Source organism: Telmatherina bonti (genome assembly GCF_933228915.1).
Source record: "Telmatherina bonti genome assembly, chromosome: 10".
NCBI lineage: Eukaryota > Metazoa > Chordata > Actinopteri > Atheriniformes > Telmatherinidae > Telmatherina > Telmatherina bonti.
Window position 1 is genome coordinate 30,744,079 of NC_136628.1, and position 69,310 is coordinate 30,813,388.

General features: G+C 43.1%; 1 protein-coding gene across 8 annotated transcripts; it reads left to right on the plus strand.

Annotated features, from left to right (window-relative positions):
- Nucleotides 1–32,342: 32,342 nt before the first annotated feature.
- On the plus strand, nt 32,343–58,192 carry auts2a (activator of transcription and developmental regulator AUTS2 a). 8 transcript variants are annotated; one of them, XM_079248117.1, is made up of 15 exons: nt 32,343–32,381; nt 33,694–34,228; nt 40,100–40,664; nt 41,716–42,008; nt 43,083–43,321; nt 44,284–44,328; nt 46,806–46,901; nt 46,987–47,058; nt 47,286–47,315; nt 49,200–49,271; nt 50,153–50,294; nt 50,965–51,045; nt 51,131–51,214; nt 51,399–51,651; nt 55,670–58,192. In XM_079248117.1, exons 2-15 carry the CDS (start codon nt 34,198–34,200, stop codon nt 56,880–56,882), a joined length of 3,216 nt encoding a protein of 1,071 aa, XP_079104243.1. In that variant the 5' UTR covers nt 32,343–32,381; nt 33,694–34,197; the 3' UTR covers nt 56,883–58,192. The 8 variants fall into 8 exon arrangements, with proteins under 8 accessions (XP_079104243.1, XP_079104250.1, XP_079104246.1 ...); XM_079248124.1 differs by lacking the exon at nt 32,343–32,381 and having other exon boundaries at nt 33,559–34,228; XM_079248120.1 differs by lacking the exon at nt 32,343–32,381 and having other exon boundaries at nt 33,559–34,228; nt 51,411–51,651.
- Nucleotides 58,193–69,310: the final 11,118 nt, after the last annotated feature.

Consider the following 69,310-nt stretch of genomic DNA (forward strand, 5'->3'; position numbering starts at 1 on the left):
AAACTGTTTCACAGGAATCTGCTTCGGTCTCTTCCAGCTGTTTCTACACAAGTTAAGCTCGCATCTGCCAGTGATTACTGCTGTGGAGCGTGCCCCGAGCTTTGCCGACAGCCCCTTTTTTGATTAGTAATTGTCCTGAAAAAGGCGAGGGGGAAACTCAGACTTTCAGGAGAACACGGTTCCAACCTGTTTTTCCACTGAGTGAAATTCTGTCGGGGTAGACAGAGGTTGCTGCGGTTCACTGAGGTCCTCAGCACCAGTTGGCTTTGATTCTCCCATGCTGCCCAGATGTTGGGCTCTGGCTCTGCCTCGGCCCATATGGTTCCACTTACTCTCCAGGGGATGAAAATAAATGGTTTGTTTTTCTATTGTGGTCTCTCTCATTACGCACTTATAAAACCAGCTTTTGAAGATTAGAAACTTGTGCCTGTGTTGAGCCAGATATAAGCTGGCATGTTAGCCTGGAATGTGTGGCTTTTCCTTTTAAGCTCATTTTCCCAAATTCAGTTTTATGCTAACAGGAACAGAGATTAGTACCAGTGTAGAACATCACCATTCATTTCAGTCGTAGTTTCAGCTGGGTCAGGTCTGCTCCATGCGTAGCTCACCCTGGGACGTTGATTGAATGAGCTAAAAATACTTCAAAGGCTGCAGAATTTATTCTTTCCCCATAAAATTCTTAAAAATGACTTAAATAAACAAACAGCAGGTGATGGAGCGATGGATGATGACTGGTCGGGTACTAATGGAGGATGCAATCAGCTAGCATGTATATTATTCATGTTTATATTCATGTTTTTTATCCTGAATCTCTTTGAAATAAACATCTTTTACTTTTCAGTCTTAAAAATTCTACTAGATAAAAAGTCGGTGCTGAGTTGACCCCTACACCCCTCCTCGCCTTATCTCCTGCCCTCTGAGAGAGGAATTTCATTTTTGCTTTTCTTCCAGAACTTTTCCTCTCCAACCACTACTTAGTTTTGTTCCGTAGCGTTTCTGGCCGTCCGTGCTCCACGCTCCCACTGCTCTCCCGAGCACTTAGACAAAAAACTGAAGACTGTAGGGTAGCAGGTGTTCCCAGCCTTTCCTGTCTGACCTTTCAGGGGTTAGTCGTCTATCAGTGAGTGTCAGGCGTATAAGAAAGACTCCAGTCACCCTTCTTAGAGAAAGGTCACGCAGCATACACACTGAAAGGAAAAAGGGGGGGTGGGACTGAGTAGAGAGGGTCCTCTGGATTTCATACCTTTTTTTTTTTTCAGCTGCTGAACAATGAGAGCACATCTGGCTGCTTTGCTTTGTTTTTGTCACAGCTGTCCTTCACTCTTGAAAGACATCGCCTGGGAGGAAATCAGCCAGTGTTGTTGTTCAGTCTGTTTGGCTGTTTGCAGGAGTCGTCTATGGTATGTGAGTGTTTCCTGCGGTAGTGCTGCAGGCAGTGTTGTGCCGATCAATACGGCATTACACCGGCACAAACATTTTGGTGTTTAAAACGCTATTTAATTGAATGGAGATAATGCTATGTGTGGGTTTCCTCCGAGCTGGCAACAAGCACAACACAGGGGTTTAAAGAACTTTAACCATCAATTATTTAAAAGCCTGTTTGTGTGATAACCACCTTTCACCAAGCGTCCTTTTTCTGATTAGAGCACCTTGTCAGAAGCAAAGAGGCGGACAGATGTAGCCTACGTTCATTAAACGTTCTTTAATTGGCTTTGAAAGGAATAATCTTTCCATCTCTCTGAGCTCCGTCGCTGGCAGACAGGCTGAGTAACGGCCCCACTCATCTGTCAAAACGTCAGCACATCCTCAAAAATGAAAGCGACGCATGCCAGCAAGTTGTTCAACGATGTGTACAAATACTCCACATCACACCTCAGTAAAAAGGCCTGTCGTCTTCCTGTTTGAAGGAAATTGGAGTTTCGGTAAACACAACTGTCATGTGCAGTGTTCCTTAGAAAAGTTTTTTTTATTTTTATTGTTTCTTATCTTGTAATCTTTAAAGGACCCTAAGCTCTGAGTTTGGGCACATTTCCATTCATCACATGACTTTTCTGCTCTTATTGGTGAAACACTGACAGGATCTGCACATTTTGAAGGCCCTGGAGCTTCGGTGTTGTCAAATTGAAGCATTGCAAGCAGATTTGCTGCCCACCTGCATACTTCCAAAAGCCCTTAAGGTCATTGCCTTGATGTGTGACAGAAGTGAAGTACCTCAGAACCAAGCAAAACAGTGCATACCCTCCTCTGATTAGCAGACAGCAGCGTGATCCTCCGTGTCCTCGGCTGAGTGTCTGCAGTCGCAAGCGCACAGTAAAATAACAATGTGTGACTTGCCAGCTTGTCAGTCTGCTTGCTCCATTTCCTGTCTCACAGCATTCTCCATCTCTGTAGGCTGCAGTGCATCCTGCAGCTTAATAGACTGTAGAGGTCTCATTTTAAGATGTGGACGTGCACATCAGAATCTGTAACCTCATTCGCCCTGGGTATTTAACACAGGACATCTAAAGGCAATGGCTTGACCGAGGCACGTCAGGGACAAATGAAAAGCTATTACTGAAGACATGCCTTTGTGTGCAAGTGTGCATATGTGCATGTGTGCGCGTTTGTGCCCGGCAGCAAAGCCTCCAACAATTTCCAGCCAGTGCATCAGTCCAAGCAGTAGTGACATGCGGTGGCATTCTTTGTTTATCTACTTCAGGGCCGCGCTCTTCATGTCTCTTTGTGTCGCTGTCACTTGTGCAGTAAGCTCTGGAGGAGGGATGAAAACACGGTAATAACAGTGAAGATGCGTTTGTTTGTTCAGACAGCTCCGGCTCTCCAGGCGAAGGGCATTGCAAGATTCATGAAACATGACAGCTGTTTAGAAAGGGAAGAAAAATAAAAGAGATTCAGCCGTCAACAATGCTGCCAAAGAACTTGATCCTTTATAGTCTGCAGACTTTGTAATTCTATTTAATGGAAAACTTTTTGTTGTGCACAAGTAACATCTATTGACTGTGGTAAGACCCTGACCCAGTACCTTTGAGGTATACATGTGTACACAAATGTAAAAAAAAAGAAATAGTCTACATTTCCTTTAAGGTGAAGCTGTGTCTACTTGTGAATCCTGCAGATTTTGCAGTTCCAGTCAGCCACTAACTGAACAGTCCACATGGATAAAATCCAGCTAAGCTATAGAATTTGGTGCAGATATTTTCTTCAGCCATTTAAAAACAAAATGCTCATCTGCTGTCTTGCATCATTATACTTCACTTTACACAGCCTACGTGGTGAGAAGGAATAAAAGGATAATTAGTGTGAGCTTACATTTGCATTTCTGTATTTTTCTTAAGGCTATAATTTCCACATATTTTCCTCCCAAAAAGCCAATTTTTTTTTAACATGAATTGCACGTTTTAGCGTCAAATAACAGCCAGTAATGATTGGAATTGGAGTGTAAACCATTTCCACCTTGCTGGTACAGTTTTTATGCAGGTTGTTTTGCCCCAGACATCATTAGCTGTTTATGAGCACGTCAACTAATAGAATTGTACTAATGCATAAACAGAAGGATGATGCACTCTGACTCATGAAGCCCTTGTATGATTTGTCATTAATCATTTTAAATGTGGCCAGAGCTTTCAGTCCAACGTTACGCAGGGCGGAGCAGGCTTCCGGTGGTGGAAGTCTGCAGAGCATTCTGGGTGGGCAGTCACACAGGGGAGAGGAGAGGCCACACCAGCACTCAGCTTTTAATGAGGATAGCAGTGAACACATGCGTTCCCCTGTCATTGCTTTAAAGAGCTTGATTGCAGATGCTTCCGATGACAAATACGACATCTGCGAACATCTGCTTTGGAAATTGAAGCTGGCCTTGGAACGGAACATTGACTTTGTTCGCCGTCTTTGAGGACCAATTAGAGCGAACAGATTCACACAACCAGATCAATCTGAAAGCAATAATGGCATCTCTGTTATATATTTGTTCTCACTGATATCTACGTAGCTCCACTGTGCCCATTAACATTGCAGAACAGCAAAAAGCCCTGACCTCTAGCATCTTGTATACATCCCTGGAGACGTATTTTCCTTTAATCTATAGAACACACAAGAGCACGTATGCGAGTGTGTGAAAGTGTGTGCGTCTTCCATGCTTTGCCTCCTGCTCTCCAGCATTCTTGCTACAGTTAATTAACAGTTATTAGTGTTAGCGCAAAGCACCGGATAAGATGTCACAAATCATCAAGTCTCTAGGTGCAGTTCCAGCAATTAAGAGCTCTGTGGCACCTTCCCTCTCCACAGTCATTTGGTATGCATCCAGGTTCCTTTTTAGACCTGAAAGCACTAATCAAATCATTTCTGCTCAGAGATTTTGTCCTCATTATTTCAAAACTTAACAATGTGAGACTCTGAGCTAAGCACCTCTCCCATCCCCAACTTATGTTTGCAAAACAACGCAAAGCTGCACTTTCCTCCTTTCTGATGAAAGGGAGTAAAACCCTGCAGCTGCTTTTCTTCCTTTTAGCAAGGCTTCTGTGTATGCCAGGTGGGGTACAGCCAGAATGAAGTGCCCAGTTGAGTCTGTGTGTGTGTAAACACATGAAATGATGTGTGAAAGCTGGCGTTACCAGCGTTATCAGCATGCAGGCTGATAGGACGTCTCTGCACTCATCAGTTTGTCATCTCTCTGAATTGAAACTTAATTGCATCTGTCTGAAGAAACTGGACCGAGCTCTGGGTTTTGTTTTTTAACAACTAATTCCTGCTTTTTCTTTTATTTTATTATTTATTCTGTTTTGCTGTTTCTTTTGTGGCTGACACCAAGTCTCTTAATGCTTTCAGGCCAGAAGTGGAGTGAAACGAAGTGGCACTCAGTGGTGGCAAAGTGGACCTCTGCTGAATGAGCAGCAGATGCTCCATGATGTGGATGTATTAGAACCACAACTCTTTGAGACTTAGGACTAGACCACAGTGATTTACAACAAATGTAACGCAAGAGGGTTCATATTTATGGTCTTGATTAAAGCCTACATCTGGTTTTAATCATGGAGGATTTTTGTATAAACTATTCAAGGTTTACAGTCTTTTGTTCTTACTGTTTGTGTTTCTACTGGCGATAAATCAAACCTGAAGGAGGACGGTTTATTCAGACTGTCTTCAGATGGAAAATGGCCACATTACAGGGATGTGTCAGCTTCAGTCCGTCTTCACAGCTGAAAGCAGCAAACATTTGCCATCTTGCTTTCACTGCCGCCAATCATAGGACAAAAATGGAATAAAAAGGAAACCAGAGGAGGGAAAATGTTATGCATTATTAAACAATCAAGTTCTGCTTCAGTTTTGAAACGTCTTCAGTCAGTGTACAGGGATAGTTAACTTCCATACTGTAAATTAAAGCTGTGCACACAATAAAGAGTTTGATATGAGGTTTTTATGAGTGTATGAAAATGTAGTTCTGCAGGCAACTATATTTTCTGATTGCAGGAAGAAAGAAAGACAAAAGTGTGAATCGTAGGTCTTTAAAAAGATACAAAGTAATCTCAAAACGTACAAAGAAGAAGAAAAAAAAAGAACAGAAATAATGCAACATGTTCATTTGTGTATCTGAATATAAGCCTTGGGGAAATATAAAAATGTTTTTTCCCAAACAAAACTAAGCAAATTAAACCAGAATGAATAAGCATAAAATTATGACAAGCTAAAAAAAAATGTTTACAGAAATGGATTTTTAAAAATGTCAGAAACACTGGAAAGCTGAGCAAACGTGTGAATCCACAGAAACAAGGAGAGAAGAATGTATCATCACTGAACTCTCTGATGGTGCAAATATGATGTTAGCGTGTGGTTTAAGTGATAAATTTACAGTTGTATGTCTTTTATCATGTTTAAGTACTAGTGCAGATATTTTGAGACGTGGGAATCATTAAAGCCTAAATGTAATATAATATTACTGGTTAAACTGGTCCAGTCGCTGAGTCCTGCACGTTTTAGCTTCATTGATCTCTTACAGTGCTGTGAATGGGAGACGGCAAACATCCTTCTTCCTATTATTTCCAGATTGTTCCTGACCGGGGTCGCGTCCTGTCAAGTATCAGCTAAATAATCGCAAGTGAGAAGTTGTTAGTAATGACAAGAGGGGGACCTCCATCCATCAGCCGCTATGAATCATCGGCCGAGCAGAAAGAGGCAGGCTGGCAGTGTGTGCAGGAACTTGAGCAGAGGTTGTAGCTCACTGCAGACAGGCCGCTGCCGGGACTCCAGTGGTTTGCTGTATCGGCCCGTTTTTCATTAAAGCAGAAGATGAGATCAGGGAAGTGCAGCCGGGTTGTGTGTGGGCGAATCTCTGAACATGGTCAGCCTTTTGTGTGTCCACAAGGTGTCATCTGGTGTGGCTGTGTCTGCAACAATGATAACTATCAGTGGTGTGAAGAGTGATATCAAGGCTCGCAGTCCCTGGAAGACATTATTATCCTACAGTGATCTGGACCGAGGGGTCACACCCTGACAAACACAGACCAGAAGTCTCGGCATCAGAGAACAATGGCATGCAATGTTCCCTTTTACATAACAGTGTGTGTTATTTATGTACACGGTAATGTGTGTATTTATCAGCAAGCCACCTCCATCTGTCCATTCAAACTTTGTTTCAGTCTCGACGAAGACATTCTTAAATGTACTTATCGTCCTGACTGGATTAGTACACGTAATGTGTGAGCAAACACTTGTACACAAACACCCGTAGGTGGTGCCACGAACCCATCCATGTTGTTCTCCCCCTTCAGCCGTTTTGGGATCATAGTTAAAGATGGGAGATCTGATTTCATTGTTCTGTCTGTCAGTCTGTCTGTCTCGCTTTCTCCAGCTGATGAAGGTCTCATCAGTGTGAGAAATGAGGGGAACGGTTTCATTTTCCCCTCATCACAGCAGGCACTGGAGAATCATTGAGCTTCAAAGCTGCTTGATTGCATTATCAGGCATTTGGTGTAACAGGCATAATCAGTGCCATGTGACAGAGGAGCCCGGCCAACATCGCAGAGCTGAGCTGAACGCTGGAGCCGTGGACTTTGATATCCGGCCTATACGAGGTTTTTAAGAACTGTACTAAATATGTTGCACTGGAGATTATACTAGTTTCATCATATCTTTGTTCCTGACTTGTTATTTACTTTAATCACTACTAATATTTCCTCTAATCCTTATTTCACACGAACGCTTCTTCATAAAAGTGTGATAGATGTGTTTGTCACTTTATGTTTTACTTTAACGTGTTATTTCAATCTCTCTACACTTATACTCACACTCTTTACACGTGTTTACAGTCACAGAAAGAAATGAAGTTAGGAGATGTTGTAATAAAGAAAAAGAGCCAAAAGGAAAGTCTCCACTTACCAGCTGCTTTATTAGAAGCATCAGAATAAGGAAAAAGGAGGATTGAGGTGGCTTTAACTGTGGCACGGTTGGTGGTCTGAGTATTTCAGAAACTGTTGATCTGCAGGGATTTTCACCCACAGCCGATCTGAAAAAGAAAATATCCAGCGAGCAACAGTTGTCTGGATGAAAATGTCTTGATGTGAGAGGAGATTGGACAGACTGGAAATGACAGAAAGGCAACACAAAGTCAGATGAGCACAGATTCCAACCAAGGTATGCAGAATGGCATCTCTGAGCACACAACACATCCAACCTTGATGCAGATGGTCTCCAGCAGCAGAAAACATCACCAGGTGCCGCTCCTGTTAGAAATGATGAGCCTCCATCCTCTGCTGCTTTCAGATGTCACGGTCAGAATGTGTCAAACAACATGAAAACATTGGATCCATCCTGCCCTGTGTAAGTGGTGCCAGTTGGTACTGGTGTAACCATGTGGAAGATAATTCCTTGCCACACTTTGGGCTTCTTTACAACTAAGCATCATTAAACCTGCGCAGCGTACCGGCGTGCTGCTGCTGACCATGTCCATTCCTGTGTGAGCATCTTCTGATGGAAACTAGCAGAAAATCTCCAGCTGTTTTCCTTGAACATAACAATAAGTTCACCACACTCTAAAGGCCTCTACAGTCACCAGATATCAGTCCAATAGAGTGACTTGTAAACATGTATGACACGAGCAATTAAAGCAGTTCTAAAGGTGTCTGATCCGGTACGAGCAGGTTAGACCCGATACAGCGGCTCAGAGCGTGGACATGACTCCGTCGGAGGTTTTGTTTCCAGCAAGTTTCTGTTACTTTATATAATGAGGTTATGTACAAACACACATAAATGACTTCTTCTCGTGTTTAGAATAATAGTTGCATGTAAAGAAAGATCCTTGTCTCTTCCTGGAGGGCTCTATTTGTCAGGTCAGTGCTTTCAAAGGTCAAACGCTGACAATCATTGTTTATCACTCTGACAGTCATTATCAAGATCGTCTGCAGATAAAGAGCCATAAAAGAATTGTAATTATCACCATTTTAGAAACTGTAATTATGGGCATCATTAGCATCCATCATCATGTTTAAGTGGGTCCACGGTCCACTAAATGAGCGTTCATCCCGCTCTCTTCGCCTGCCCTCCTCCATCGCTCTCTCAGTGTAGTGAGAGGAAACATTAGAGGACGATGTGGAATCAGAGCCAGTTTAAACAGGAGTGTCTGCTCTGCCTTTTCCCACAGGGCCACAGCTCCCTTCGTTTTCTAAAGACCCACGAAAGGCTTCACCCTAAATAATCTTGGAGAGAGATCAGTGATGATCACATTCGGATGCGTGTGCTCTTCCTCCTCAGGGAGCTGAGCAGAAACGTGCAGTTTGTGGATTTGTGGAGCGAAGTTCACACGGCAGGTCACATCTTGTCTTGGAAGCAGAGCTTTATTAAACTGAGATCTGATGGAAAAAAAAGTCACATTTAACAATCCCTGCTGATGAAGTTACTGCTATGTGCAGTAAAGTTGTAAAGCGTGGCCCCAACTGCATGTTTGTATTCAGCTGTGGAGTCATGGACAACATGTCAACTACAGCTTTCCTGCGGCTGAATTAGTAATGCTAAAAGATTCTATGTTGTGTATCTAAATGCTTAGTGCAACGCTCAACCTGGTTAATATAAGGAGCCACTCAATTTTTCATGCACACACTAAGTGTAGCCTTCAATTTAACATGCGCTTTTAATCCTGGGAGTGCTAAATTGCTTTTTAATGTTGAAGATGGTGTTTTGGAGTGACTCGTGAAAAATGCAGAAGCAACATGCAGAAAAAAATTCAGATCCAATGTGTTTTACTTTTTTTTTTTTTTTTTTTTTTTTTTTTTTTTTTTTTTTTTTTTAGGGTTGGGTGCAAAACCAATATGTTGTTTTGACACATCTGTCACCTGAGGGGTCTCAGGAGGACTCCGTCTGCAAGCAGTGACAGTTTGTGTGTTTGTGTGCGGTGGTGTGATTAATTGTGTGTCTGTTTTTCCCACACATCTGTTGTGGATATTTTAAATGCTTACATATATATGCACGCCATCGGTGTCTAGCTTTGCATAGTCGGTCAGTATGTCACATATGTACGGCACGTGCAGCTCTCCATGTGTGAATTCATGCGCAGTGTCAGGTGTTTTTGCTCCTGGAGCATCAGTAGATGACAGGTGTTTGCAGGCCTCCCTGGCCCTGTTAGACTCCCCTGTACGCCAGAGGCTGTAAAGGAAAGGAGTCAGAGCGTGGACTCCATCAAGCATGACTAAAAGAAACTCCTTTAATATCCCTGGTCAGCGAGTCAGTGAACTCAGTCTGAATGACTTCCTCAGGGCCAGCCAACCATCCGCCCTCTATCACATAACAATGTGGCCATCGGAGCAGACTAATCAGTCGACTGCAGAGGAAAACACAACCAGCGCTGCCTCTACTAACGATTCCTTTCACACCCTTATTGTCCTGGGCTACAGACAGCCTTTAAATGGAAGACCCAATAAAAACTAATCATCAAAATGCAGCAGGAAGACATTTGAAATCTTGCTTTCATATGCCGTTTATTTAATGAATATAAAAGATCAGAGTTTGTAGTTTGACATGATGTTATGAAGCAGTTAATTGTTCTATATTGTTGTAAAGCGGTTTAATACATGCAAACTACACGGTGTAATTCCAGCAGCAGCAGAGGTTTGTTTCCTTACTGCAGAGTCTGGATTCTGTTGAACTCATTAGCATGAAGCCTTAATTATGTTTGGCTAAAAACTGTGCAGCCATTGTCCTGCAGGGTTGTTCATTCAGCCTTTCATTAAACCGAATTAAAACTTTATTATACAGCAAACTGTTTGCTCTGGTGTCAGCAGACCCAGCAGAGCGCTGGCCAAACCACAGCTTCCTGCAGGGAAGCACGCCTGCATTGGTGCAACCAGCCATGTGAGGTGGGGTCAAACTGAATGTGATGCTTTAGCTTGATCTCTATATAAATGACACAGTCTGTCCTTGTTGCCAGTCCAAATTCTCTTATGTGCGTGTGTTGGTAAGGCAGAGTAAGAGGGACAGCAAGCTGTCCCAGATCATTCTGGTGAAGCTTGGTGTTGGTAAACATACTATATAGTAAGCCCAGCTGAGGCAGGCACTGATGATTGAGCTTAGAGCTGGTTGTTTCCCGGGTGGCCCCGAGGACTGGTGGTCCCCTGTCGCCTCAGCAACACCAGGCACATGTTGAAAGATGTGCTACGTGTTATACACTCAAATGCATGTAAGATTTCAGTCCAACACTGACACGTACTGAACAGCCTTTCCTCTTATTACTTTTCCTTCAAGCAAACTCAAAGGCAGATTGTTTAACACAATTATATAAACACTTACAAGACATCCATTTACGAAGTTTCACACACACTTTAAAGGGAAAGAGCATGCTCTGTGCCCGGGGAGCCTGGGTCCACTCAAATAACCCCATGGTAAATGTGCTGCTGTCAGGCAGCCAGCAGGGCAGCCTCACAATGTGCACATTTAGGACCAAGAGCCGGACGGCGGCACAGAGTTTGTGGAGGAAAGCGTGGAATGCGTCCCGCGGGCAGACGCGAGCTTCTCTCAAAGGCATCTCTATTACAAGCAGACAAGCAGAGCCTTATGTCATGATCACTGGTGGTGCAGATGCACAAGCCAGTGCTCACCCTGGTGGAAATCTACTGGCCCACACCGCTGCAAAAATGCATCTTTCTTTACTGTAGATATGACAGAGGAGATCCATGAGTGCTTTCATCAGAATCTCAGAGGTTTTTCCAGACCTGGTTCTCACATCTGTCCCGTCTGATAGGATCAGAAGTCCTAAGTTCACATATGGCGTTTCAGTCTATCCTGAGTGACCGTTTGGGATCAGATCTGAGTTAACCGCTCTGGATGCAAATAAACTCGTCATCTACGTCACTCGGTCAATTGTCAGCTGAGCAACAAACAGGACATCAACAGGTCTCTGATGCTCCTGAGAACAACAATATTTTATTATTAAAGGTGGAGTATGTAAGATTTTCAATATTTTCAAAATAAATTAACTAATAAAATAACTACAATCATAATTAGATAGTTTTTTGAACATTTAGGTTCCAGTCTGTTCATATTTGATGCGTTATTAAATTACAAGTTTAATTAATGACAAAAAGCACTTTTTTTTTATTGGTAGGCAAACATTTAAGAAGGGTCTTTGTCATTAATTAAACTTGTAATTTAATAACGCATCAAATATGGACAGACTGGAACCAACATGTTTTTTTAAAAAAAACTATCTAATTATGATTGTACTTTTTTTTTTTAGTTAATTTTTTTTTTTAAATATTGAAAATCTTACATACTCCACCTTTAAGACATTAACATATTTCACATTCACTGTCACATTTACTGGAGAATTGTTTATTAGAATTTCAGTAAGCTCAGTTCTGGAATAGACCATATTAAAGGAATAAAGGAGCATAATATGAATTATTTGTATAATATAATCTTTAAACTACACTTCTACCAACAGCAGTCCATTTGTTTTCCACCTAACTTCAGTGCATACATAAGTGCTGCTGTGTTCACTGTCTCTGCAGAAATGAAAACATCATATAGGAGCAGGTGGTTTTCTGTGAATAATTCATTTTTATGTTCTTATTGCACAATGTAAGATTTCCAGAAACCGTGAGAGCAACAGAACATACCAGCAGTAGTTCAGGTGCCTGCAACGAATCATGTCAAGTCCATAGGTGGTCTCAGAATGTGTTCCCACCATGGATTATCTTCAATTATGGATGCAGACAGAAGCATCAGAGACCACCTCTGAATCTGGCTTGAGCAATCAGATCTGAACATGTGCTCAGTCCATGTTTACTTACGTAATTAGCACTGTCCGCTGGTGACTGGATCACCAAGACAGACGCTACAAACGGGTCTTTAAAATGCCTGACAGGAAGAGAGTTAAAAGTTTTTTTCCCATTTTGCTACCTTTGTCATTGTACCATTGATGTGGCATCGTGTAAAGCCTTCCATTAGACCCGATGTGATTTAACTATGGCTTGGTTAAGAAACATGAGCTAGTATTGCGCGTGACAGCTCCACTTAAGTCTGTCTTCAGCTGGTGGTCCTTTATCGATAGTGACAGATAAAGAGCCCTGTGATCTTGTAAAGCACCAGGCAGTGGCGTTGATTACCATCCCTGCTGATAAGGCTGCATGCTAATCATTGTAAACATCATGTTGTGGCTTTGACACACTTAGCCTTATCTGTAATTGGTGTAATTGTTACTAGCATTTAACAAGATTGTCTTCCAGATATGGCGAGTGCCAAAAGGGCCCTGCTATAAGAGAGGTTCCCTCTGATCTGCCTCGCTGATGGGGGCATTAGATTGACACTAACCCCTCTCTCGCTGTGCTATTAATGAAAGGCAGCCGCGAGCCAAAGCACAAATCCGATAAAAGGGGCTGGAGATGAGGAGGTCATGAAATATTTAAATATACAGGGCTTCAAAGTGGAAGAGGCCTCCTGTTCTTGTCAACAGACAGACCCCCTGCAGCCCAGCTGTGGCCCCCAATCTCTGGCCCAGAACCAGCTTCACATGTAGGTCACAAACCATCAGCTCATTTTTCCACACTGCGATGCCACCAGGGGAAAGGACGGGACTGACTGATGAAATTGCTTGGGTCTCCAAACACACATGGACTTGCACAGTCTTCCCCTTGTTCAGCTACTCTCCTGTGTTCTAGTGTTACATGGAGGGGGATATGAGCAGCAGAGGGGGGGGGGGGGTGAGCAGGTCAGAGCAGATATTTAAGTCCTGTCTCAGTGGACCCTGACTTGTTAAAACACCCTGTCACATGATAGAGGCTCGGATCTTCCACAGCACACACACAGAAGCTTCTCTAGCTGCAAGGAAAAGCTCAAATCAATGAATGGAGGGTGCTGGGGGAAAAAAAAAAAAAAAAAGCTCCTGTTGGAAATCAGATCAGCTGACAGCTTCTGAGTGGCAGGTCTGGAAATGTGTAAGATTATTCCAGTCTTGTGATAAGGCAACTTTCTTATGTTTTCCTTGCAGTGATTGTCGCCTGAACTTTTCATTTCTCCTTATTCCATCCTTCCACCCTGCAGCAGGGAGGCGGCTGTAGGCAGAACAAGCCTGTTTAGCTCAAAATACAATTAGAGACCCCTCAGTGGTTGGTATGGGAGGCAGGCAGGGGACTGACATGAGATAGACATAGAGGACGACAGTGACAGCGTAAAGCGGGGGGGTATGGGAGGATGGACAGCGACCTCCCTGCTGTCTGTCACCCTGTTGGCTTTTAATGTCCATAGCCCATCTTGTATCCCCAGGAGAGCCTGTCATTGGTTCCCACTCTGGAGCTGTTGAGCACAGAGAGAGCCTTGAAGGGGTTTGTTTGAGTGGAGTGTTGGGTGGGGGTGGCTAGGGCTGCCTCCATTGGTGCCTGACAGAATGGTCTTGATGGAGCATTTTAAAGGACCTAATCCCTCTGACCATACTCCCCCAGCTGGGCAAATCACTCGGGGGGTCCGAGGAAGGTCAGACAAGTTTTAATACAACGTCTTAGCGGTGATTTCCTGTAGTCATTCCTTCTTAAAAAAGACACAGCAGGTTGTTTCTTTCTGTTTCATCCCCCTGTTCAGCTCCTTCTCCCTCCCCAGCTTGTCTGTCTCTCATCGTCTCCTCCTGTTTTGTTTTCTTCTCGGCTCTCTTCCCCTCTAGTTCCTTCTCCTTTATCTCCCTGCCTCCCCTTGTCTCCTCGCTCCCATTGCGCTGCTGAGAAAAAAAGAAACAAAGAGGGAAAATATTATCCCCGCCAGCACAGTTGCTCTTGGTTAGTCTTAAATCGAGGCCTCATGGGGAGTTTCCAGCAGCACAGCTCTTTGGTTGAAGATGTCTGGTGGGTCTCCACGAGTATAAAGACATGCAGATTAGGGGGAAAAAATTAAAGCACGGGGTTCACCATTTTGTCTTTTATCTGCTGGGAATGTTTGTGTGGGTTCTGACTCCACTGTACAGGTTTATGGAGAAAATTAGGGGGCAGGTATCAGAAGGAAACCAATCCCTCTTGGCTTTTTAAAGAGGTGCTATTATGGTATTTGGAGTTTTCTGAGCTTTCTACAGTGTTACAGTGTTGAATCCTCATCAGACATGTGAACAGCACTGTTTTTTATCACCTAAACGCATGTTTGAGTTTGAGTTCCAGCACTCTCTCCGTTCGGTTTCCATGGCGATGAAAAACGCATCGTTTTAGAGAGTTTTTTTCTACTTGGAAATCCTTGTGACGTCCCGGGGGATAAGGTTCGGTGATTGGTTACCTTCTACTGGTTAACAAGGGCATGTACAAATACTTCAGGCGGGTGGAAAACGTGGGATAAAGTTATTTCCAACGATGGCTGGTGAGTTTACCAAAGAGAGACATCCTGCTGCATTCGTTGCTGTGGGTTGCTGTTTTCCACTTCTTTTTCAGGGTCTGATTCAGGTTCCAACAGGTTCTGTCTAGTCTCGAAGTAACAAAAGCGTGAACCAGTTTTTCTGCATCACTCTGAGACAGAATGTCCCTAATTTTGGCTATATTACGTAAATGAAAGAAGGCTGTTTTAGTAACCTGCTTAATATGTGGACCAAAGGACAGGTCAGGGTCAAATATTACTCCAAGGTTTCTCACTGTAGCACTGGAAGCTAAAGTAATGCCATCCAGGTTCATTACAAAACCGGAAAATTTAGCTCTGAGTTTTTCAGATCCAACGAGAATTACTTCAGTCTTATCTGAGTTTAAGAGGAGAAAATTTCTACACATCCAAGTCTTTATGTCTATGAGACAGTTTTGTAGCCTATTGGGCTGATGTTGCTTCTCTGCTCAGCAAATCCTCGAGCAGCTCCACAGATGACCTTAAGCAGCCATGGTCCAGTTTCAGCTCCTGTATTAAACAATGAAACTCCCCAAGATCTTCTCTCTTTTCTAAAATAGGATGTAGGCTACCCAGTGCCTCTTTTTTTCTTTTCTTTTGCAGCATCAGCACACTTGTTGTTGCTTGATGTGGAATCCACTTTGCTACCTTGCAAGTTTTTGGTTTTTTTTTTTTTTATTTTCATCATTTATTCGCAGTTTCGCCTCACATTTGGTGTGCTTAGACAGAAACGTTGATAATTCACTCCCAAATCATTTGCAATTCTGTGTCATTTATTCGCATTGGTCCTGGTGTGTAAAGGCCTTTATATTGAGTAAAATTCTCTATAACTTTGCATGAAAGGCATCACTACATCTTGTTTCTAGTGAGCAATTAGAATGATAATGAAAAAAAGCTACAATTAACATTTAATTGGACAATAACCTTTTTCCCAGTTTACATGAACAGGAGGGAGATGAAGTAATTTACCAAAGCATACTTCTACATTGTGGTATTTGAAAAAGCATAAAAAAATCATATTTTAAGACAAATTGTTTATGATTATTCATTAGCCTCAAACGATTCATGATGGAATAAAATCACCTTCCAGTGTGTTTAAATAGGCTGATTTGCTGAAAACACAAAACATTAGCCATTTAAATAGTCCTGTTTTGATGGAGGAATTAATAATTACCCTGACATTTAAGGAAAATCCTGAAAGATTAATCCTGATATGGAAGATGCCGTGTGTTTTGAGGCAAGCAGCAGAAATCCTCCTTTCTGTACGAAGCAGGAGGAGTGATTGACTGGTCTGAAATTATCCGCAGCATCGTAGCCCACAGCCCACATTCCAAAGCAAAGTCTGTCATTTAAGCAAAAAGGTCTCCCATTTTTCTTGTGGCTGGGCAGAGTACTGGTGGAGGAGTGTGGGTGTGTTTGGAGGAGGTGGGTCGCTTGCATTTGTACTTTACTAAACCATCTCAGGCAGGAAAGGTTAAACCAATTTTCTTGTCTGTGTTGTTTTCTAAAGTGAGTCCCACAGCAGCGACACTAGACTGATGGCCGATGCGGCGGGTTTGTTCCCGCTGACAGGCCAGTTCTTTTTGCAGCCACAATGTCAACTGGATCTGATTATTGCCTACCAGATCCAGATAATGTCTGCCATTGATCAGGCCATTTATCTTGAACTCTTCCAGCCCTGGTTTGCTTTCAGGGGCCATAGGGAGATAAGCAGATAACATAGTCTTTACAGGCTTTTAACAACCGGAAGAAATACTTTTCCGCTGCTTAACTGTCTGACGTGATTTGAGTTCCATATCTCTGGGCTCAGGAAAGCTTTATTATAACACAAAGGATCTGCTTTTAGAGGTATAGTCATCGAATCTGTTAGACGCTTTCATCCCTGCGTCCGTCAATCTTCCTTAATGTTCCCAGAATGCCGGTCACATCCTTCAACACGTCTCAAATCCCTCATTCTCTCCGTGACATTTGATTGATGCATTCCAACAGCAGACTGGGAGCTTTTCTCAAAGCTTTTTCCTACTTTGGGCATGTTATAGTCTCACAGTTTGTGTTGCAATTTTTAATGCTGGATGTATTTGTCTTTGTGTGTGTTTGTGTGTCATCCCCGCATTAATGCCACCAATGAGTGACAGATTAATTTATGTCTGGCTATGTGTCTGAGGAACTGGGAAGAAAGGACCTGTCAGCGCTGCTTGTCAGAAGGGGATAGAGATTAGAGCCAGTTGTCATTGACAAACCGGTGCAGGCTCAGGGAGATAAGGTCGGATGTAATGACTTTAGAAAAAAAATGTTTATGTATGATACAATAAAATTAATAAAAATAAATAAAACGGCCACTCTGCTTTTGAATGTTGGAAAAGAAGGGGATGTTGGCAAGCCGAAGCATGCGCGTTTACATGCGTGCAGTTTGAGAATTTCATAGTTTGCTGCATTTTGTCCTCTGAAGCAACAAAGGGAGTATGACCTGATCCCATCCATGAGGATTTATTTAAGACATCCTGATAAAACAGGTTTAGTTTACTTTGAGAAGCATACAGCCATGTTTAATCATGTTTTATGTCAGTAATTCCTATAGTCAGAATATTGTGTTTAAGCAGCCCCCTGAACACAATACAACATGCTCTTCAACTGTTACTCTGATACGCTGTCAGTTTTTATATTTGCTGTCAAGTCACATTTTATAATCACAAATCAAATTAAATTTGCTGCTGCAAACTCAGCTGTTATGTCCAGATGATTATGAAGTCAGATGGTTTTCTATTAAAAGTCTGTTTTTGATGCAACCAAGGTGATTTGTTCCTTTCTGTAATTGTTGCCCTGATCACATCTCAGACATAAATTTGAGTTTTACAGGTCATTTTACTGACACCAAATAAATATTCCATCAGGCAGAAGTATTAAAAGTTAATGTACGACATGTTTGATATAAATCCATATCCAATACACACCTCCATCCATCTTGCATCCCATCTCTTATCTGAGCTCTCTCTATACAGTAAAAGTCAAACTGGTTTTGACTGTTGTCTTTTCTTTTACTTCAACACAGTTTAGATGTTCATCAAATGTTGGGATTTTTTATACTATGTCGATTTAGCAAAGTCATAATGTAATCTAATGAAATATAACTACAGACGATCCTTTCTGACCAGAGGTCAATGTTGAATTTACTCACAATTTCAAGAGAAATATGCAGAATATTTCAACCTGTTTAGTCCAACATTGTGCCAGCTTTACAGTGACAGTAAAACACAGTGGTTAGGTTGTGCCTCATGTTACCGTGGAAACAGTATGTTTCATCTTTGATGCCAAATGGGCTTTGTGTGTTTTTACACCTTGTTCAGATTTGCCAATGCAGTCTATATGTTACTGCTAATATCTGATCAGAGACACAGTGGTAGTGAATTAGAACATTAGTTTGTTGCCAATATTCAGTCAATGCATCATGTAATTTACTCATTATTATGGGACAGAGTTCAAAGTTTTTACGTCCAGCTGCCATGAAATTAACGTCAGCGGTGCATTAACTTCATAATTTCCTAATAATTTTCTGGCGGCATTCCTGTGTCGCCATAGCAACTTTTTCCATAACAGTCCATTATAACCATAATCAACAAATATCTCTAGTAGTTGTTCCTCTTGTGTGCTAAATGAGCACATTTTTGTGCAGAAATAACCTCAAATATTCAGAAAATACTCATTTTCTTTACAACTGTCGTCGTTGTAGTTGTTTGCTGTAAATGGTGGTGTTTTGGGTTGCGTCCAGCCCCCTAACAAATAAAACTCTGTTATGTTTCTGATTTATTTTTGGTTTAATTCTTTCTGTAAAGTGTGATTTTGTTCATATGACCCAGAGTAATCAGGAAAAATTATTCACAGAACAACTCGTACAGCGATCCCCAGACTGATTAACTTACCCTGTCCGAGTGAAATTCAGTTCACACTTCTATTTTTCCCTCAGGATAAAATGTAATATCTTTCCATACAGCACCTTCATCAAGTAACATTTTCATTTGCTCAATCCTCCAGTTTATGAGCAAACACGAGCAGGCTAATAAGATTCCAGTTATCCTCCACTGGCCTTTTTGTCTTATTACCAAGTATTAGGATGCCATAAGATTAACATGAGAGGGTGAAAAGATCAGCCTGTTAACATTGTTACTGAGAGTATGTAGCTTTTACCTCGGGGCTCAGCTATGCTTAAAGCTAACGGGACACATTTTAAACAAGTGTTGGAGATGCTCAAACTTTATTTTTCCTCATACGCTCTATATTTGCTCCTTAGATAAAACCTTATTTTGATTTAGCATCCTTAGCTTAAAATATCATGTTCATCCTGTGATGCCTGCTCATGTGTAAAAGATAGTGTTGTCTGTCTCTTTGACACGTCAGTGTGAGGTGGAACTGCTGCCCACTCACATGAGATCACCCCTCATAGTCCACATCTTTTAAATGTCAGCTTTATTAAATTGTGTATATTTTTTATAGGTTCTGTAAATGTAAGAGTTTGGAGTCAGTGGGCATCCATACAAAAGGCTTTTAACATATCACATCGCCAGCACTCATGTTACACTTATCAGTAATATTTTAATCGAAGTTCGGTTTTGGCGTAATGGCAGGAAGGCTCATAAGTGCAGACTGGTTCTCTGTGATTGCCATCTAAAAGAGTTCCTGTAAAATTAAACCATGGTTGTGTGTGTGTGTGTGTGTGTGTGTGTGTGTGTGTGTGTGTGTGTGTGTGTGTGTGTGTGTGTGTGTGTGTGTGTGTGTGTGTGTGTGTGTGTGTGTGTGTGTGTGTGTGTGTGTGTGTGTGTGTGTGTGTGTGTGTGTGTGTGTGTGTGTGTGTGTGTGTGCTTTGGTTTCTTTAAAGCTGTGAATCAGCATCCAAAAAACCAGAATAAAAGATGACAAAATGTCAGTGTGAAGCTGATGGTCTATAGATAGAACTTGCATGCCCAGACAGCAATTACAGAGATACATAGCTCACATCCAGACAATGTGTTTGATCTCAGTGCTTCATTCTCCTGCGCAGACAATGTTTTTCAATGTGAAACTGTGCATGAATCTCATTTTGACATGCACGCTCATTTTTCGCCAGCATTTCATTTGAATTAGAAATAATGTGCCGTGTGAGATCTGGACGTCAATTGTTGGTAGTGTGGCTGTAATCACAGACTTGTGGTTGCTCTCAAATCTGATAATGACCTTATAAAACGGAGAACAGCGGCTTGTTCATGGCTGCTGCTTCTGCACAGGCACATGAGAAGGACTGGTAGCCATTTTCTGTCAGTAGCAGACATGTAAATGCATATCTTGAAAGGAGCCTTGTCACGCGTTTGAAGCCAAACCGCAATACATTTTTGATATGTCATCTCAAACGCTGCTTTAAATGTCAGAGTCTGACTGATCTAATTACACGGAACCACAGCTGGTACATTTGCAACTTGTTTTCAACACGATTGATTGCATTTCTGCTGCACAGGCATGAATCATGGCAGTGGTAGTAACAGCAATGGTTTCAAAGCCTGGGAGCAGGACCAAGTTAGGAGTTTATTATTTAATTAGCTGGATCTGGTCAGTGCAAAATGTGCACATGTGAGCAGGAGCCTGTGACCTGATGAACACGTTCTGCTATTTCTTCCTGACCCATTGGGATCAAACCTTGATCCTAGCTGGATCAAGGGGCAGGTCTTTACCTGGTCTTCTGAGGCCAATCCCTTCTGTAGGCTCTACTTGCCTTATGGTAGATAAAGTTTTTATGTTCTTTACGAACCTCAGTCCACAAACAGCCTTTCTGAGTATATGTATGTATAGTTAAATAAGACTTGGAGTTGAGAGAAAAATGCTGCTGTGTTGACTCCAAGTGAAGATTTGTTTTGCCATTATGAAACACGGGCAACTGTATATCCCATTTCCCATGACCTCATGTTTGAGTGTCTGATCGCAGCCGGTCGGTGTCTCCGTTACCGAGGGACGGATTAGCATCTCAGCTATGAGCTAAGTCTGTTTTCTGCTCTGCAGTTGCTCCAGCTGAACTGGCAGGGACAGACTTCTGCAATGTCTCTCCATTGTGCTTCCACTGACCTCCCAGCCAGTAGGTTAATGCTCATTAGACAAGCTAAAGGATGCGAGGGTTTGCACTGTTAGGAGGATTTCCCAGCAATGTCCACCATTAGATTAGGATTGCCCAACATAACGGATTACAGCAAAGAAAGATGAGTTCCTCCAAGCTAAACATTTTTTATTCACATCTGTAGTGTGAATCTTTGCAGATAAATGTGTGCATGAATCCTTTATAACACACACTCTGTGGCCTCTATATGAAATCATTTAGAAGGTGGATGCAAAATGATTTTCTGTCTTGTAATCAAAGAGAAACAAAACCTCAGGACTGTGGTGAAATCATCATGTAGTTCTACACTTGCAAGCAGTGACATATGGCTGCCCTGTCAGAAGTGGAGACTGCAAAGGTTCTCGTCGTCAGCGTGGGCCATGGAGAGCTCAAGTTGGATGACCCCAAGTGTCTTTTATATTTCCATCTGACCTCCCTTCAGGCCAGTGCAGTGGGAGGTGATACAAGTGGAAGACAGCGCCTGTGGGCTGCAAGGAGGTGCATGCTGCTCATAAAGGAGCGTTTTGTTTTTCCTCCTCTCACGGTAGCAGCACCCTACTGGGGAATTCATTAGCGACTGACATCATCTCAGTCAGTATGGAGTGAAAGAATATCTTTCTACCCCAGCTCTCCCTCCCTCTCTCGTCTCTCTTCTTCCCTCCCTCCCTCTCTCGCTCTCTCTCTCTCTCTCCATCTTACTGCCTCCTTATGTATGTTTGGAGAGCCGCTGTCCCTCCTTTTGCGCGCCATTTACGCAAAAGGTATAGGCTTCGACGTGCGCCAATGTAGTCTAGTTCCAACCGTTTCAGGAGCCCTGAGAGAAAACCAACACGAGTGCGTGTGTCCTGTGAAGGAGCGCGACTGAGGCTGGATCCAAGTCCGTCTGGAAACCAGGAAGTGGGAGGACCCGGCCGTGAAGGCGGCAGCAGCAGCTCGCAGCCAGTCGTTGGATGAATGGGAGTTTGTCCAGCGCTTGGGAGCGGATGGGGACAGGCTTGTGTGTGCCCGTGATCCGGATCGATCCAAGAGAGCACGGCACGCAGGTTTTGCATCTAAACACGCAGCGACAGTTGGTCTCCACCTGGTAGATTTTTTTTCCCCTGTCTGATTCGCCTCCTTCTCTTGTTCCTACTGGTGCGCTTTGTTGGATTGGGTTGCTCCATCGGACGCAGCCCCCTCTCTGCGCACGGACACACCACCCGGATCCTGTCTCTTACCTCTTACGGATAATTCTGAAAGGAGAATACATGTGAAAGAAAGCAGAAGCAATTGGGAGGCGTCCACGGAGAGAAGCTGGATCAGAGGATTTCCCCCTCGTCGCCTCCGTGCTGCTGTAGAAGCTCTCCTGGCGAGACGCATGGCTCCCTTTGTCCAAAAGGCGCAGTAGCGTTGTGAACCGCTTTGGATTTTTTTTCTTGGAAAGGCTTCTTGTGTCTCTGCATGGCTGTCTTTGCGTTAAAGGGAGTAGACTTCACCGATTCTTGTGTGGATTATATGATTTGAAAAGCAGAATGTGAAACGAGACCATTTTCACCAGACAGAGAAAGTATTTCCTCACTTTTCCTTCTTGCTAATTTTGCCAAATCAAAGGTATGCGCTTTCCTTCTGACCTGCTTACTTTTTTGTCTGTTAATTTAGTGATATTTTGCACAGAAACCAGCATTTCTGAACCCTGATTCTGACCTTTCTGTTGCCATTTTTATAATGTTTACATCCTGACCTTGTTGCGTCAGTGAATGAAAACCTCATTTATCCTCAACAACCTTTTGAAAAGAAAATTAGGTTTGCATCATGCCCTATTTTTCCTGATTGACTGCTTTTCTTACCGCCTAAGCAGCAGCTCTACGTGGACTGGACACGAGTGCGCTTTCAACCGAGCTGTCACTGGATGCACATTTTGTATTTTTCAGTCAGAGATGATTATAGAAGGACTCAGAGGGAGGCTCTGATATGTTTACCTCGCATTTTTCTGTAAAGTATGTTGTCAGTTTCCCTCCCATACGAGGCTCAGCGGCTGTTGTTCCGTTTTGTTTCCACACCTCCAACATCTCTTTAACACGCAACTAAACTCACTTTTACCTCACACGTGGAATGTATTCACTTTATCCGTGACATGAGTTTCTCAACTACATAAAGATTTAGTTGTGTAATTCAGGGTTAAATCTCATCACTGCACATTTTTCTTGTGACACAGTAAAGGTTGCTGGTGCTGAGCCGGACAGGCTGACGCACGCGCTGGGCAGCTGTGCCACGGAGACACAGTGCCATCAAGTGGTGTGAACATGAAGAACCACTTGTTTTCTTTTGCCTCTTATGTTCAGTTTTGGTCGGTATGACCAGGTTGTGTGACAGATATAAATAATTACAGCAAGAAAAAGCTGAATATGTCTTAACTTAATTACGGTGCAGCATTTAATGTCACAAACTCATTTTATTTGTGACACGTAGAAGTGCAACAAGGTTTTCTTTAGATGAGTTTTATGTCATCTTAAAAAACTGCTCAAATTGATTTACACAGAAATGTGATTTTGGACAAATTAGTTGAAAAATAATTATGCCTTGTTGTGATATTTGACTTATTCCATTTTCTTCCTCCAGGTTTCCGATGCCAGTTCAGAGAAATTTTTCAGCACCGCCACAGTTAAAGGTAAAGATCTTTTTTCATTCTTATGTCATATGATGGTGCAGTAATCATCAGTGTGTGCAGTTACCTGATGCAGACATCATCGTGTGTGTGTGTGTGTGTGTGTGTGTGTGTGTGTGTGTGTGTAATGTCGTTTAAAAGAAGGCTGTGACCCTTTCATATCTTGACATTTACACACATAAAAAAGTAATAATTCGAAGAGTTTATTAAAATGTGAAAACTGAGTCATTCCCTGCATGTTCCTCTGTAGTTACGTGCATGAAACATGACGTGAAGCTGCTTCAGTGACCTTTTGTTGCAAACATGCTGAAATGCACCAGAGCAGGAAGAGGAGGATGTGCTAATGCTACAGGGACTGAAGCGAGGGCAGGAAAGGCATCTGTTTATGGCCTCGGTGTGCCAACACCACATGTGACCTCATTATCAAGTCACTAATTTGCTGTTAAAAGCAGCCCTATTTTCTCTGGCTCAGGGATAATGGAGGTGCCCCCGCGTGAATGGACATTCCTCTGTAATGGGGGGAGTTACCACGCAGGCCAGGAGGGAGGCTCAGAGACAAGGGTTATGACCCCTCCAGGGCTGTGGTTGGAACGGTGCGAATTGCTGGTGATAGGCTCTTGTAGCGCGACCCCCACCGCTGCTCCTCGTGTCCCCTTCACTTTCTTCTGCGCAGACCTCCAGACACATTTCCCACATTCTGGCCTTTGATTCCTTCCAGGGTTTGATTTGTGGTGTGCACTGGGGAGCTCAATGGGCATGCTTGACAGGGAGGTTTCCTTTTGAATGTGCTCCTCTGTGGACTGATTTGGATCCCTTGAAAGGATTAAGGCCTCCTTTGTGCAGCCTAAATCAACAGAGGGCCACCCTCTTTCCCCTTCTATGAAAGGACCTGACTCGGGGAAACAGTACACAAAATATGCTTTCTCTCTGCTCCATGATAGACCACTCTCTTGCCCCCTATTTCCATTTAAATATCCCCCTTTTTTTCACCCTTTTACCATCTCTATCCCCCCCCCCCCCCCCCCCTCCTCTCCTGCCATATGCTAATGCCTGGCCCTACTGCAAAAGGCGAGTAAAAGAATCCAGGTGCACGGACAGCAAAGACCTCTGGTATTTTTATGGAGGGTTGTGTTGAGATTAAAAGAGCCGGGTGGGTTTTTGTTGGAGGGGATTACCAGAGCTTTAATGCAGCCAAACCTCGACTCAAGCAACAGCTCCAACCATAATAGTGAGAGAGGGTTCGTTTGTGGGATGATTAGTGTCAATATTTGCCTAAAGGCAGGTGCAAAAAGTCTCCATTTGTTTGTTGGTTTGTTCGCTTTCATTTTAGTAGAAAAACTATATATATTACCTGGGTTAAAGGTTTCAGCACAAACCAGAGAACGTTATAACAGACCTTAACAGGAAAACTTCACCTTATTTATTTTTTATCACATTAAGTTCTGCAGGGAAGGAATCGAAAAGAGACTTCTCCACAGATGTACAAACTCTCATTATGATGAACAACTTGCTAAATATAACAGCTGACAAGTAGCTTTTTGTAGAAATGCTTTACTTAAACACAGATCTGTTAAAGATATTTAAGATATAGTTACAGTCTTGTTTATTCCCTGAAAATCATTTAAAAAAAAAAAAAAAATCCAAGTCATGAAAATGTTTCTGTGTTCAGGTGTTGATTTGTTTTCTAGTTTTTTCCTCCACTTCGACTGGCTTCACTGCTGATCAGCTATACATGGCCGTCTTACATAGAGCTTAAAGTCACCACCGGCATTCGATTGCCTCTCTGTTTTTCTCCCTTTTTCCCCGTTGGCTTTTGGTTCACTTTGCCCAGGAATGGATTTCATTAGCCAAGAGTCATTAAATGTTATCTCTAATTACTACGGTTGTCAGTGCACCTGCAGGTGTCGGCTAGCTAACCTGATTCATTCGCTCTGCCAGAGAGTAAGCACCAGTCGGAAAGCTCAGGCCTGCTCTATCGGCCACTTGTGAAATAAACAACTATTCCAAAAGCTGAGCGGCTTCCAAGGTGGAAATCAGCAAGTGAGCCTTATTAGTTCTGTGACTGCTGTCCAGGGAACGGGAAGTGCAGATACTGTTTATGACAACCCAGCAACGCTTGTCACCACAAAGCTCTGCAGACATTTCAGTCAGATGTTTCCATGGATGTTCCTATCGCTTCTATTCCTTCAGTGTGGAGCGCTTTCTTTACTGTGCTGATTGCAGCGAGGTGGAGATAATACTAGTTGGTAGGGCTGTGACGATATGCTTTTGTCCCGATTCGATTCCAAGTTTTTGGGTGCCGATTCGATTTAAATTGCAATTCTCAAAATTCTTCAATATTGATGATTTTTGTAATTAAAAACAAAAATTTTTAATAAAACTTCTTTTTGCTAGTATTTTTTCTTGATTTCAGTCAGGAAAAAACAAGACAGTAGCCAGATCATCATTCTGCTGCTATAATGCCCAAGAAGACAAGTAAAAAGATCAATAAAACCAATGAAAATGACTAAAATTTTATAGTGGATTAATTTTATTCATTTGAAAATAAAAAAATCTATTTTAAAATTGTGAAGAAAAAAAATCTTGATTTCCGATTTTTCGATTCCATTTTCCCACCCCTACTAGTTGGCATTTAAAACACTCTATCCCCTTTATCCCATTTATAAAAATAAAAACCAGGAAATTTTCCCATCAGTGAAACGTTTAAATCTATGTGCACCTTTAAATGGATTAATATAGAATGCCTGATGACTTAAAATAAAGAAAATATAAAATTGCAATCGAAGTCTTAATGTAAATGTAAGCTTTTGTTTGTGTAAATGGGATTTACACAATGTGCAATTAGAAATGACCTCATCCTGTGGGTTTCCAGTGTAGCAGAAGGAACACTTGAGATTTCGTTTTTAAGAATCCATCTGGTAGATGTATGGAAGAATTATTCCCCCCGTGAGACATCTCCTGCAGCTGTGTCTGCGATGTGAGACGCAGTTTGGTGCGGGGGTGAATTGAAGTGCACAGTGCAGTGATTTTCAGTCACACACACCCCCCCCCCCCCCCTTAAAGCACAGGGCTGATTTCCCCATGCTTTGCTGGAGTTAATGTGAAAATGAAGCAGCGTTACAGCGAGACCCCGGGCCGACACCGGCGTGAAGAGCATCGCTAGTGAAGTGTGTCAGGCTTGAGTACGTCTGTCACCGGGGGAGAGAAAAATGTGCCATGTGGAAGGTGTAATTTGCAGTGCTGATGGCATTGTTTAAAAAAATAGTGGAAAGAGAGAAGCGGAGGTGAACTTTTGTGGCGGATATCAGCGCTGAAGAGCTCCCTGGATTGTCATAGAGAGCTTTGCTGGCAGCGAAATTGCCTGTGAGCGTATCGCTGGTGTGTGGGAGGGAGCTAAGGGCTTGTTTTTCTCTCTCTGCCTCATTCTCTCTGTTTCCTGAGAGAAGGGCTGGTGATAGAGCCATGTGTGGTTCCAGGCTGCGGGCCGCCACCTGCTGTAATCTCAAGTGATATAGAGAGCAACAATCACGCCACAAATCACCCTGGCAGCTTCCTAATTCATTCAGTCGACTGGAAAGAGAGGATTGGCCTTTTGCAGCGCTAGTGTTGGTTTACTGCCCCAGGCTCCCCGCTCTGCCCTGGTGCTGACCTCTGCCGTCTGTGTGGGTTTGAGTGTCAAGATATCAAGGCTGCCTGTGGAACTTGACCTGATGCACAGTGGAAAGATGACCTGACTGCTATTGGCCTTTTGTGCATTCTGAGAAATGGCTGCAGTCAAGGACGGTCTCTGTTTCCCTAACAGGGGCCTGCGAGGTCACAAAGAGGTCCAGACATTTCGGGACTAGAGCTCCGTTCACATAAAAAATTCTCATGTGATATTCAGTAGCTCTTCGTGTTTGGGTTTAATCCTGACTGATGCAGGTTCCTCTGTTGTCTTTGCTCCTGCTGGTTGACTGTCCCCTGCCTGGAGCATTTAATGTATCTCCAAGGAGTAGAGGAAGCTCAATATCCTGTGCTGCTCAGAGGGAAGCCCCACCCCCCACCCCACCCTCACCCCCAGGGCTGGGACTGCAGAGACAGAAGCAGTATTTCATGACCAAGAAAAGGGGGCCGTTCCTGCCATACCTCATCTGCTGACACAGCCAAACAAAGGTTAACAAATCAAGGGAAGCACTGGCTGATTTACCGCTTTGCTGTAGTAAACAATGGGCCCAGCCCCACATAGTCGATGAAATACGGCACCATTTCCAATTGGACTTAGTTCAAAATCACATTTGAATGCTTGTATTGATTACAGCTCATCAGCCCTAAGCACAGCTGCATGGAAATGTTTTTCCAGATTTCATTATTTGGATTAAAAGCAAGCATTGCATCATCGCTATGAGCAGATATTTTCAATTATTGTTCATTTCTGCTGAACCCACAGAGTTGATTTTCTGAATGCAACGATTAACTTGCCACATAATACCCTGGAATTGATGGGAAAAAAGTTTATTTCCAAACTTTGTAGATAAATAAGTGAAGTAGTTCATTTGAGACTTGAGGTTTAAAGAGAAGATGCTGTGAACTGGTCTGTTGGTGCTGAAGACACACACACACACACACACACACACACACACACTCACATTCACTCAGCAGTGTAGGCCAGACTCCCTCCATCCCCTCCCGCAACACAAAGAGGTCATTCAGAGTTTGTTCCCTCAGTCCCTGAGGTTAGAGACTAAGTAAATCCATCCATCTTAATGCACTTATTTCAGCACCAGGAGAGCTGGAGGGAGACTGTGTAAACACTCCTATATCCGACATGCCACACTAAATCCAAAGAACCTGGAACCCATCAGGCCCAAAATTAAAGGTCTACATCTCAAACACAAACATTTAAATGGGCTGAACTCCAGAGATCAAAGAGAAAGGCCTTAGATTTCCTGCTGGCCCCCTCTGTGTCTGCCACACTGAGATATGAGGTGGTTTAGCAGCCAGTCAGGGTTGGATGGCGAGCAGCTCTGTACTCTACATTTCTCTTTATCTCAGGTGTGGAGGTGTAACGCTGGGATGCTGCCTGGGCTAATGCAGAGGGGTTAATAATGTACGCATGCTTGTCTTATTCAACAGCATGGTTACTGGCTCTCACTAAAACCTGTTTTCCTTCGTGGGGGGTGGATGAGCTGTAGGTTTTTCCATCGTAAAGATGCCCTTTTTGAGCAAATATCGTGTTTATTGTCACCATGTCATATCGTGGCGCTGCAGACTAGTGGGAGGGAAGGGCGGGGGGGTGTTGAAAGCACCACTCTTTTCATCCCAGGAGACCTCTTCCCATCTTCACCACCAGCATCCACTGATCCAATATGGCATTAGCCACTCTCCTGCCAACTGTGCAGCATTAACAGGGTCAAAGCACCACACACACACACACACACACACACACACACACACACCACTTATCAAGATTCAGCCATTCCCAGTGCACTGTTGGTGTGTTCAGGCCAATTATGCCTGTGTCAGTCTTTGGTCCCTGCGGCTGAGGTGACATTGCCAAAGAGGGAGAGCGAGCCGACCCGCCTTAATGAGGCCTCATGGTGCCTTGGAGGTGCATGTGTGAATGCATGCAGAAGAGCAGGACTGCTGGGTTGAAATGAGCCACTCTCCTCCTAACATGATCTACCATACAGCACAACTCTTTGTTGTTGTTGTTGTTGTTGTTGTTGTCATTGCCTTATGATGTCATTCCCACAACCAGATGTGAGCTCCAGTGAATAACTTGAGGCATCTGTCTTAGAAACGCAGACACATGTTGTACAAAGGAGATGGGATTAACGCAGCGGATAAGCGGATATACTGTGAAATGATTAAGCCGTGCTGCGTTGCTGGTGCTTTGAGCAGCGTGAAGTGGTATTTAGTTTGTGTGAAAGAGGAGGGAAAAAAAGCACCCCCTAGTCTCAAAGTTTACACAAGCTCCATTTTTGGATTATATGGTCACAGAGAGTTTATCAGATAAACCAGAATGCCAGTTTACTAAAAAAAAAAAAAAAAATTTAAACTGTTGAAGATTAAAGCATTGGTTGCTGTTTTTAGACACTGCAGGGGGTTTGTTGTCGTGTTTTGAGTTAATTTAGTCTTTTCCATCGAATGAACGGTCATTGTTGTAATGTTTAGGATCCTGTTGTCACTGTTGGATTCCACATGGAGCAGCTTACAGTCAGATTCTGTAATCCGCTGCTTTTTTCCAGCTGTCCTGTTGGTTTTAAGAGACGACGCTAAGTGAAAGGGTCTCTCCGCTTCCCTGTCCTCTCTCGTAAAGCCAAAAGGATGGAAATGAAAGTGTAAACAGTCTGTGAAGACAGAAGAGCTGAGAGCACCAAGACTCTACTCAGGATTAATGAAAGCAAAGCTTTAATTGCTCCCACAAGAAAAGAGGTTAGCTTTTCCCCCCTTCTCACCCTCTTTGATTCTCATAAATATGCAGTGCAGGAATAAAGCCCTGATGAGCCTCGGGGCAGACTAGAGAGCAATATCTTGGTTTGTTAGCAGCAGTCTGTAGATCTGTTGCATGTGTTTCAGCTCCGCACGCATATTGCATGGCTTTCATTTGTCTCAACCCACATGTCATGATTTTACCACAAACAACCCCCCCCCAGACAGGCGCGGTGTGCCGGGAGGTTGTAGCCGCCAGACTTTCAGCTCAACACCACCCCCTAGTGTTGGAAGTGCTCTGAAGATAGGATTGTGACCTCTGAGCAGAGTTGGTGGAGAGACCATGTTTCATTTGTGGTGGATGTTTTCTGTCTGTCTGTCTGTCTGTCTGTCTGTCTGTCTGTGTGTGTGTGTGTGTGTGTGTGTGTGTGTGTGTGTGTGTGTGTGTGTGTGTGTGTGTGTGTGTGTGTGTGTGTGTGTGTGTGTGTGAGAGAGAGAGAGAGAGAAGTGAGATTGGCATGATGGAAAGGAAATTTTAAAGCATGTGCATTTGATATAAACAAAGTATAATGAAGAGCACAATGTTCCATTTTATGACCATCTTCTGCTTCATCATCGCAAGCTTTTGGCCACTTTTCTTACAATCCTGCCCAAACCCATCAACATCCCTCAGACTGTCACCATCTGTTACAGATTACCATGCTTCTGGAGGGAGCCATTTGATTTCAGAGCTCTAGCATCCCCTCCTTATTCCACGGGTCAGATTTTACTGTAAACACTGTCGTTAAAAAAAAAAAAAAAAAAAAAAAATCCCAGAAGGGGGGTGTTTCAAGCCAAGAGCAAACGGGCCGTTGCGCCGGTATGGGCCACACGTCTGCTTTAGCTCTTAACGTGCTGAGACTGGGAAGCTCTGCTGGGCCATTTAGAAGCAATGCTGGGAAGCCGTGTTCTCTAAACCCTGCGTTCAGGCTGTGTGCCGTGTTGTGATGCATGAATCCCCTGGCCAAGCCTGACACTAGCGAGCCTCTCTGAGCCCATGTCTTCAGTGAGCAGGAGGCAGTAGACAGAGCCTGCATTGTTCCCCTGAAGTAACCCAAGCTCAGAGTTGCCTCTGCCCAAAGGGGGATATCAAGTTGTTCTCTCCCCACCAACACCACAATCCTCGCTTAAGCTCTGGGGCTTGAAGAGGGAGCAGGGAGGCAGCTGACTGTTTGGACGACGGCACAGTTCAAATAAACAGCTCAAATCCTAACCAGCCTCCCCTACACTAACCCTCCCCTGCCAAGTATTGCAGTCCCACAGCCATAGCTCATCACAGTGCAGCTTGCCAGCAGCCCTCAGCCAATTTGTGGTGTTATTCTGGAAAGCACGTTGATGTGGCGGCTCTGAGGTTTCCTGACACACAGGGCTGTGAGCCCAGAGAAGAGGGTGAGAACTTAAGCCTGTTCTAATCGTCCTGTTTCCCCTTTTTTTGTGAATGATTGGTGTTGTTGCTACCACATCAGCGGACCACACAGCATTTCCAAGCTAAAATGAAGCATGGACGAAAGTAAAAGTGTCTTATAGAAGAGAAACGGCCATTAGCAGCTTTGTTTCTGCTCTGGGCGTCCTGTAAATCTGACTGCAGTGAAACCTGAGTGAGGGGGTAATGAGACAGCACTTGACATACTTGCACACACACACACACACACACACTGGCAGCTTCTGTAATGTCAGGAAGGATTTAAGAACAGAAAAGGCTACATGCAAATTGATACTTCACCAGATTTTCAGATACCTGATCCCTCTGGAATGAGTTTTTCCTGAATCGTTTTTACCGCCATGCGCAAGCTGTGTTGAATCTGATCCTTGCAACTTGTCTGATAGTGCTGCGTAGATGCGTGTAAAACCAGTTGGCCCATTTGGGAGAGTGGAAGAGACCCAGACTGATGACACCCTGGGGACAGATTTCTCTTTCTAGCCCTCCATGCTTCTCTCCCCAGTGAAATCATGGCGGTGTCAGTGTGTCAGCTCAAGCTGTCACTCTTCCCGCTGCTGCAGGCCAGTTGCTACATACTTTACCTCCTGGCTGAAGACGTGGAAGGGGGGGGGGGGGGGGGGGGGGGGGGCAAAGAGCTGAAGCTTAAGAGAAGCAATTGTGGGCTTTTCTACTTGACAAGACACATGAATAAAACATCAACGCCCCTTAATGCAACTGAGAACTCTAGGAAGTAATGGCAAAAGTAAAGGCTATTGACTCAGAAGAAGTAGTTTTATTCATAAAAAGTCCCCCCCCCCTTAGGGTTTGGTACAGTCCTTTTGGCTTTGACAAGCTGACCGGGCTTCATGGAAGACAGTCGACATAGTCCTTGAGGACATATTCCTCAACCAGGGAGGCGTTGGACCTGTTGACTGGTAGAGTTTCCTGTGTGTGGAAAAGACTGACTGAAAGATGTGGGTGGGTGGGGGGTGTGTGTTAATGATTGGGTGTGTTTTTATGAGCATGTGATTATAATTGAGAATAAGCATGTGTGTGTTTGAAGTCTGCCGGCTCTACAGACTACTGTCTGCCGTGTCACTGAGCTGCCAGAGTGACTGACAAGAAACATGTGTTGCATTGCCAGCGGCTCTGTTGTGAAATGTCTGACTTGTGCCGACACACTTCCCAAAGGTTCTTCATGAGAGCACACACTGTTGTGTTTCAGACATCTTTATTTTTGTCTGACTGCCAGCAATTTAATGATTTATGAGTTTCATTTGCATGTAATGTACACATGTAAACAGACGTTGTGGTTGTCAGACAGGAATCTGGGGCTGACTGGGTCTCATAGCTGCCGGTGTTATTTAGCTTTACATGTTGAGGCGTAAAGTAAAATGCAACGTGCAGTTTTAGTTCTTGTTGTTTGGGGTAAATACATTTGTTACCAATCATAACACTACAAGGCAAAAAAACAAAAACAAAAAAACTCCAGTCATAATTTCAGGTGAATAAATACATTTTTCCTGCAAGTTTCCTGCTATTTTGCTGATTAAAACTTGGTGGCAGCAGAAAACTGCAACCTGAACTGATAGAGGACTGCAAGCTTGTTAACAGTTAAATAATGGTGTATGTGTGTGTGTGTGTGTGTGTGTGAAGCTGTTTACAACACAACAGACTTCTTACATAAACGGTGGAGAACCTGAAGATAAAACCACCTAAAAGTTTTATGTTTTCAACGTAACATAAGTTCTTACGGAAACTTATTTGCCAAGTTATGGAAAGCTTTTCTCGGCACTTTGAGGAAAGTGTAAATGAACTGACATTAATAGGAAGTGATATTATCCCTCCAACTTACCTGGTTAGCAGTTAAATATGCAACTAACTGAGGTTAAACTTGTGGAGAAGTGACAGTTTAATGGCTGGCTGACAAAGTAAGACACTGCAGGCCTCCCGGCAGCTTTCACACAAAAAAGACCACTTTTCACTTGGTGACATCTTACACACCATGAAAAGCCCAATCAGCTGGCGTATGTGTGTGTGACTGTTTAAGGTGGAGTGGTCTGATTTGCTACGCAGCTGCCTCGTCTCTCGGTGTAGCTTTACAACAGTCTGACAGCGTGTGTGTGTGTGTGTGTGTGTGTGTGTGTGTGCGCCAACCAGCTGCTGTGTCTGCATGGATTTTACACATCACACGCTACTGTTATTTCAAAGCCTCGGTGAGTCTGGACATGACATCCAAACCTGCAGGGAATCTGTCAGCCACCGGCCTAAAGAGTCCCCCTGAGAGGTGCCCAGCGTGGACCTCAGGGTGGACGGGTCTGGCAAGCTCTTCAGCCACCCTTCCTGCTGTTCACCTGCGCCAGCTTGCCCGTCATCGAGTCCCTGACCCAACTCTTCTCCCGTTACGTTCTCTCCAGCCTGACCTCACACCCTCGGGGATATATAAAGAAATTGTGCTCAAAAGAAGAGCTGGAAATGGGACACCATGTTGCCACTGATCCCAGTGCTACATCCTCACGTGCACGATGAGGATGGTGGGGCTTTGGAGAAAGGTGGCCAAACATTTAGACCCCAAGTGGAGATTTTCCACATGTTAGGGTCAGAAGCAAAACACAGAAAGAGTTGGAGCTGCTGCGGGGACATCTGTAATCAGAGCCGCCATGGGAGGAAGAATACGTTGACTGTCAGTAAATGGCTTCTTTATGACTTGAGAAAGAAGAGACGGAGCACAATCCCTCTACCAGTCAGAGTATGAATGGAGCACAGATGGATATTAGTGAAGGTAGGAGGCAATGCCGAGCAAGTTTCCTTCCTTTTCTTTGTAAACATCTCCTACATGTCGCTTTGCTGTTTTCCTCTTTCACTCTGCTGAACTGTAAACACACGTCTGCGCTTGTTCTCTACTGTCAGGCAGCTGTTCCTCTATGGCTTTGCATTCGTCAGGGGAGCTCAGAACTTCTTGTGGCTTTCTACGTCCAATTACTCCAGATTGCAGCCATTTCATGGAGGATCACAGTCTCAGACAGTTTATCTGCTTTAAGTCAGAGGCTTGTGTCTCGGTTAACCACTCGCTCCATGTGCAATGACATCACTACATTTAAACACTATTTATACTTGGATATGCACTTGCTTTCCAAATTGCCATGCAAAATTCATAAACCAGATGAGACGGGGATGAAATATAGATGTTCACAGAGGCAGATGAACAACTTCCCCTCTTATTTTCGGCCTTTCGCTCGATCACGGCTTGTTAAAGCAGCAGTTTGCATGACTGCGAGGCGATATCAACATGCTGTGGAATTCTCTCTGAAAACCCAGACGTCACGATCTCGCAGCCAGAATAGCTCCCTCCAACCCCTCCAACCCATCCCATCAACTTTATTTCTATGAAGTTTCTCACTCAGCCACCCCTGGGAGTCACTAATAAAGCAGCTCCGGTCCAAGACCGCCACATAGCGGGAGTCCGAGCTGTGTAACCCAGCACCTCTCTTGGCTCTTAGTTTAGAGAGCTGCTGACATGACAGAGAGTCTTTGGTGGGACAGTAGGGACTGTGTATTATCGTCAACCCCCCCAGTGGCCCTCAACACCCAATTTTGCGGGACATCCAACAAGCATGCTTGTGCAGCATTGTACTCCTAAGTGAGGAGTTCTCCGGCACTCTGGAGACAGAGTGGTATCACTGTAGCTGGTGTTACTGCTCTTGGAGAAGCTAATGCTCTTAAAGTCTTGCGAGTTGAAGAAAGGAGGGATAAGGCGCTAATAGACGGGATATTCTCTGGGGACTTTTCTTATGAGATCAGGGAGAGAGCTTTCCCAGTGAAGTTTACCGCCACAGTGAGCTGATATCATAAGATCAGAGAGAGGGAGTCTGAACTCCAGAAGATAACATCAGAATTTGAGTAAAAACTTGGTTAGCACGTTGCCATTAGCATTGCAGCTGAGATTATTAAAAGCAGCTTCCTGTGCAAAACCTCAAACTGACACCAGCGAGGTCATTTATCCAAACTAAAACCAGAACAATGTAAAACTGCTTATTGGTGCAGCAAAACGTTACTGATCTTTATTTGCTGTTCTACATCACTGCAAATGTTTCAGAGAACACTGCAGCTTCCTCGGGGTATGATCTGCACCAGGTGTGTGGATTCTGAGACTCTTGACCCCTCTGCAGAGCTGCTTCCTAAATAATATCCTTTCTCAGGGAAACTTATTCCTTCAGGCACAAGAGAAGAAAAACATTTCAAAACGCCCAGCTTCGTTTCCACATACGTGACAGATGTTCCCACTAATGGAAGCTCGGGGGTATTCCAGTCAGAAAGACTGTTTTTCACAGGTTGCAACACCTGATGAGGTGTTTTCTGCTTCGCTGTTGGTCTGGACCCAATAAACTGGACAGGTATCAGGAAATGACTTCCTAACATACAAGAGGGAGAAGAATAGACTGTGTTGTGTTATCGTCTTGCTTGGCAAGCTCTGACAGAAACCGGTGGCCTGCTGTTTGTTTTCTCCTGCGTGGGAGGGAGATGTGTTAAAGATGTCTGCCATTGATGCAACTGCAGGCTTCATTAAGAACAATAAACAGAGAAGGGTCCCTCACCATGGAGCTCTTGGGGAACATATGCTGTAGAAACCTCTCTGGAGGTCAGACAACTGACAACACTTGCTGCTCAATTACAAATCTAATTTTGTTGTCAAACAAAATCTGTAACCAGGAGAGGAGCAGGTTTTACTTATTTATTTTCTGCAGGAAGTTAATGGTTTCCAGTCTGAATCCAGAGGCAACATTATCTTTTAAAACATCTGAGCGTGATTACTTTTAAATCCCATTTTATTTTCGCCGTTTCTGAGTGGCCTTTCCAACACGCAGGGAGATCCTGATTGTAATTACTGTTTACTGAGACATACCGCTGCAAGATGGAATTTTCTATGCGGGTCATGAATATTTATTCTGCGCAGTACTTAAATTGATTCAGCTTGAGCAAACAGCCCGTCTCCCTGTGTTTATTTTTCACTTTTTGACAAGAGGTAGCAAGATGTATGTAGAAGAAATAACATAAAGGGAAAGCTGTGGTTTCCTCTGGACAAGACCGGTATTATTTATCTGCTTTAAATTCTGCTGCGCAAAATTTATCTGATCCTAATAATTCACTGGCATCATGCTGTGATGCTGCAGTAAAACTGTTCCCTCTGTTGGAGCGATCTGAGCAGTGTGAAGTCTGAGCTTAGAGTTTGATGAACAATATCAGAAATGGAGTAAAGAGATTTCTAGATGACGGTGAATGAGCGAATCTTCACTGGACTCCGACAACTCAGGGTTTCAGAGCAGACAGCACCTGTCAAAGTTTTTTTTTCTTTACAATGTCAGGTCACAGATAAAGCACTTAGAGCCTAGAGACAACATTTCCCCATCACACACACACACACACATTATTTTGTCACATCCAATCTGCACATTAACATTTATATGACTAATTCCATCACATTTCTTTTACTGAACTCTCGCTGGTCAGACGGTGTCCTGGTCCATAACAGACTCTGCTCATATACATGATAACAAACACACACACACACACACACACACACAGTTGTCAGGAATCAGCTGCCAGCCTTGTGGCTCCTGCTTCATGTTAGCTTGATGGTTTTGTGTCGTTGCAGTTCCTCTAGGTTGCGATCACATGAACAAGTACAGGGGTATAGAACGTATGAAGGGGTTATTTTAAGGTGGACAAGACGGAAGGAAGGCTTGGGATGTCTCTGTGGCCATCAGGATGTCACTGGGCCCAGTGTCGGCTGTCATATTTACACACAAGTAAAGTGGTTTTGGCTTGAGGTTGTCGGTCAGTGATATATTTTTCAGAAGGCCATGTGCTGCTCTGCCAGCTGCCATTTTAAAAGATGAAGTAGTTGGTTGCTTGTTAATTATTTATGTGGGGCCGGCTGTATCCAGCGACGACACTGAAATGTGATCCACTCCTGCAGTTATGGCAGTTATAACACTGTATTAGCTTAAAGTTGTGCATGTCGCTTTGCCAAGCATCCCGTCCCTTCGTGGATCGCTGCTCAGTGTGAAGACCGGTTTAAGATTTGACTCATTTGGTTCTCACATGGCTGCAAAAAGGCTAAAAACACGCACACACACACAGTCTTATTTAACCCTGAAGGCTTAATCAGACGTAGATTAAGAGATTCCAACAGTGAGGATTGTGAGGGTGAGGCTGGGGGGTTCAACATGCATGATATAGAGAGGAGAGATGATAGGAAAGCATCGGAAAGTCATTACTTCTGTTGTGATCTAGTGCTGTGATTTTATATATACACACACACATATATATATATATATATGTATATATAAATGTAGGGGGAACTCTCACAGAAAGAATATATGCATTGTTAATGACTTTGTTGCGGGTCTCTGCCTAGGTGAGCATTGGTCGGCAACAACACTTTGTAAGAACATTTCTGCATGTTTTTTATCCACATGTCTCGTATTGTCTTCCCCATGTTCATATAATCATATCCTATCTAAGCATTACCAGCTGCCCTGTAGCTGTCACCATGTAGGGAGATGGAAAGCAGAAGTGGTGGGGTGTGCAGCTAATGCACTGGGAACTGCAGGACATGAATCACCCACAGATAATGATTCATTCTCCACAGACCACACCGGGTCCCCCGACATCCAGCCTTAATGAAAGGCTTGCCGGCACACACTTACATACATGCCCAGTTGACCCTCACAAAGCCATCCTGACTCCCTTTACTCCTAAAATCCAGTTTTTGCTTCTCAAACCAACCCACTCACACCCACCAGCCTCGCTCTCTCCTCTCCGCTCCAGCAAGCACCGTGTGCTAGTTAGAATCTGCAATACCACTGAAACACTAAGAAACAGCAGGGCTGTACAGTTTGAGAATCCCAAGTGGGAATTGCACTTATTTGTTTTCAGGGATGAAGAAGACTGACAAATGAACCCTCACGGGAGGGAAGCTGGTGTGTACTGCTTTTTTTTCTTCCCCGCTCTGCTTGGCCCTGGAGTGTTCATTATGACCAGAATAGACACCTTCTTTTTAGCGTGTTACCACATCCTCCAAACAAGCTGTGGACCTCGGGGACCTCGAGGTGCAGCAGGAGACTTGGGAATAGGGTTTTTTTGTCCCCTCTCTCTCTCTCTCTCTCTCTCTCTCTCTCTCTCTGTCTGTCTGTCTGTCTGTCTGTCTGTCTGTCTGTCTGTCTGCTGTGGTAAAGTTGTTTGCCAGCAGCAAGCAGACTCTGTTGACCAGTAATAGCATTTGTAACTGGAGAAGATTGACAAGGATTAAGGAGACGGATATAAGGGCTGCTGGGCTTTCTTGTTTCATGCACATGAGGCTGGAAGAGAATAGACTTGTTTATAAGGAGGCGGCACAGTTTCTGGACTGGAACTGGTTATCTCCTGCATTATGATGAGCTTTCTCTTCTTTTTACCAACAAAAAAAACCAACTCTGAGACTTTGGAAAGGAATTGCAGAGCAACAAGCTGATGGACCTCCTGGTCCCCCCCATACAGCGCAGGGGGGGGGGTCAATTGTTGTATTGTAGATATTGATTGTGATCTCGCTCTAGAAATGGCCTCTTCTGACCCTGGAGTAGAATTTCACAAGCACCCAGGGGTTGCTAATACCTCGCTTAGCCTTTTAATGCAAATGATGGATGTTCTCCCGGAGCCCTGCTGGCTCAGCTCGCTCCCAGCGGAGTCGCTCTGAAGGGAGCAGTTTGTCAGGGAGATGGATCCCTCTCTGACAGGGGGCTGCTTTACAGCGCAGCCTGGTGCCCCCACCCAGGGGAACTGTGTCCCATCTCCACCTGTTTGGCAGGTACAGGATTTAGCTGGCTTCATGAAAAGGAGGGAGGAGCCCTTGCTAACCCCCCCCCCCTCTGAGGCTCCAGGAGTGTTAATTACAGTTTACCTATGCGCTGCCATCCTTCCTGAGCCCCTCTGCCTCTGGAGCCGACTGCTGATGTCTAAGCACTTGTTCTGTTGGATGAGGTCCCTGCAGATAAATAAATAACCTGACAGGTTTTATGGCCCCTTGCATTATTATATCTGCATGGAGACCATTACTCATTTTCTCTGGATTAGGTCACTTTGGCCATGTGGAGTACAGACAGAAGCAGGTTCTGGCTGTTTTTTGTTTTTTTTATTTTAATCACTGTAGATATAAAATGTAACTTTAAAGCATCTGATGGGAATCAATGTTAATACAAAACTAATCTCACTCTTACAGTATCTTTATGTAATGTAACACTTACTGCTGTCACAAGTGTTGAAGGAGTAAAGAACTATAAATATTTGCAGATGGATATTGTAATTGTTTTGTTTTTATTGCCATGAAGTCAGTTAAACTGTGGGGAAGGTGAAACTGACACCCAACAGCAATCTGACAAAATGCAAAAATATGCAAATATCCCTGTAAATCTGCACACCGTGACGCTTTTCTGCTCCTGTTTGTTTCTGATTCAGACGTCAGGAAGCAAACAGGAAGCAGATATTCCACCATATGTCTGCTAGTGATGGTTATTCAATACAGACAGGAAATAATCTGGATAATCACAGCTGAAATGAAGGTTAACTTGCGATGAGTGCAGCAGAAACATGAAATCTTTTGTCCTCTTTTCTACAGTTCCAGATTTTGGCATCGATGTGCTCTCCACCAATGGCAGCCAGGAGCCGAACGGCCCAGGCCTCCTCAAGGTGTCAGGCCTAGAGCGGAGTCAGGAAAGGAGCCAGGAGAGTTGCAGAGACCCCCAACCCCCTGAACCCAGCGTCCCTAATCCGCCATTGTCTCCCCCAGCCCTCCCTCTGCCACAGCCTCAGGCTTCTGTCTCCCAGGCCTCCTCCCCCCTTCGGACGCAAAAGAACGGCCCTGCCCAGGCTCCGGCTTCAACCCACTTGCTTCCACATCCAGAGGCTCCCCCCAGGCCTCGAACGCCCGCAGCCCTGCCTCTTGCACAGGGCCAAGAGCCATCGCCAACCCCCCCTCCCCGGCCGCAGCACCAGCCTGAACAGCTGCCTCACATCAGACCTCAACCTACGCCGAACCCTCTCCCACACCCACCATCTCCTGCCCTCCCGACCCACAACCCACACCAACAGCATCCCGGTCAGGCAGGGCCTCATCGGCCCCCGTCCCGCTGCCAGGCCCGGCCTCTTTCTGCATACAACAGCCTCAACCTCAACGGCCACAGGTAAGACCCCCCCAAGCTTATTCTTCCACTCCTCATGGCAGCTTGTTTTTTTCCAGAGCAGCCGTTCACGCAGAAAAAACCTCCAAATATCTGGAGCTGAAGGTACGTGTGACACCCAGTCTGCATGTCCATTACCACCAGTACAGTGGAGTAAGATCTGCAGCATGGACCAGTGTGTACTCTGCAGCTAGATAACCTTAAATCACACTCAGATTATTCTTATTTCATGCATGGCAGCTCGTCTGTGACCCAAACAGAAGGGAAAATGGCCTAAGATCTAATTATGCATCTGTCAATAATCCTGTTAATTCTACTGTAGAGAGTTCCACTTCCCGTGTCGGTGATTGGCCATTGTGTCCAACATCATTTGCAAACCACTGATGCCTGGAAGTCTCCTCATAATCTAAAACTTGAAGATAGATTCCTTAGAAGCCACTCAGTCCCATCAACAGCTTTGCCTCCCAGGCTCTCGGGACTTGGCTCATCCTGCTTCTCCCCGTGCCAACCCTTCCAGTCTGCCAGCGCGCCAACATGGCCTGGCACCCACTGTGAATAATCACAGCCGGGGCCCACGGCGCAGAGCGAGCGCAGCAAATGAGCTTTTAGGCTTAAGCGTGGAGCTGCGGAGACGTGGGCTCTGTGACTACTACCCCCCCCTCCGGGGAAAACCCACACACATAACAAAAGGCTGTTTGCTAACACATGCACACACACCCTGTATCCCTCTCATCCCATTTCCGATGCACATGTTCGCTACCTGGCTTAGAAGGAAGCGCCTTAACAGAAGCTGTTCAAAGACAGATGCAGGTCCCGTTGCCAGCGGTGATTTACTTCCATCCCAGGGTGGTGGGAATGTGGCGGATCGTGTTTGCCCTGGATTCTGTGAAGCAGGGAGGCATTTGTAAATGGAAGTCTGTTGAGGTGTGAAAACGTTGTGCTGGAGCAGATGGAGATGAGTGGATGTGCAGGAACAAGTGTGAAATTTGACTGATCACAGTTGGTTTAACCGGGCTCCTCTCTCCATTTTTCTCTCGTTTCTTCATCTTCGCAGCAGCAGCAGGAGCAGCACCCCCGGCACCAAGGTCCACGGGCCCTCAGCTCCCTCCCTGCACCTTCCCCACCACCACCCGCCTGTTCCTCCGGTGGCGGCGGCCTCTACCTTCCCCCTGCCTCTGGCCGCTAACCAGAGCACCCCCCACGGCTTCCCCTCTGCCTTGCAGTCCTCGCCCCACCCACATTACCCCAATATGTTTGCGCCTCCAGCAGCATTGCCTCCACCACCACCACTGACGTCTAGCGCCTTGCCAGTACCTGGACATCCTGCTGCTGGGAGTGCCTACTCAGGTACACCGCCCTCATGTGGAGTGGCAGAGAACTGCACCAAACACAAACAAACACTCTTCATTTAGCTGATTACAGCATGGTGTTGCTGGGATGTCAGAGGCAACTGATATGAAGAGACAGATGCATAAACCGAACGCTACCGCGGTAATTATTTAAAGAAACAAATATGTTAGTCCAGAGTGATCCACATGCTCTCCGTGCCTCGAGTGTTGTCGGGTTATAGTCATGCAGACAGTTCAGGTTCTCACTCTGTCACGCTGTGATTGATCAACTGCACACCATTAATGTCCGACAGCGAGTCGGCCCACCCTGCAAAAGCCATTACAGACTCCTTGTGTTTCCACACACTCCTGTCCAGCTAAATGTCAGGGTCAGTGCGTTTGCTGCCGTGAGCAATGTTCCCACAAACTTCCATTTTCACCTTGAACAATGTTCATGAGCAAGAAATCAATTTCTGCAAGACAGAACGGAGCGAGCTGGATTCCGTTCAAAAGATACTAATGAAATTTTTATGAAGAGAAAATTCCACCGACACTCCCAGACCAATAAAGTTCGAAATGAATGCAGAAAATATGGAAGTGGGTCGCTGTGGAATAGAAAGGATAAGGTTACTCTGGGGGAGATGCGATATCTCAGGGCAGGCTTTGTTGAATTTAGAGGAAAAGCCAATGATGGCTTGAAATCCATTCTTCCTCCGCAGGCTGCATCAAGGTTATTAGAACAACAGATGCTGTTGTCTCTGCGGGGCTGCAGTGTATCAAATCCCAGCATTTGACAGGTCCAGCAGTCAGACAGCTGTAATCATTTCGAGCTTCGCTTCAATTCAAAACAACATGCTGATAATAAAATTCATTTCCTGCTTGTTTCCACCTCCGTTTGATGGCACGACGCTCTCACACTGATCCCACTTTCCTCAAAGGGTTTCCAGGTCAATGGCGCACAATAAATACCTCGATTTTAATTGGCTCTGATTAACTAGAATAAACAATAATAAAAAATAAAAAAAAGATTAAATGTTTTAGAGTAATCTCTTCCTGAAAGCTGTTCCTGATCCCCTCTGTTTGTTTTCTACAGAGCAAGACCTTCTTCGCCAGGAGCTCAACACCCGTTTCCTGGCCTCACAGAGCGCCGACCGCGGCGCCTCTCTGGGCCCCCCGCCCTACCTGCGCACCGAGTTCCACCAGCATCAACATCAGCACCAGCATCAGCACCAACACACCCACCAGCACACGCACCAGCACACCTTCACGCCCTTCCCCCACGCCATCATGCCCACCCCAGCACCGCCCATGGTGCGTACCCCTGCCAGAAATGTGAGGATAAGTAGAACGCACCTTTGTTGGCTTTCAAAGAGTCGACTCACCAACGCCAAAGAGTTTTTGTTATGTCTTTGTTCTAATAATGACTTTTACAGAAGGGGGGGGGCATGGCACCGGGAGTGTTTTTACTTTGTGGTTGTGAGCGTGAGGATTTTATACAATCTGGACATGTGTGTGAGCAGCGAGCCAGAGGGACCTGTGGCGGCTTTTCAATGATGACCATGTGTGTCCTTCCACGGCATGGCGGGGCCTTTATTCTCCCAGAAAGCCTTTCTAGTGTTTTCTCTGGCATACTTTAAAACTCCACACTTGAATGCTGTTATTTTCTAAATTGGTAATAACTTGCCCAAAGCATGTTAAGTTCAGAGCCAGCTTTCAGAACATAATACACTTAATTCATTCTGAATTTAATGACATCATTTGGTCCCGTTTGGGGGTTTTCATTACTGGCAAATGTGCTGCATTAAAAACACCCGCTGTCTGTTGGGAGCGACCACAGGCAATGGGTGCCTCGACCTGAAACTCACATAAACACGCACACATTCATAACTGCCTGGCCCACAGAGCATTCGCTTGGCTCTGATGATACCTCAAAGGCATCATGGCGAGGCCTCTGACAGCTAATGAGGCCATAAAAATGCTCTTTATGGCTGCAGTGTTTAGTCTTGACAGTGGAAATGTTCGCCCTGAGCCTGCAACCAAATGAAAGCCAGCCCACACTAGTTTACAAGGTCTTCACATGATCACAGAAAAAGGAGAATAAAACACGCTAGCTTCGGGGGTGGGAGAGCTAGAATCTCATTTCATAGCTTAGATCTTGATCTGGAAGCATGTCGTTTAGTTTAGAAATGCACTTTGTGATGTATTATATGTGAAGTTAAGCCGCTGACAGTGTGTGGAAAGGTTGTCTTCTCCTCTCTGTATCTCTACTGAGCTCTCTTTTGTTTCTCCTACAGTTTGACAAATACCCAACTAAAGTTGACCCCTTCTACAGGCACAGTGTGAGTTTACCTACTGCATACTGTCAGTTTTTCACCTTCTCAGTTTTTCCACTGCTGCTCATGAGAGTTGGCGTTATACGTGTGTGTGTGTGTGTGTGTGTGTGTGTGTGTGTGTGTGTGTGTGTGTGTGTGTTACATTCCATGCAATTATTCATCTGCTTCTTAATGGCTACTGTGAGCATCCTTGCTGTAGCATTTCACCCTTCACCGCCACCAGGCGCTGTGATTAGTTCAACACTGCTGCATTGTAGGTGCTGGATGTGCAAACTGTTTATAAAGCTTACATTTATCCTGAAGCTGGAGGAAACCCAACGAGGTTGTCTTTCCTGGCTAACTAATCTCAGCTCCCTGAACATTTCAGGGACAGTTTTCCTGATTTCAGCAAACATTAGTATGCAGTTAGAAGCTTTGCTTTCTTTTATTAACTCTGCAGATCTAAATTAACGCGTTGTTAACCTTTAGGTAAGCTCAGAATCGTACATTTGTTTTTGGTTTTAATGTGGTTCACAAGGAAAGTTTTGATTCTTCAAACAACCCCTGAAAATCTGCAAAGTGGATATTTATTTGTTGATGTTCCTGACTTTACACTCCAATTTAGCTTTGGAAAAACAGATAATTTCATTAACTTTCCTTAATATCAGAGATTCTTATCACAGAGTGAAGACGGCAAACAGTTAGCTGGCACTAATGAGTTGACATGCAAACTCTGAGATTTGCCTAAAATGTTTATTTACAAAACTGAGTAAATTATCTTGTATGTGTGGCCGTGTGCACGGGATATTTTTATCCACCGTTCTGTTAAAAAAACTACAATATATAACGTGGCACATAACTTATAGTTTCTTTTATTAATATTGAGTGGATATTTAATAGAAAATGTTAACTCAAAAGGCACCAACAAAAAATCATGGAAGTGCTTTCTGAAGTCATTTAATGCAGGGAGACATGGAAAGCACTGTAGTTTTTACTAAAATATGATTAAAAACGGGTTCAGTGTTTGCGTTACGTGGAGTTGTAGAGCAATGTTAAGATCAGAAGCTGTAAATGAAAATTAGAAAATCGATGTCTGCAAAATGCCAAACAGCTTCTGCCTACATGTGGAGATTACAAAGAGTCTGGCTTATTGGAAGAAAACTTTCCTTGTGAACCACACAGCAGCTATGACAGGGAATGTTAACAGAACCAAACTAATAATATCAAGACAACATTCCTGGAACATTCCTGGGAAGTCACTTTTCCCCCGAAGGTGACGAGGGTAACTTGTATTTTCAGTGTTTTACAAGAGTTTCTGAAACATTTCTAAGCACATGTAACTACAGGCTTTACAGAGGATATAGAAACTGCTGGAGCTCTAAAACTCCTCATCTTCAGTTCTAAACAACCTGGTTAGAAATATTTTATGCTTGTTAAACTTGTCAACCTCTAGGAATATTCTCCCTTTGTTGCACTCAGAAATGTCAAAGTACAACAAATTAGGAATGTAGAGCGAGGAGTACAAAGCAACTCTTAAACAGCTCCGACATTTGTCTCCGAGACATTTAGGAGATGTTTTACTGCAGGAATAACCTTTTGTAAATGTTCAGGAACACCATTGTCTCTGGTATTTCTAACCTCTAGAGAAAAACAGTCTAATATTAGTTAAATCATGTTCATGAGCTTGTTGGAAGACTTCCTATTTGTCACTGTGTCCGAACAGCAGCCGGTGCCTCTCTATAAATAATTATTATTCACAGAGAGGAACGTCTCTCCTGCTGTTGTCTGAACAATGTTGTCTGAATCTTAACAGTTCCTCGTTGCTGGGAGGAAGTTTTATCTTTAAACAAAAACGAAGAAAACACTGTTTTATTCAGATCTTTGACCCTGTTCTAACACTTCACTTCTAATGATCTCCTGTTCTCCTGGTAGCAGCTCAAACCCTCAACCTATTTTCCTTCAACACAACACCTTTAAGTATGATGCTCCAAAAACAAACTCTGGTGCTCTGAACATCTTACAGCATATCCTCAAGCATGATTTTAAGAAATCATGCAACTCCCATGGCTGGAGAATACAAAAACACTCTCTGCTTTGGAGAATATGATTGACAAGAATAATTATAGCAAGTAGTTGATAACATATGTGTTTCTGTGCAGGAGGAATTTATGTAAGCCTTCAGCACTTGTTTGATTAACATGTGCTTTGCTGGTATTACAACACTCTGCTTTCCATATCAAAAGTCTGTTTTCCCGTGTTTTAAATCCAATGGGAGCAAGCAGAATTTTTGCTTTAAACAAGCAGTTTGTGAAATACGGAGGCAATCATTAGTAGCGTTCTGCGTTTAAGCAGTTCTGGAAAGATCTGATTAAATGTCAGAATACAGCGTGTCCACCATTACAAGCTGTTTACACCATCTAACACACCCTAACGAAGCTGCTGTTCCGGTTCGAGCTGACAGACTGAATAATACTCACACTTTCTCTTCGTCTGTTCTTCCTCAGCTCTTCCACTCCTACCCGCCAGCTATGTCTGGCCTTCCCCCCGTCATTCCCCCAACCGGGCCCTTCAGCTCGCTGCAGGGCGCCTTTCAGCCTAAGGTACAATCTGACACAAACACACCACCACATAGCCACAGAGAGACATTCTGAAAGCAAGATATTTACTCTGATCCATCCTCTTTAGACCTCGAATCCACTGGATGTGTCCACCAGACCTGGAGCCGTCCCACACACTTTCTTACAGAAAGACCCCAGGGTAAGGAAGAGCACATCAAGTCATCGCAGTACATATAAAACTTTTATTTGCAGTTTGTTTCTGGTAGAAAACCACACATGGAGCCCTGTTTTAACACCTGTTTCATTTTAAATTGAGCAGATTAACATGTTAATTGGGTTTCTAATGAAAGCCATGCAGTAATTAATGACCGACTGGAAGTGATTGACAGCCCGGTAATGCAGCCTCCTTTTTTCTCTTTTCTGCAGCTAACGGATCCATTTCGACCCATTCTTAGGGTGAGTGCTCTGTCTCACATTTACTCACACACACTCGCAGCTGTGATGCTTTAAAGGGTTTCTGCTAATGGAGTTGATTTTCTTTAATTAAATTAGGGGTGCACTTGGAGGCTGAGCGCACCACTATATAATTGGACTCATTTTAGAAAACAGGCCCTGCGTTTAGAAATGTTTTCAGACCGATTGTCTCCGCTGCTCACGCATCACATCAGCATCACACACCACCATCTCCCCAGGAAATATGATTATGTTGGACTATTTAAATGACTCATTTAAGATGATGGAGAAGTGAGATGTGACTTGGTGAGGACAAAAGAAAATGCTGATTGATACTGTTGCACCATTTCTGTGACACAACTACAAATCAGTAAATCACTCACATTTATTTGATTTTTTTTTTTTTTTTTAAACTTAAATTTTATGATCATCTTTATAGAAACATAAGAGCAGCACGGCACATGGAAAAAGAAAACATATAAAACTTACAGGCATGCACACAGCATTTATTCATCCAAATATAAAAATTATCACATAACAGGAGTTGAATCAAAGGTTTCTTCATGGTTTGGCTAATCCTACATGGGGGGAAAAAGGAAGTTTCCTTTCAGATCAAGTTTTATTAATTATTCTATAAATTCCATCATTGTCAATTTTTCCCATCTTGCATCTTTTTTAAAGTCTAAATAGAAAGGTCAGTTTTTCATGATCTGAGTTCTTCACTGCAGGCGGTTCAGTCTGAAACTGTTTGCGCATTTTTATTTTTTTTTTTTTTTTTTTTTTTTTTTAGGGTTATCATTACCTGTTATCTCATCCAGACAGTTCCAGAGATAGTGTGGCTGTGCATGTCCACGGGATCTGCTGCTTAAAATTAGCTTAATTTTGTCCAGTGGCAGAAAATGTGATGGCTTGCCTCTCCATCCCCAGAAAACAACATGTATGTTCTGTTGAAACTGCACGTTTTAATTCTGGGTGTTTAAAAACAAAGAATAAGGTTCTTCCAACAAATTCACACTTTTACATTGAACAAGATGTAGAGAATACACATTTTCTCCCATTATTTACTGGTTATTTAAAGACTTAGTTCTGTCTCCCTAATGCTTGCTGTACAGGTTCCCATACTTTTTGTAATTTTTTTTTTTCAAAAATTTCATTTAGGGAATATTGTACTATTTATAAATACCTTAAAAAAATGATATTTGTTCCAATTGTATTTCTCTTTTTATGGGAAACGTAAAGTGTTCTGTTATATTACAGTAAGTATTGAAACCATTATTTATCCAGTACTTAATGAGGCCATAGAGTTTGGTTTAAACTCTGTGTCATATACAAGCCACTTCCATTTACTTATGCGGGCGGTCCCATAAGTTCAACTGTTTTGACATCAAACCAGCAGCTCAAAGTATGTGAAATGAAGGGGTTAATGTGTATCTGATAAATTATCATTAATTTGTAGTCACCAATCATGGCTTTCCTTCTCTCGTCTAAAGCCTCTACGTTACTAAACAGCTAATGTCTGTCTCTTTTTTTAGTTATATATAGGAATTCTTACTGCTGGAAAAGCTGAATGGAATTTGAATGACTTTTCCACTAAATGCTGAAACCCATCTCTATTTTTACTCAACGATCTTACCGACATTTAAAGACTTAATGTAATTATTGGTCAGAGGTTCCCACCCAAATATTATTTCTCAACCATTACACAGGTTTTCCACTGTTTTAACTCCTCTATCTCCGCTTTGCGAAATGTTCTGATAACCTGAAAATCATAGTTTTCATTTCTGCATTGTCCACACTACTTTGAAAATAGTTTGTTTTTTACTTTTGTGTTTTGTTGTTCAACTTTTGTGAAAGAGGATAATCACTTTTCCCTCCTTGTGGTTACAGAAACCAGGGAAGTGGTGCGCCATGCATGTCCACATCGCCTGGCAGATCTACCACCACCAACAGAAAGTAAAGGTGAGGACTCATCAGACTCCTCTTGCCCTCTGCCTTGTGTCAGACTATTTTTCCTTTTGGTAAATTTAGTTACATCAGTCTCTTCCACTCTAAATTAATATTATATATACATGTTGGTATTAGACAGGTCAACAAGTCATGTTGTAGAAATAAAAAAAACAAAATTAATGTTTTCAATATGCAGCAATTTAGAAACCAGCCTGCTAGTACATATTTACTCTGGAGTGTGTCGCTGATGCTTTTGTGTGCAGAGAAACATCAAAAAGAAAACAGTCCAACAGACTGAAGCAAAGCAAACAGTGTCAATTTCACTTTAAATTAGGTGCACATGTACATGTTAGCATTTTGTTTGTGTGTGTGTGTGTGTGTATGTGTATGTATATATATATATATATATATATATATATATATATATATATATATATATATATATATATATATATATATATATATATATATATATATATATATATATTAGAGAAAAGATAACATTTTCATCACAGGCAGCCAGAAAAATAAATTACATGTAAGGATCATTTACAGTTTTAATGATGAAGCAATTATGAAAGCAAAACTGCTTCTTAATTTACTGTAACTGGTGGTCCACGTGACTCCATGAGCTCTAATGTTTCTCATTTTAGACTCCTGTGAAACATCATAACATATTCAGAAGTCTTTTAATGAATTTCTGCAGGTGTGTGATAACAGCGGCGGTATTTATTCAGTGTGCATGCTGAACATTCAGATCATTTTACCTCCTCAACTTCTTCTCTATGTTAAACTAAATATATTTCTGTGATGAGGGACCTTCCACAGTGACATCTCTTGCTTATGGAGAGTTTTTAACATGTGTTTCTGTGTTTTGGTTTGGCGTCTTCCAGCAGCAGATGCAGGTCGACCCTCACAAGCTAGACTTCGGACTCAAGCCTGAGTTCCTGAGTCGACCTCCAGGCCCTAGCCTCTTTGGCGCCATTCATCATCCCAGTGACTTAGCACGACCCGCCACACTCTTCTCTGCCGCAGGTGAGCGTCAGTCATCCTGAAAAGAGATTTCTCATCAGAAGGGATTGATATTGAGCATTCACCAGCAGTAGGTTGGTTCATGCTGTCCAGGATGAGATTACACTTTAAAACATCTTAACTACAAATAAAATCAGAATTAGAAATCCTCCTCTGACTGTCATGAAAGGATCCATAACGGTAAAATACAATGGATTTTTTTTTGCTCATGTTTTACTCATCTTCTTTACTAGCCTTGCTAATTGAAAAGACAAATATCAACTTTTACATCCTATTTGAAAAGAAGCAGCACATTAAGTGTGTCTTCCACATCAGACTATCGCAGCGGCTGAAACTGACTACCCTTTCAGAAAGCACATTCAATTTGGAAGATTACAACAGAAATTATTCTTCAGAACACTAAAGTAATGTATATGACAGGAAAAATGTTTGTTACAGCTGTAAATAGTGATATAAGTGAAGATTACACAACTTTGATTTGTACATTACATGGTTATAATGCATAATGTGGAGTCTAGAACGCCACATTATAACCATGTAATACACAGATCCGAGTTGTTTAATCTGCATATACCATGGTCCCACACAGAAAACATTTTATAACAAATGTTTAGGCACCAGCTGAAAATAACGTGATAAAAATCACAGTCTGTGGTCCTCTCTACGTCTACAGGTCCTGCACACCCATCAGCTGCTCCCTTTGGCCACCCACCCCACCATCCTGGAAACTTCCTCACCCCAGCATCACACTTAGGTGAGAAAACCTTTCATCTGCTCAATTTTTCGTAGTTTCTACAATTGCTTAAATTAAACTGTTGATTAAATGTGTCTCCTACCAGAGCCTTTCAGTAGGCCTTCATCGTTTGGAGGACTGGGGTCTCTTAGTTCATCTGCCTTTGGTGGGCTGGGAAATCCAGCACTAAGTGAGTTTCAGCCTTATGAATAATGCTGCTGATTATCATACTAACACACAAACATTTATTTTAGCTGTGATAAACTACCAAAACTTGTTTTTGCTTTAACATTGTAGACTTTAGACATGTATATACTGGATCACTCTAATGAGATTCGCATTTAACTTGTGTCCTCCTGTTTTTCCACGTATTGAATCCCTAACAGCGGCCAACTCCATGTTTGGCCATAAAGATGGCCCCAATGCACAGCAGCACTTCAACAGCAGCAGTAATAACAGCCACCAGGAGCAGTGGAACCGCCTGCACCGCACACCGCCCTCTTTCCCAACACCACCTCCCTGGATGAAACCAGGAGACTCTGAGAGAAGCGCATCGGTCAGCTCTCATGAGAGAGATCGAGACTCTGATAAACGGGACACCTTGGTCAGTAAAGACGACAAAGACAGGTGGGTGCTTCAAGTTTCTACAGCTATGACTTCAGAACAACATGAATAAGTAATGCAGCATAAATCATGAATTCCTGTTGCTCACCATGAACTGTTAACAGTCTTGGTGCTGCTTTATGACTATTGGATTATTACTACATGGCTGAATATTTTCAGCTGGCGACAAGTTGTTTAACCCCAATTGATGCTATGAGCAGCTTTTCACTTTTTAAACAATAGTGGAAAACTATAACAAGCAGAAAAAGCATCTAAGGAGATTGCGTAACCATCAAACGCATTAGTGAACCTGGAAGACAGTGGGGAGCTATAGTCTTTGAGGAAGTGTGTTTGGAAAAAAATACTGAATGATCATGATCAGCAATCACTTCCTTGTGATGCATGATGTGCATAAAACACACCAACATGGCAACTAAAATTGTTGTTTGAATAGATATATGAAGAGGCCGGCATGACTGGTAAGAGTAGTTTGTTTTTAGCAACCAACACGGCTAGAAAACCATTGTATAAATGCAGTCCCTTTATCAAAAAATATTAAACTGTTATGTTTTAAAGGGGGGTTCAATTTGAGTAATTAACTACAATTCCAATATGGACGAATATTGAACTTGTCATAAAGCAGTGGGTCCCAAACTGAGGGGCCCAGCGTTATCACAGGGGAGGTGCAGCAAAGCCAAATAAATCTTGGGTTTTTTGGCAATGGGCACATTTTGTAAAAGTACCCATCAGAAATGATGATGCATAGCTGCTCCTGCTTGACCAGGTAATGGTCAAGTAATAGTAATAATCAATGGTTAGTAATGAAAAGACTACAGTCATAAAAATATTATCAAATATGAAGTAAAAAGCCAAACAAGTTCCAACACCACTTGGGGACTTGTCATCCTGAACACAAAAAAAAAACAAAAAAACTTTGTAGAGTACTCAAGAAATTAACAACCCAACTTGTGACCAAATGCCAGAGACACCTCAGCTCTACTGAGCCCCTCCCAGATTGGCGACCCCAGCCACCCTGCAGAGGAAACTTATTTCAGTCATGACCATAGGTAAGGGTAGGAACATAAAGCAATTGGTAAATCAAGAGCTTTGCCTTCTGGCTCAGCTCCTTCTTCACCACAACAGACCAGCGCAGAGTACACATTACCGCAGACGCCGCACCAATCCGCCCGTCGATCTCACGTTCCATCTTTCCCTCACTCGTGAACAAGACTCCGAGATATTTAAACTCCTCCACTTAAGGCAGGACCTCACTCCCAACCTAGAGAAGGCAATCCACCCTATTCTGGCTGAGGACTATTGTCTCAGAGTTGGAGGTGCTGGTTCCCATCCCAGCTGCAAATTGCTCAAGCAAAAGCTGGAGATCACAACCAGATGAAGCCAACAGGATGTCATCTGTAAAAAGCGAAGACCCAATTCTGAGGTCACCAAACCGGATCCTCTCAACACCTTGCCGGAGTCCAAGCTCTGACACCTGTCACCAGAGACCGACCCCACCCCACACAGGAGTCCCTGGGGGGACACAGTCGAATGCCTTCTCCAAGTCCATAAAGCACATGTAGACTTGTTGGGTCAACCCCCATGCCCCCTCAAGGACCCCTAAATAGACCTTAGCAGGGAGGCTGAAGAGTGTGATTCCTCTGTAGTTGTAGCACACCCTCCAGTCCCCCTTCTCGAAAAGGGGGACCACCACCCCAGTCTGCCAGGAAAACCCCACAGCATCCAGAGCCTTAAGGAACTCTGGGCGGATCTCATCCACCCCTGGGGCCCTACCACTAAGGAGCTATTTAACCACCTCAGCCCCAGAGATAGGAGAGTCAACCCTTGGGTCCTCTAGCTCTGCTTCCTCATTGGAAGACATGTTGGTAGGATTGAGGAGGTCTTCCACTGTTCCGCAACTCCCCATCTCCACTTAATACAGTGTTGGCAGAGTACCGCTTCCCTCTCCTGAGTCACCAGATGGTGGACCAGAATCGCCTCAAAGCCATCTGGAAGTAATTGTCCATGGCCTCACCAAACTCCTCCCACGTCCGAGTTTTTGTCTTGGCGACAGCCGAAGCCGCTTAGCCTGTCTGTACCTATCAACTGCTTCCAGAGTCCCACAGGCCAAGAAGGCCCGTTAGGACTCCTTAGGAGGAGCTGAAGCTCGCTCTTAAAGGGGACTCTTCCAGACGTTCCCAGCAGACCCTCGCAACACGTTTGGGCCTGCCAGATCTGACCAGCTTCCTCCCCCACCATCTGAACCAACTCACTACCAGGTGGTGATCAGTGGACAGTTCCGCAGGTTTGATTTAAAAAATTGATCATCAAACTGCAGCCCAGAGTCCTGATGCATATAAGGACACACCATGCCAAGCACAGAAGTCCAACAACAGAGTCCTCAAAGTGTGGGTACTCTGAACTGCTGTTTGGTCAGCAACCTGACACTTGTTCTTGTGCCTCACCCCGAGGCCTGGCTCCAAAGGGGACCTCTAGTGACCCACGTCTGGACAAGGAAATATTTCTACCAATGGTTGTCATCATCATTGGGGTCTCTGAACCACACTTAAGCTTGTTACATACTCCACAAGAAGAACTTTTTTCTCGTTCTCACAGACATTTTTGAAGAAAGTTCTTGACACATCAGGCTGGCAGTTTTTTTCTTGCAGGGCACCAAAAAGTACTGTGGTTGGACATTTGATGTGGTTGACGCTTCCACATTTTTACCCCATGGACCCAGTCACGTGCACAAATCCCACTGCTGTGGACAAAGTTGCTCGTTAAATATAAAACTGGGTGTATGCATCTGGCCATTCATCATCTTTTAACTGTTATAGGGCATGGGTGAAAGGGGACTAAGGGTGTATGTGTGTTAGTGTTTTATCTATTTTGATATAAATTGTTTTATAATGCAAAGCACTTTGTATTGTTTTTAAGCACGAAAAGTGCTCTACAAATAAAGTTTGATTTGACATCACCACCTGCAGTGATCTCGCCCCACTGCAGACTAGGCTTCTCATGGACTATGTAACAAGCTTTAGCCTGGTCCCTCCCCTAAACACCTGTTTGCCATGGGTGACCCTACCAGGGGCATAAAGCCCCCAACATAGGATCTTCAGGGCACACAAATCCCTCCACCACGATAAGGTGGCAACTTAGGGAGGAGATATAGCAGTTATTTTTATTAAAGCAGCATAACCCAAAGTAGTTTGCAGAGATTCCTGGTTTAAAACACTTCACACTAACAGTTTTAAATATAGTTAGCTACTGTAATGCCACTAAACCAATGACACACTTCTTAGTATCTTTTCTTTGGTTAATGTGACATGGGTCTTGACATTTTTAATGGCAGACGTGTAGTTAGAACTGTCAGTGTCAGTATTTATATCTTTTCTTCTGCTATGGTGTTAAATGTTTTAAACCAGGAATCTCCGCAAACTACTTCAGATGAGCCAAGTTTTCAATGACACTGATACTGCTTCAATAAAACAACTCTGCTACATATATAACAGTTGGGTAGTTTAATTCTAAAGTAACCAATGCCGCTTAGCCTGTCTGTACCTATGAAAAAGTCCCCTCGTGGTTTTGTAACTCATTTGACTTCATAATATCAGATGATAATATTTTGATATGTCTCCCTTCATTAGCTACCATTGATTATAACTATTAGCTGGTCAAGCCCAGTAATGCTCCATCAGACAAAAAGCTCAACATCTACATTGGGGTCATGAAGAGGAAAAGTCCTCTCTGCACACCTTACTGGTATTTATGATATAGTGAATCAAACCTGGCCATTATCAAGGCAATGGTAAGCAACAGGAATTTGTTCCCGTTCTATGTCAATATGTGTCGGAAATATGTAATTCTAAGACTGTTTTTACATACTACAATACTGTCTAGATGCATCCTTGTGACTGTGTTAAACTTTTCATAACCACTGGATGTGGATAAAGGGAGCTACTGGATCGCCCACAAACCAGTGGTAATGAAGAAGTTAAGTATACTCTAAAGTTTTGATGTTCACAATTTCTTTTTGTACCTCTAGGGACTCTGTAGAAAAGCGTCATCCAAGCCATCCGTCACCCGTCCCCATCAACCTCCTTAGCCACAGCCGGCCCCCAGAGCACCACAGGAACCATCTTCCTCCTACTTCTGGAGAGCCTCCGAGAGACAAGGAGAACAAGGCCAAAGAAAGGGAGAGAGAGCATTCAGAGTCTTGGAAAGACAACGGTACAGATGACCACAAACTCAAAGACAACCAGCACAGTGACAAAGACACACCTGTTATCCATGATGGCCGAGTGTCGGAGGACAAAGTCTCCAACAGGGGAACATCACCTTATGTTCGGCAAACCAGTCTGGAGCGTCCCAATGGTGGCCTGAGCAGAGAGGTCCCGGATAAGAAGGTAGAGCTTCCCTATGAACACCAGAAGAAAAACAGTGAGGTGAAAGTGAAGGAGGAGAGGAAAGAAGAACAAGATGGACCCACAGAAAGGGCAAGTGAGCACCCAACACAAGCACCTTCAACACCAAACCTCCACCCCCCCTCTTCAATGCCTATGCCCATGGGCATGCCCGGAGTCCATCCCATCAACAGCATTTCTGGTCTAGAGAGAACTCGTGTTGTGGCACCCTTCATGGGTATCAGCCCCATCCCAGGAGCTGAGAGGTTCCCTTATCCCGCCTTTCACTGGGACCCGATGAGAGATCCCTACAGGGGCCTGGACATTCACAGACGGGACCCTTTGGCCAGAGACTTGCTGCTGAGGAACGATCCCCTTCACCGTCTTGCAGCACCGCGCCTCTATGAGGCAGAGCGTTCCTATAGGGACCGTGAACCTCATGACTTTAACCGCGACCACCCCCACCATCTGGCGCTAGAGCAGAGGAGGGAACAGGAGCGTGCCCAGCTGGAAGAGCGTGACCGCCTCAACATGCTCAGAGAAGACTATGAGCATGGCCGCCTCCAACCCCCAATGCACCATCCCACCCTGGACGGACACCTTCCCCACTCTGCCCCTGCCCTTATGGCCCCTGGACTCCCAGGCATGCACTACTCCAGGGTGAGCCCAGCAGCTGCAGCTGCCGCAGCCCACCAGAACAGCCTCCTGAACAAAACTCCACCTACTGCATCTTTAAGCGCTCCACCCCCCCTCATCCCCACACTGGGTCCCCGACCCGGCTCACCCAGACGGACTACGCCTCTGGCCACAGATATCAGAGACAGACCGCCTCACAAAGACATTGAGGCACGGTGAGCTTAGCCTCAGACTCTGTGCCCCTGCAGTCCTGTGCCTCACCAACACTGAACTCACACCAAGCACTTAGCTCTGGACAAAGCAAACTGTAACATAGCTGTGAATAATTTATGTGGGCAGAGACATGCCTACACAATGAATTGTTTTTGTATAAAACAACAAAAGGATAATCTTTTTTCCCTCTATTGCTCCAGCTTTTTGTGTGCATTCTTTCTCTTGTATAACAAAGTGATGTGGAGTAATACTACATAAGTTGGGAATGTACAGGTACTTTAGCACTGACAGACATGTAGATAATGTGTACAGTCACTGTGCTCACTCTGTATGGATTAAAAAAAAAAAAATCATGGTACAAATATGCAAAAGAGTGTTTTGAAAGCTTTACTTTGAATAAATGTAAATATAGGAGTATTAAGGCTGTGATTCAGAATGTGCTTTTTTTGCAAATTATTTTTCTTTTGGACACAAGTGATTAGCATGTACCAGAGACCCCCATATTCAACTATGCAACAAATGTCTGGGTTCCCTTTCTGAAAGCTGGCCTTCTCAGCACTGCTGACTGCGCACCGATAAAGGACAACAAGGCTGCAATCTCTCCACAACTCAAAGTACATCCACATCGACGGACACAAGCTTTAACCGATACACACAGGGTTTTGATTTAACAACAGTAATGTTTCCAGAAATATTTTTATCGCGTGATGAATTGTAGTGACAATCTAGATACAAAGTATTGAATTTAAATGGATTTTTAATATAAAAAGCCAGCAGCACAAATGTTTAATTCTTCCTGCTAACCAGAAGTCTTGTTTTGGGGAGAGTGCAGCCCATTAAACACCGTGACAGCACATTAGCCCTACTGAAGGAGTGTAAAGTACATGCTTTGGAAATGAGTTGTTTTGGTCAAACAGTGTATTAAAGTGCTTTCCTAAGTTGTTGTACCTACAAAAATCAAAAGACAAAAAAAGCAAGTCTCAGCTATGGGCAGTTTGTTTCTAACTTGCAGAGATCTATTTTAGTAGTCCACTGAAGGTTTAGTTGTGCGCTTCAAACTCTGTGATATCATGTTGTGCAGTGTTTTTTAATCCAACATAAAAATGTCCACCAGAGCCATAGTGGTTAGTCTATGCGTATTGCAAAAAGATTGTTAAATGAGAAATTTTTTGCTGTTTACCATGTACAGGAGGAAAAAAAAAGGCTTTCTAGATCATGTACAAAAATGAGAAAAAAAAATGAAGCGACTGAATCTTCAGCATGCTCCTCATTTAAACTTGTGTTATGTAAATTGTGCCATGTTATTAAAAAATGTGTACTAACTCCGTCTGTGGACTGTTATTTCTCCATCTAACTTCATGCAGACTATATTAAAAGTATTTATTTCACAACACGCATTCCTTCCACACTAGGACTCTATGGAAACTGTCTCACATCTCTGCTGAATAAGAAGGTGCCAACTTCCAGGAAAATTGCTTGACACATGCTACTCTGTCAAGCGAGGCCTCGTGCTCTGGTCAATAACAGTGCTTTAAAAACATCAGCAGCCGTCACTGATGAATCATGGCACGGTAATTGTGTATTCATCAGAGGATGCAAGAGTTATTGACATTCCCATTACGCTGAATAACCACAGCATTCATGTGGGCCTCTCTGACTGATGTTTAGCTCTGAGTCACCCAGGTCGTGCATCAATCAAATGAAGGCTCCATCCATTATTGGTGGGAAATGTGGGTTGCTTTTATGGCCTACAAATAAATACCTTCAGCACTGGGACAAACACTAATTTTCCTTTCCCCAGACATAAAAATTTGTTACAACCAAGGTTTTAAAGTGGGAGTCATGGTCAGGGCTGGACTGGGACCCAAAACATAAGCATCCCACCAGGCATTTCAGAGAAACCCTAAAGCTGTGTTTCTCTTAACTTTATATCGTGATGGAATTCATCACTCTCTCTCTCTCCTCTCCTAAGGTCATTTCATACCTCAGTGGAAGTATCGGTCTGCATTACTCTCAGGCCCTGATGAGTGAAGCATTCTCGGTATTTTTTTTTCCCCCAACATTGGCGCATAGACAGGCAATTCTCCAAACCCTAACAACACACAGTATGAATGCTGATTTAGGATTTCTAGGATTTACAACAAAGAACTTAAAGTACCAAAGATAGCAAAGGAAGAGGGAAAAGCACAAGACAGCAGCTGAACTAGAAAATCTTCATTATCTTGGAACTAGTTTCACTCTTAATACAGCACATCCAGCAAAGCTAGAAGACCGATAACAGCCATTTTTATATGCAATAACACAGAAGGAATCATGGAAGTTATAGAGCTGGGATGGAGACCACCAAATATCAGTATCGGGCTCTGATGCGGATGTGACTGACAGATCTGATGCCATCGGGGTAAATTCCCTGATTCACATAACCAGTCCACAGAGGGACCTTTGTTTGTTTTAAGATTATGAAGCAATTATTTATTAATTTTTTTAAAGTCGTTTTAAAAATCATTTCAGCTGTAATTAAAAAAAAAAAGAAAAAAAAAATGGCGCTAAGCTTAAGCAGTTGAGGAGCTGGCTTAATCAGAGGATTTGATTTTCAGCCTAGTGTCCTCTGTCTCGTTTCTGTCCACCCACTGTGTCATAAAGGCCTCAAAAGCCAAACTAATGATTATCTTTAATAGGGGAGGGAAAATTGAATCGGGATTTTTGGCTTCACAATTTTAAAATAGATTTTTTTGTTTTTTTAAATTAATATAAATAATTCATAAAAATTTTTGTCACTTTCATTGTTTTTCTTGATCTTTTTACTTGGCTTCTTGGGCATTATAGAAGCAGAATGATGGTCTGGCTACTGTGTTGTTTTTTTCCTTATTGAAATTAAGAAAGAAAAAATTAGCAAAAAAAAGTTTTATAAACTATTTTTGTTTTTAATCTACAAAAATCAGCAATATTGAAGAATTGTGAGAATCGCAATTTAAATCGAATCAGCACTCAAAAAATCTGAATCATATCGGGACACAAGCATATCATCACAGCCCTAATCTTTAAGATACTTTCCTACTGAACTTTTAAAATTTTTTACATCCACCACCTTTTGATTAGACACATCTTCCCTAGAAAAAGTTACAACAGTGTTTCTCCATCCAGGTCCTCAGGACCCCCTGCCTTGCATGTTTTAGACATGTTCCTCCTCCAAAACACCCAAGCCTGTTAACAAACCTTTTATTTCATTCTGGTGTGTTAAAGCCAGGATCCCCAACCCTGGTCCTCAAGGACCGGTGTCCTGCAGGTTTTCCAAGTGTTCCTGCTGCAACACACCTGACTCAGACTCAGATAAACTGCACGTCTGCTGAATGCACATTGATTTGAAGCGGGTGCTGTGCCACAGGGACACTTGAAAAACCTGCAGGACACCTGTCTTCGAGGAACAGGATTGGGGATCCCTGTGTTAAAATGGGGTTTCCTATAAAACATGCAGGCCAGGGGTCCTGAGGACCTGGACTGGGAAACACTGGGTTACAAAGTAAAACACAGAATTCCAATGGAAAGTAACAGAAAACACTGAATCTGGAATAAAGTTAAATGGATTTTGTCGGGCCGTACACAACATCAGAACTGTGTGACTTCAATGTAAAACACAAAGCAAACTTTTTCCATTTTCATTAAGAACGTATGATCTGCCACCCTCTTCTGCAAACTAAATCTTCACCAGTTCAGACTGAATATCTTAGACTGAAGTTCCTATTGTGTTTTATCACACACCAACAATGCAAGTAGACGTTGCAGGGGGCTTCCTGTAGGCACTGCCTCTCCATGTCAGTTTGTTATTAAAAAAGGTCTGAAACAGGAGAGGTGCAGTGATCATTTTATTCACTGACCAACTCCAAAGACAACCTCAAGTTGGAGGAATGCAAGTAAATGTGATATAACGTGATATAACGAGCACATTCACAAAAGAATAGTACATTAGACTCTTCCAGAGTTTGCATTCACACTACTGTACTCAAAGAAAAAAGATCATATTTTTTATAAAGTGTATGTTTAGCTATGATGGGGGGGGGGGGGATCAGGGTGAAAGAATTTAGGAAAGTGGGTGGCCGCTGGGATCGGAGGAAGGGGGGGTGTATGCAGATGGGTGGGGGTGTGTATACAATGAGGAGTGTGAATGTGGGGGTGTAGGGAGGTATGTGTGTGTGTAGAGTGGGGTATGCGTGTATGGAAGAATGGGTGATTATAGAGGGAGCAGGGATGTGTGTGTGAGGGGGTGTGTGTGTATAAAGAATGGGGGAAGGAGAGTGTGAGTTTGAGCGTGTGTAAGAGAATGGGTGGATAGGGTGGGCCTAAGGAGGAAGTGTGGATGCGTGTGGGTGGGGGTAGGTGGGTGGGTGCATGTTTGCGTGTGTGTGTGTGTGTGTGCACATGTGTGTGTGTGTGTGTGTGTGTGCGTGCGTGCGTGGGTGCGTGCATGGGTGCGTGCGTGCGTGCGTGCGTGGGGGGTCTTGGTGCTCGGGGAGCGCTGCTGGTGCACTGGGGTGCGGCCTGGCTGCCGCTCGGTGGCGGTCTGGGGATCCCGGCCCTCCGTCGGTGTGGGCTGGGCCCTCTGCCTGCGGGGTGGGGGGTTGCTTCTGGGCTCTTGGGGCCGTGGGGCCCGCGCTCTGTCTGCCCTGGGTGTCCGGGCCTGCTGGGGCCTGTTCCCCCTGACTGCGGGGGACTCTGGCTGGGACCCCCCTCTGCCGCCTCCTGGGTCGGTGCATGGCTGGCTCCGGGGTGGGGCGGTTGGGGTCTGCGCCTGGGGGTGGCTGCCGATGGCCCGGGTCTCGGGGGTACTCCTGGCGTGCCTCTTGCCTTTGTGTGGGAGGGGTCACTGGCATGATCACCTTTTCCGGAACACGTTCCACTCTGCATGTTCTGCATGTGACACAGTCACCGAGTCGTCACGCAGTTTTATTCACTAATAGCAGCTAGTTTTCTCATTTCTGTTTGTTTCTCATTTATATTTAACTTTTTAGATTCATAGTTTAGTTACTATGATCTAAAGTTGGCTTGTATGTGTATGTATATGTGTTAATACTGGCAAGTGCGTATATGTTTGTACGTATGTATGTGTGTGTATGTGTGTGCATAGAGGTGTGACTGTATATGTATGTATGTATGTGTACATATATATTTATTTATTTATTATGTGTGTATACGTGTGTGTATATGTATGTATGCGTGTGTATGTGTGTGTATATGTATGTATGTATACATCTGTAGGTTGTTTTCTTTCTTTTTGTTTTTGGGTTATTTTTTAGTTTTTTTTTCTCTCCCTTTTCTCTCCCTTTATCTCTTTCACTTTTCTTATGAGGTGTTTTTTCTCCTTTCTCTTTCTGTCTTTCGTCTGTCCTCTCTGGTCCAGCAGTGCAAACTCTACAATTCAAACAACAATACAAAATAAATATAGAAATAAAATAAAAATAAATATAGAAATAAAATAAAAATTCAGAAAGTCAAGGGGATCATTAGATTATATAAAGATTCCCTTTATAGATATAGCAGAGAAAATTTGCTCAGCAGAACACAGCATCCAGACCATCATTCTGCTTGCCTAAATGCTGGACAAGACAAAAAAAAAAAAAAAAAGAAAAAGAAAAAGCTATGATTATTCTTCTCCTTACCAGAGGTGGCGCTGCTTTCAGAATTACTGAAGGGAGAGACAAAACACATAAAGTTGGAAAGTTCTTCATCTATGGATCAATACTGGACAACTTTCACTTCCACGATACAAGTTCAAAACACTGAGTTGATCATATTTTAATCAGAGTTTCTACTGAATCAAGCAGACCGTGAGCCATGTCTCCTGGCCAGCGCCACCTATTGTCACCACACACATACTTGTTTTGGTGTGTTGTAACTACAATGCTCTGCTCTGTACCTACATTCAGTTCAATTCAATTCAACTTTATTTAGCATCAAATCACAGCAATGCCATCTCAAGACATTTTACAAGACAGAAAAAAAACATAATGAAAGCCAATTCATAATAGCCTATATAAGGAAACCAACAGATTGAGTTGGAGATCCAATTCAATCTCCCATTCTGAACAAGCACACTGGCGACAGTGGGAAGGAAAAAACTCCCTTTTAACATGAAGGAAACCTCCAGCAGAACCTGACTCAAGGACAGGCAACCAAATCTCACACACAAACTAGAGTATGCTTGTTTAAAATGAACTATAAAACCCCTTACAGCCTTAGTTTCCAAACTTTTTCTGCATGGCCCCCTTCGACGACAATAATGTGGAGCCCCCCCCCCCCTCCCGGTCACAGGAACCAAAGAAACATACTAAGAAATGCCTTAATTTTAGTGGCTGTATTGAAAATAAAACCGTGTCAGTATTTTTGTCCATTCTTCTGCTTCAGTGTGAAACATTTTAAAAGAGGAATTTCTGAAAACTACTTTAGGCGAGTGGAGATTTCTATAAGACAATGTTGCTTTCGTAAAACATCAAGTTATTAGGCTTCATACTTCACTATATGAGAGGATAATTTTTTGGTACATGCAAAAGAGTGTGGTCTCATTACTACCCACCACTGATTATTCCTATTACTGGTTACTATTATTGGTCTAGCAGGAACAGATATGCTCCATCATAGTTTGTTCTCGTTCATTACTTGAAGTCTCTCTTATTGATTTATCATCATTTCCTATGAGTACTTTCACAAATTCATCCATCATAAAAACTCCCAAGTTTTATTTAGCCTTGCTAATGGCGGCCACTTCTTCCTGAAAAAATTAGAGCTGCAATAACACAATGACTTTTGCTTTTGTGGATGTTTTGTTTATATTATGGGTAACTACCCATACACACACACACACACACACACACACACACATATATATATATATATATATATATATATATATATATATATATACATATATAGATCCATATATCTATGGTCTGAACATGTATAACATATACAGATCCATTGATCCATATATATGGTCTGAACATGTCACAAAAAGTAACACAAGGCTGCAGCGAGCCAGCTTCTTGTAAGAGAAAAACACTTTGGCTCACCTGAAATGTTAGGAAGTCCACGGTCTTCGGGTTCTGCAATAATACTGACCCAGGAGTCAGTTTTGTTAGTGTTTTTTGTTTTGTTTGTGCAGGTTTGTTTTGCCTGCACGCGCACAATCCTCGCAGCTGAGCTTAATTAGCATTGGGACTTGTTAGCTTCTTTTTTTTTTTTTTTTTAAAGTTTTGAGTAGGATTATCTGCTTTTTTACATTCAAAAACATTATACAAAAGTCCCTGCTTGTAGCTATAACTTGCCAGAATTAATTACGGATATTATGTCTCACTTGATTAGGTAAGGGCTGCTATAAATCTAATTCCCAAAAGTCGTTGTCAAAGTTTTAGCTTCGTTACGTTACGTTAGCAGTTAGTTACGTATGGTTAAACGTTACGCGGTGACGTTTGAAGACGTTGAATTCAGATTGGTTAAACTTTAATATAAATAAAATAAAAAAAATATTAAATTACAAAATTGAGACAAATTTTGTTGTTAAACCAAACAAATAATAATAATAATAATAAACTAATTATAAAAAAGATTACTTTGTTCGGCTGCCTTACCCGCCGTCAGGGATGCTCTTTCGTGCCCTTCTATACTGGACAGGGTTTCATTTTTGCATTGGACTAGATCTCAAATGATATAAAATAAAATATAATAAAATCTTTACAAATTTGCCTCCCTTGTTTATTGTGGTGCCAAATTAACTTATCGTTACTTAAACCGCAAAGTTATTGCCTCAAACTCATTAGTTATGTTCATTTTGATCTGGACAATTAAGAACGATGAAATGCACTTTATTTTGTAGTTTGGAGTTTTAACCACGAGAGGGCACCAAACCACCAGATATATAATTCTCGACCAAAAGTCTGCATTTTTGCCAGAATGATCTCTCACACAACACTTATTTGATCAAACTGACCCAATTCAATCACTTGATCAATAGAAAAGAATAATAAAATTGAATTTGCAATCATTTAGAATAATCTTTTGTTAAAACCGACAAAATCCTGCACGGTTACGATTAACTATTTTCCCTTTTTTGGCTTTAAACTGTTGACAAAAACAGTTAACAATAAATTAACATATTCCCCAATTTGTTTAATATTTTCTGATGTCTTTGGCTTCAAATTTGATCAAGACCAATAATCATATTACAAAGACTAACAACTGCAGCAAAAATGTTCTGTAATAATTTTCGACTCATCATCAATTTACAAATATATGATAAAAACATTTATCACACAGTATGTTAATACTTCAGCAAAATTACCTTGTTTAGTTTTCTTAACTATAATTATGAAAATACAGGAGGAAACAAGAAACCAAGCAAACTGTTATCTTCAAGAGACAATACTCCCTCCTCAGTCATGGCAGCTTTCAGAGTTTCAGATTGTATAAACTACAACCAGTTTAATCTTCATGCAGAACCAGATCAAGTTAGTGTGTTAGCGATCAGTCTGCAAACATAGAGATTCCCAGCCTGTTCTGACAGATTCCAGCGGCTGATTAATGTGGTCTGACAGCAGAGGCCCGGATGGCATTTTAGTGGAAAGGGGATCCTGTGAATGTAATTTGTTGATCAAAGCTTATGTTGAGAAACAAGAGCGTGACAGACAAATGATGAGGCAGAAACCTAATGAAGTCAGTCAGAATCTCAAGAGTCGCTGGTGAATTTTTAATTTTGTGCAGGTTTTGTGTATTAAGACAGTTTCGGGAACATTTTATTACTTTGACAGGCTGATTTCCGATCATCTTAAACAAATTAGACAGTTAATTACACGCTTATCCAATTATTTCATCAATTGAACTATCTGCAAAAACATCTGTGAAGTCAAATGATCACAGTGGGGAATTTTCTGTGCTGACAGTTTCTGGTACTTTACAGTCTGGACATGCTAGTTTCATACAAATTGATTTTAGATCTACAGCATTGGATTTTATGTAATTGCACATATTGATCATTATTTTTAGCCCCAAATCTCAGCTGACCTTTATCTGCTGTTCATCATATTGTGTTGTTTAAAAGCAATTATTCTTGGTTGAGTTCAGGTCACAAATCTTTACTTTTTATTTTCTTTAATATATAATAAGTATTTATATATATTTTATAAATTTGTTGCACTGTGTTCGTTGTGGTTGTTTGGTAATTGTCAGGTAATATTTTAGCTACTGACAGATGCTAAAAGGTGGTGAATGTCTGCAAGGCTGACCAATCGGACCAGACCATCTGTTTTATAGGATGGACAGGTTCTTTAGACCCAGTTTTTCTCCAAAACACAATATCAGGAAACAGATTAGAAGACAACACCTTTAAATGATTTTTTTTTTTTTTTTTAATTTAGAGAAAGAAAAATTGTAAACTGTATACAGCTATAATGCAGCTGTAATGTTAAACTTTTGCTTAACTCTGTTGTTGGAAATGCAGTTCTCCAGCTGGTTTGTGAATTATGAAAGACAACACCACCTCTGTGGCTTGAACGAAACCTTTAAAGTGCTGAGTAATTATTGTTAAAATAGAAACTTACTATAATGTTGTTAAAAAACAATCTCTCTGGTTTAAGTCACTGTGCTTCCAACACAAGGTGGCATCAGTGTTCACTGCTATAAGGTGGAAATAAATGCAATAAAAAGAGTTCCTCTGGGAGGTTGCTGTACAGCAGGTAGTACACCGTGACCCCGGTCATCTCCTCTAACCCAAGGAGAACAACTGGTTTGGCAGGTTGACGTTCTCTTACCAGTTCTGTGTGCTTGGTATGTGAACACTGTCATCACGCATGCTGTCAAACTAGAAGAACTGCATGGTGCACCACTGTAGACACTCCTTGGGTTTTCAGGTTTTTGTGTTCCAGCTCAGCTGAGAATCAAATAAAGCCCTCTTCCGTGACCCTGACACCCAGAATCCATCTGGATGACTGTGAGCACACCTGTTTCTGCCTCCAAGATCATATGATGTGTGCAAACAGAGAACATGGACGCCTCAGTGCTTGTGTAAATAAAACCCATCTATAGTTCCTGAGCAATGCAAAATTCAGAGGCTCTGTTCCCACAAGATAAATAAAGCTACCTACAAAACCATTACTTCACCATCGCACGCTGTACAAACACCCCTTCATGTTAATCTCACTGTAGAATTCACTGACTCCAGTTCAGACACCTCCTTTTTCCCCACACACATATAAAAAAGCAATTCCATGGGAATGCTCTTTTTTTCCCCTTGTTCACAACAACTCTAATCACCTCCGAACAAACCTCCTAAAAATACTTTCCTGTTTATAAATGGGAAGGCATCCTATTCTCAGTGGTTCCATTGCTCCTGGTGTTTCCATTCTCCCCCAGTGGGGAAAAAATAAAACCAGCCTGTAAATAGAAGCTGTACCAGCGCTGCTGTCAGTCCGGGATTAAGTTGATGCTCAGCCTTTCAAACAGTTCGTTTGCTCATCATCGCTTAAATGGGGTAGCACATCCGCATGGCGGGGGTGGGGAAGGGACTAATATTACATTTCTAAAGAGGATGAGATCAAAAGACGAAAAGTTGGCCTCAAAATAAAATGCTGTATTAGAGCACAGCCCTCTACTGAACCCGAGGAAATTAATATAATGCTTCAGATGCACAATATGTATCCGGTAATCTTTCACACTGACTGCTGGCAGTTGTCACACAATCAGTTCAGGCCAGTCTGGCTGCTCTGGGTGTTAAACTTCCTGCTAGAAAGAAGAATTTACACTTAAATATCCACCTCTCAATAGTTGCTTTGTTTCTGAACGTGTTTGCATCGTGGCTAAAAGTGATAAGAAAGATAAGAGCATGACTTGTAGGTGCAGAATGAGCCAATCAGAGCTGCAGAGATCATCCATCTGAAACTACACCTTGGATGGTGAGCTACTGGCACCGTGCAGCTCTGATTAACAGATGGAAGAGTGATTCAGGCCTGGCACATTGTTTGTCAGTCTTTGAAACCTCAAAAATCCAAGTATGTGAAGCTAACATCAAGCCTTATGGACAATTTGGGAGGAAAATGATCCCTTCCTTGCTTAATGGCACAAATTGCAGAACTAAACATGCAAAGAAGCCTGAGGATTACTGGGAGCACATTCTTGAGTCAGCTGAGGCCAAGGTAAATTTGTTCAGCTCAGAAGAGCTCCTGCATGTTTAGCATGCACCTGGTCAGCCCAACCACAGCGAATACAAAGCCCACCCCCCGACTGTGAAGCCCAGAGTGCGAGGATACAGGGGGGAAAGGTGTTGGGGGGAGGGGGGGGGGGGGTTATGACATTTATAGCTAGCACTGCGAATGCCTGTGAATGCACAGAAAACACAAACCATGCGCCCTCTCTGGAAGAAGAGACTGCAGATGACGTGCAATTCCGGCACGATAATGATCCAAGTCACGCTGCGAAATTCAAGTTTCAAGTTTCATGGAAAATAAAAGTGAAAATGATCCTCTAAGTGTGTCGCATGACTCCAATCCGGTGGTTTTTAAAAACAAATAGGGAAGTGAGCAGCATGGGCAGAGACATGAAAAGAAGAAAACAGCAGTGAAGGAGGAGCTGACTGTTGTTGGGGCTTTGCTGTAAACAGTAAAATCTCAACTTTAGGCTTTAAATGTCAGAATTATTGACCATTTAAAACCCTCTAAAATAGAGTACTGACCTCTGGTGCATGCTGCCTGTCTAATCAGCTGGTCCTGCTGAGTAAACACAACCTGACTTAAGGTTAAAGTCAGCTGGACTTGCAACAGCCATCCTCAAACAGTCAGCTGCTTTTTCCCCATCAGTAGCTTGTTTTGTTCCTCCTGTTGATCCGGCACGCGAGACTTTTGATGTAACTGAGAGGATGAGAAGCTTCAGGCCCTCTGAATGACAATTTTCTGTACTGATTGGAGACTGGACTGTGTGAAGAAGTGGAGAAGTACAGAACAAAAGCTGTGTGTCAACATTCTTTATCTACAGAGGAGATACACTCCAGCTTTTCTGCAGGCAGGAATGAAAACAGGTGTGTTCCCATACAGCCATGACCTTCAAAGGCAAACACACGGTGACACTGCGGCAAAGGAAAGCAGAGGACTGTTTAAAGAAAACAACAGCACTCCAGAGTCCTTCAAGCAGCTTGCATTTATCTGCTCCTTGTAATCTTTATTCTGGAAATATGAAAGCAATATAGCTCAACCGCACTGGTCTTTGGGTTCTCTTTCAGGACACTTTGCAGACGGTTTTCACACAGTTTATGCAGCAGAACCTCATTAACAGTGAGATCCTGATCCACTGTATTTGGTAAAGAAGCTGCTTTTTCATGCACTTGGACAAACAAAGTGGAGCTCATTATTATTGGAAAGGACAGAATGAACAGAGCTGTAAGCAGAGTAATAGATTTAACC

Coding starts and splice junctions, on each gene's coding strand:
- auts2a (XM_079248117.1), top strand. CDS start 34,198: ATGAATGGAGCACAGATGGATATTAGTGAAG. Junction 40,665..41,715: donor CTCAACCTCAACGGCCACAG/GTAAGACCCCCC, acceptor TCATCTTCGCAG/CAGCAGCAGGAGCAGCACCC. Junction 47,059..47,285: donor TCTTACAGAAAGACCCCAGG/GTAAGGAAGAGC, acceptor TCTTTTCTGCAG/CTAACGGATCCATTTCGACC.